The 66,175-nt window shown below is 39.0% G+C and overlaps 2 protein-coding genes and 1 long non-coding RNA gene across 9 annotated transcripts; all 3 read right to left on the bottom strand.

The window, feature by feature from the left end:
• Window positions 1-2,169: 2,169 nt before the first annotated feature.
• Window positions 2,170-4,432, bottom strand: LOC131349406 (uncharacterized). The gene is made up of 5 exons (XR_009204069.1): window positions 4,089-4,432; window positions 3,681-3,922; window positions 3,436-3,586; window positions 2,918-3,009; window positions 2,170-2,745 (listed from the first exon to the last, which is right to left on the bottom strand). It is a non-coding gene; the product is annotated as an uncharacterized LOC131349406 (long non-coding RNA).
• Window positions 4,433-7,510: 3,078 nt separating this feature from the next.
• Window positions 7,511-15,558, bottom strand: LOC131349514 (putative C-type lectin domain family 20 member A). 3 transcript variants are annotated; one of them, XM_058385269.1, is made up of 7 exons: window positions 15,418-15,558; window positions 11,186-11,310; window positions 10,531-10,580; window positions 9,145-9,531; window positions 8,707-9,045; window positions 8,147-8,238; window positions 7,511-7,967 (listed from the first exon to the last, which is right to left on the bottom strand). In XM_058385269.1, the coding sequence occupies exons 3-7, from the start codon at window positions 10,565-10,567 to the stop codon at window positions 7,863-7,865; spliced, it is 960 nt and encodes a 319-aa protein (XP_058241252.1). In that variant the 5' UTR covers window positions 10,568-10,580; window positions 11,186-11,310; window positions 15,418-15,558; the 3' UTR covers window positions 7,511-7,862. The 3 variants fall into 3 exon arrangements, 2 of the variants coding, with proteins under 2 accessions (XP_058241252.1, XP_058241253.1); XR_009204079.1 differs by having other exon boundaries at window positions 7,923-7,967; window positions 8,667-9,045; XM_058385270.1 differs by lacking the exon at window positions 15,418-15,558 and having other exon boundaries at window positions 11,186-13,036.
• Window positions 15,559-26,594: 11,036 nt separating this feature from the next.
• LOC131348847 (macrophage mannose receptor 1-like) lies at window positions 26,595-43,498 on the bottom strand. 5 transcript variants are annotated; one of them, XM_058384026.1, is made up of 7 exons: window positions 43,408-43,460; window positions 42,357-42,406; window positions 34,312-34,489; window positions 28,215-28,607; window positions 27,709-28,050; window positions 27,503-27,597; window positions 26,595-27,303 (listed from the first exon to the last, which is right to left on the bottom strand). In XM_058384026.1, the coding sequence occupies exons 4-7, from the start codon at window positions 28,525-28,527 to the stop codon at window positions 27,196-27,198; spliced, it is 858 nt and encodes a 285-aa protein (XP_058240009.1). In that variant the 5' UTR covers window positions 28,528-28,607; window positions 34,312-34,489; window positions 42,357-42,406; window positions 43,408-43,460; the 3' UTR covers window positions 26,595-27,195. The 5 variants fall into 5 exon arrangements, with proteins under 5 accessions (XP_058240009.1, XP_058240007.1, XP_058240012.1 ...); XM_058384024.1 differs by lacking the exon at window positions 34,312-34,489 and having other exon boundaries at window positions 43,408-43,489; XM_058384029.1 differs by lacking the exon at window positions 42,357-42,406 and having other exon boundaries at window positions 43,408-43,468.
• Between the last annotated feature and the right edge of the window lie 22,677 nt (window positions 43,499-66,175).

Below are 66,175 nucleotides of genomic sequence, written 5' to 3'. Positions count from 1 at the left end.
TCACTGCCAAGGACTACCGAACCATTCTGGAGGACCATGTGCACCCAATGGTTCAAACATTGTACCCTGAAAGCGGTGCTGTGTATCAGGATGATAATGCACCAATACACACAGCAAGACTGGTGACAGAGTGGTTTGATGAACATGAAAGTGAAGTTGAACATCTCCCATGGCCTGCACAGTCACCAGATCTAAATATTATTGAGCCACTTTGGGGTGTTTTGGAGGAGCGAGTCAGGAAACGTTTTCCTCCACCAGCATCACGTAGTGTCCTGGCCACTATTCTGCAAGAAGAATGGCTCAAAATCCCTCTGGCCACTGTGCAGGACTTGTATCTGTCATTCCCAAGACGAACTGATGCTGTATTGGCCGCAAAAGGAGGCCCTACAGAAACCTTCAGTTTCATTGTCCAACCCCTGTATATATATATATATATATATATTATAAATAATGTGTTGATTTTATGTGTTCACTCAGCTGAAAAAGAAGTCACCCAAAGCAGGAAAAAAAAGCATAAAAAAATCTTTAAATCTTATGAATCTTTAAAATCTTTGGAGAGCTCAATATTTCTGATTGCAACTGTAAATGTTGTATAAGTTTGGTAATATTCATTTGCAAATACTGTAATATATTCTGGAGTTGCACAATAATTTCCTAATAGAGACACATAGAGGTGAACAACGTGTGGTATTATTTTGAACATGTCATGTGTTCAGGCTAGCTGTTTTGAAAACCAGAAACCCGAGGAGATACACACGGAATAAGAAATGTTTAATTATTATGAATATTTTGTTGGAAAATGGCTTCTAATGTCTCCTGAATCTTTGATTAGAATGGTATGTTTATTTTTTAGGTTTTGTTCGTTTATGTAAGGTGTGTATTGATGGAAAGAAAACTGTACTGCCTTTTTTGTATTTAAAGTTTTTTCACTGTGTCCTTACTGTGGCTGTGATGACTGTGCTGACCCTCTAAGAGAAGACGTTGAATACTAAGGCATCAGTTGAAGTGTGTGTTTTTTTCTGATCAAAGGAAAACGTTCAGGAGCCATTATTGTAGTCTATAATTATAACAATAAAGAGTCATGATTTCCATAGGGAAAGAAGTGTTACCTACAGGGTTACCTAACATTGAATAGCATTCAGTGTCCCAGGTCTGAATGTCACAGAAAGAGTCTCATGTTACACAGTTGTGTACAAAACAATGCTGTAAATTAAATATTACATTAAATCCTAATGTCAGTGAAAAACTCATGAAAAACAAATATACTTCCATGTATGCATGTGGCTACATGGAAGTATATTTTAAATGATTAAAAAAGTAATATTTTGGTGTTTTAATCTGTAGCTCAAGTTCAGCACTTCTTTGTGTTACTCTTTGCTCTATCATCACCTTGTGGTCAGTGAAACTATTGCAGTTAATGTTATTTATAGAGACCATTGTACACTGATCAGGCATAACATTATGACCACCTGCCTAATATGTTGTTGGTCCCCCTTTTCTGCCAATATAGCCCTGACCTGTCATGCACTGTGTATTCTGACCCCTTTCTATCAGAACCAGCAATAATGTTTTCAGCAATTTTAGCAACAGTAGATCATCTGTTGGATTAGACCTCACAGGCCAGCCTTCGCTACCACATCCATCAATGAGCCTTGGCTGCTCATGACCCTGTCGCTGATTTACCACTGTTCTTTCTTATGGATCACTTTTGATAGGTATTGACCACTGCAGACCGGGAACACCCCACAAGAGCTGCAGTTTTGGAGATGCTCTGACCCAGTGGTCTAGCCATCTCAATTTCGCCCTTCATCAAACTCGCTTAAATCCTTACACTTGTCCATTTTTCCTGCATCTAACACATCTACTCTGAGGACAAAATGTTCACTTGTTGCCTAATATATCCCACCCACTAACCGGTGCCATGGTGAGGAGATCAGTGTTATTCACTTTACCTGTCACTGCTCAGACTGTGACAGGTGAAGTGAATAACAGTAAGGACAGTTTTGAAGTGATGTGATGATGATGGGTTTTTATAGATAAATATAAATCTTACTGAATTAATAATAGATCGTAATAAGATTTATTGTATAATGATTGCAAAAATAAAAAGGTTTATTTTTTTGTTTATTGATGATATTAATGTATATTATTTTATATCTATAGCCATTAAGTACAGAAAACTATAATAAATTACATGAAATAAGTAAATATTTCTAATTAGAAAAAAGAAGAAAATGACAATAATAGTGGAAAGCTCATTATATCTGACTGTTCAAAGTACACATAGTATATGTACAGGTTCTGTTACATTCTCTGTCTTCAGTCTAAGAATTATTCTTTACTACGACACACTGATGTATTAAACCCAGTAATTGAACAGACCCTCTTTGACTTTCTCCTTATTACTGTGTCCAGTGGCCACTTGCAGCAAAAGCTAAATGTATTAAATATTAATTATTTGATAAAACATTGAAATTGGTATTAAATTTAAGGTGACAAAGTCAAAGTGGGTGTGTTACAAACATGTATGTGTGTGTTCAACTTCTTCTGGTTAATCTTGTCCTCTGATGCCCCCTACTGATTAAAGCTTAAACATTGTAGGTTAAATAAACCTGCTTGACTTGAAGGTGAGTATTTAGATGTTACAGGTCATCATTTATCTTGTGGAAGATGTTTCCATCTGGCTGCACCCTCCAGGTCACTGTAGTGTTCTCCAACATGCCTTTTTTTCAGTTTCTGCTTCAGCTGAAGAACAGAATCAGGATTCAATTATTTAAACCAAACAGAAAAGGAATACAGGACACAGAGGAGCCAATAAATAATAAAAAAAACAAAATCTTGAGAATGATCGAAATTCAATTAATTAAGCAGTGAGAAACACTAACAGCATCGTACAAACAAATTTCCTGGGACTCACCTGCTCTAAAATGGACGACTGCACAGCAGGATCTAACACACTACCATCAGACTTCACCTGCAGTCTCACTGTCTGACTCCTCATGATGGTAACTGTGGAATAAAGACAAACACATGCAGTAGTTTCATTTACTTTTCCAAGACTAATTTGAACTTCCTCCACTTTCTTCTTCTTCTGTTCTATCAATTACTCCCGAACTGTGAGCTAACATTCTGCTGCATTTACATAATTAAATGAGTCCTCATCAATTACCCCTAACCCATACTGTATTATCTCAGTGGAAGTTGGATCAATATAGCAGTAAATTTCTGATGTACAGTTTACCCCGAAGCGCTGATCACTGCACCGAATTCTAGATAAATGTGTTTATAAGCAGAAACAGATGAATTTATTACGGCATCATCATGTAAAAAAATGTAAAGACAAAATTATTTAAATAAATGAATAATTTTTTGAATCTTTTGAAGTTGCCATCAACTGGATATTAGTGGAAATAGACAGGAAAACACAAGACTCACTGGAATGAGTAGTACAGGTTGGTGCAGAGCTCATCAATGAACAGTCCGTTATAAACTATGGCACAGTTCTCATATCTTGCATAATTATCAGGTTGTCCAGGATACCATGGTAGGTTTGAAGGGATGGGAACCTCTCAATCAGCACCTGTCTCTACAGGACATATGATACCAAGATACAACCTAAAGTGTGAAAAACCAGGCATCAAACTCACACTAATCAAATCATTATCAGGATATTCACTCACCATTGTAGCAGATGAAGGGTCTTAGTCTTGTGCATGGTACATCCCACCATGCATTTTAAAGACCCAGGAGACCACAGTCCCAGTCAATCGTTTAAGGACCAGCGCCAGCTATTGATATCATTGTACAATCCGACCAAAGCATTTGCTGTCAGATGTTTGTTTGCTGCTTCGTTCTTAAATCTTAGCCAATCACTATCACTTACGACTTTTGCCAGGTCAGTGTAGGTCACCCTGCAGTAATTCTGTGCAAAGGACCATGCATCATCAGGTCATATTTGTAGTTCTTTTTTAATTATTCAATGAATTTTAATAAATATGCTATATCTTACATACTCATAATTGGTTTATGTGCCACATGAATATTATCTTTCAGTCTATTCTAACAATAAGATGAACATTAAAACATACCTTTAATATAAAAATCTGAAGGCTGCTGTGTCTTAAGTAGCTCTGTTTTAGATCTTCACTGCTTGCACACAGCTCTCGCAAATCTGATCTGTTACTTCACCTGTCCTTTTAATCCTGGAAAGATTCTGACACGTGACACAGACTGATTTCCATATTACTTTAACTTAGACACCAGACTCCTTGTTTTAACAAAACCACATTCTGACACATCTTCCTCAGATTTCAGCACAGAAAGGAAGTGAAGGAGTTCTTCAGGTTCCTTTAGTGTTGAATAGCAATGTAGCAATAATCAGATCCAACATTCAGCATGTACAATATTATTATGGCTGCTTTATAAAATCATCACTGCCTCTTCTTGGTATCTAGGAGGCAGCATTTTTGGGCAGTGAGATAAAATCTAACCCATTGGGAGACCAGAGGAAAAATGTAGAAGCATCTTAATCACAATGACTTCAAAATAATGGTACTACAAAGAGCTACAGAGTATTGTACTCATAAAGAAAGATCTACATGATGTGTTCAAGTGCAGAAACTAGATTGTCTACATTCTTACAATGTGAGAAGTGCACTGTGACTATTTAAATGCATTTTCTTTGCAAAGAGAAAGTAGCACTGCTCTCCTGTGCTGGATTGATGTGCAAATCAAGCCTTCATGCTATACTCTACAACTATAACAATAAAGACTCCTGTTTTCCATATAGAACGAGGTGTTATCTAAGACCAGCATTCAGTGTTACAGGTTCAGAATGCCACAGAAAAAATCTCATATTACACAGTTATGGACAAAACAAAGCTGCAAATTAAATACTAGATTAAATCCTGATGTCAGTGAAAAACTGTACATATTTTCACATTTCCAGCAGTCAGAGAGCCTGAGCTGCGAATTGGAGCCATTACTTCTGTTAGCAAAGAAAACTGGAAAATGTAACACACAAACCTCATCACCTGCTTCCCAAACAAATAGGAGGATCTTCACCTATCATGGTGGACATGATGATTTTTGTAATATGATTTTTATTGCATGTGTCTACATGAAATTATATTTTTACTAATTATATAAATAAATCTGCTGTTTGTATAAGTAGCTCCTCCAGTTCAGCACTTCTGTTTGTTCTGTTGGTCATTGTAATTATTGCAGTTAATGTTATTTGTAGGTTTACATTTTACAATACTCAGCGTAAATGAGTACACCCCCATTGAAAAGTAACATTTTAAACAATATCTCAATGAACACAAAAACACTCCAAAACGTTGACAAGACTAAGTTTTATATAACATATATTTAACTTATAACATGAAAGTAAGGTTAATAATATAACTTAGAGAACAAAATTTTCAGTTTTACTCAAATTAGGGTGATGCAAAAATGAGTACACCCCACTGAAAGTCTCTGGAGAAAAGCTAAATTTTAGACTACAAATGTCTAATTCAACAAGAATTCAACCACAGGTGAGTCTAATTATTCATTACACAGGTGTCCAGCAGACAGCTGACTATACAAGGGTATTACTTAAAGAAAACCCCTTCTCATTTCATGCTCTCAGCAATGGAACCACACTGAATAGAAATGTCACAAGAAAATAATTTCTTTACACCAGAAAGGTGAAGGCTACAAGAAGATCAGCAAATCTTTACTTATCAGTCAGAATACTGTAGCAAAAGTGGTACAAAAATTTAAAAACGATGGAAGCATGCAAGGTTCCAAAGAAGTTAACACCTCGACAGGAGCGTCTTCTGATGAGAAGGGTTCAAGAAAATCAGCCTGCAAGTTCACTGCAGTTATCTAAAGAAGTAGAAAGCCAAACTGGGGTGACTGTTTCCCATGACACAATACGGTGTACACTGCAGAGGAATGGCATGCATGGGTGCCATCCACCAAAGAAGCCTCTCCTAAAGCCCAGGCACAAAAAAGCCTGTCTAGAGTTTGCCAGATGAAGATGAAGACTACTGGGACTCAATACTCTGGAGTGATGAGACCAAGATAAATGTTTTTGGAATTATTTATGCCATTTTCAATAATGCTTAATAATAAAACTATGGTCATGTAATATAAAAATGTTTATCAAAACAGATTCAATAAAATATATTTAAATTTGCTTCAACTTTTTGCTAATATATTTGTTTTTATTAGTTTTGTATGGTATTACTGCCTATTATTATTATTATTATTATTATTATTATTATTAATAATAATAATAATATCTATCTATCTATCTATCTATCTATCTATCTATCTATCTATCTATCTATCTATCTATCTATCTATCTCTGTTTTAGATCTTCACTGCTTGCACACAACTCTCAACTCTTTACTTCACTTACTTAAAGTCCTTTTAATCCTGGAAAGATTCAGACAAGTGACGCAGACTGATTTCCTTATTGTTTTAAATTTAACTTAGACACCAGACTCCTTGTTTCAACAAAAGAAAATCCTGATCCATCTTCCTCAGATTTCTGCACAGAAAGGAAGTGAAGGAGTTCATCAGGTTCCTTTAGTGTGGAATAACCATGTGCCGATAATCAGATCCAACATTCAGCATGTAGAATATTATCCTGACTGCTTTATAAAATCATCACTGCCTCTTCTTGGTAACTAGGAGGCAGCATTAATGGGCAGTGAGATAAAATCTAACCCATTGGGAGACCAGAGGAAAAATGTAGAAGCATCTTAATCATAATTATTTTAAAATTATGGATCTACAAAGAGCTACAGAGTATTGTACTCATAAAGGAAAATCTTTATGATGTGTTAAAGTTGAGAAAAGTCAGGTCAGGATTCTTACCCCTTACAGTGTGAGGAGAAGTGCACTATGACTATTTGAATGCATTTTCTTGGCAAATTAAAACTCTCACTGTTCTCCAGTGTTGGATTAATGTGCAAAACAAGCCTTCACGCACCAGTCTACACAAGTAGCTACAACAATAAAGAGTCCTGTTTTCCATAGGGAAAGAAGTGTTACCTGAACAGCATTCAGTGTCACAGGTCTAAATGTCACAGAAAGGTCAAAACAAAGCTGTAAATTAAATAACATATTAATACTAATCATACTAATGTCAGTGAAAAACTGTACATGTGATTTGAAATGCCTGTTATGGTGGACATGATGATTGTTGTAATTTGATTTTCATTGCATGTGGCTACATGGAAGTATATTTTTTACTAACATCTGATAAATCTGGTGTTTGGATCAGTAGCTCCTCCAGTTCAGCACTTCTGTTTGTGTTACTTGTGTTATATTATTTGTATAGCAGTTAATATTTGTATAATATTATTTGTTTTCGTGCTTTTATAGATGAAAATATATCTTACTGAATTAATAATAACAGAGCATAATAAGCTTTATTCCACAATGATTGCAAAAACAAAAGGTTTATTTTTAAATTGTTTATTGAAGATAATGTATATTGCTAAAGCCTATAAATACAGAAAACCTAATAAAATGCAAGAAATAAGAAAATATATTTAAATAGGAAGTAGAAAAAATGACAATAACAGTAGCAAGTGCATTATATCTGACTGTTCAAACTACACACAGTGTATTTACAGATTCTATTACATTCTCTATATTCTATATAGGAATTATTCTTTACTATGACATGCTGATGCTCTGTTACAAACAGAGCAATACAATTTGTACAATACAGTGTGTGTTTATCTACTTCTGGCTAATCTTGTCCTCTGATGCCCCCTACTACTTAAAGCTTAAATATTGTACCTTAAATAAATTTCAGTCAGTTTACAATCTGCTTGACTTGAAGGTGAGCATTTAGATGTTACAGGTCATCCTTTATCTTCTGGAAGATGTTTCCATCTGGCTGCAGCCTCCAGGTCACGGTGGTGTTCTCCAACATGCCTTTTTCTTTCAGTTTCTGCTTCATCTGAAGAACAGAATCAGGATTCAATTATTTAAACCAAAAAGAGCAAGAATACATGTCACAAAGAAACCAATAATTTAAAAAGGAGTAAAATATTAAGAATAACTGAAATTCAAGCAATTAAGCAGTGAGAAACACTAACAGCATTTCACAACAAATTTCAGACATGTCCTGGGACTCACCTGCTCTAAAATGGACAACTGCACAACAGGATCAAACACACTGCCATCAGACATCACCTGCAGTCTCATTGTCTGACTCCTCTTAATGGTAACTGTGGAATAAACACAAACACACAGAGTAGAATTGGAAATTAAACTACTTTTATTTTGTCTACTTTGAACTTCCTCCACTTTCTCCTTCTTGTACTATCAATTACTCCAGAACTTTGAACTAACATTCTGCTGCATTTACATAATTTATTGAGTCCTCATCAATTACCCCTAACCCATACTTTTTCTCAAGTGACATTTGATCGATATAAGCAATACATTTCTGATGGACAGTTTACCCAGAAGCACTGATCACTGCAACAAATTCTTGATCAATGTGTTTAAAAGCAAATCAGAAGCATTTATTATTATAAAGTAACACAGCATCATATTTCACTTCATTTTTATGGTACCCTCATGTAAAAAATATAAGACAAAATAAATTAAATAAATAAATAATTCTGTTTAGTCTTTTGAAATTACTATTCACCTGTTATAAGTAGCAGTAGCCAAGAAAACACAAGACTCACTGGAATGACAGAAGAAATAGTACAGGTTGGCACAGGGTGCATCATAGAACAGTCCATTATAAACTACTGCACAGTTCTCAACTCCTCCATAATTATCAGGTTGTCCAGGATACCATAGTAGGTTTGAAGCGATTGTCCCATCTGACCACTTCCATGTGTCTCTGTAGAGCCCAATCCAGGAATCACCCTGGATATTCTTTATCTGCACTAACATATTGTTGTCTGAACTGTTAAGAGCACTGGCCAAGTCTGTGTGATGTGTTCGACAGTAAGCCTGAGCTTGAGGCCAGCTCATAGAAGTAGCGATGCCGATAAATCTAGCAGTACCACTGAAATTTGCTGTGAAAAAAAAACATCAGCTCAAAGTTACAACCTTAAATGTGAAACATCAGTGATCAAACTCACACTCATCAAATCAGTATCAGGATATTCACTCACCATTGTAGCAGATGAAAGGTCTTAGTCCTGCACATGGTACATCCCACCATGCATTATAATAACCAATGATACCACAGGCTTCATTTCCATACAGATTATCAGGCTGTCCAGAGACCCAGCAGGAATAAGTGACATTCTTCAGTGGGAGATCGTTTAAGGACCAGCGCCAGCTATTGATATCATTGTACAGTCCGACCCAAGCATTTGCTGCCAGATGTTTGTTTGCAGCTTCGTTCTTAAATCTTAGCCAATCACTATCACTTACGACTGTTGCCAGGTCAGTGTAGGTCACCCTGCAGTAATTCTGTGCAACAGGCCAGCTCACCTGTGTCATCATCAGGTCATATTTGTGAAGGATGGTTCGCAGGATAGCAACTGGGACCAGACCTGATGGTGACAGTTTATTTTTTGAAACACAATAAACTTTAACTGGTGAATATTTGACTACTGATAAAGCAATTAATAATGGCACAATAGAATAAATTTATTGTTTAATAATTTTTTTTTCATTAAGGTATAAAATAATGATGTGTATTATTAGCTCTATGATAAATGTTTACATTATTATAAACATTATTTCTCATTAAATTGTATAACAACTTCTGTTTTGAAAAATCTACACAGTTTAGTAAAATTAATTATTTAAATAGAGTTAACACGTCATATTAATTTGTGTAATATTAATTATCAATTATCATCAGGATTTGAAATTAACACCTGCTAACCCGCCAAATGTGGATAAAAATCAGCTGTGGTGGGTAATGCTGTCAAATCACGAGCCAGTTTGGCGGGCTGCTTTTCATAAATTATGTTCAGTCATTAATTTCTTGAGGAAGTTCATGTAAACCATCATGATGTATTAAATTCAGCCTAATTACACAACAACCACACATATCTGGCTTTCTTGAACAAATCCATCACTGTGCAGCAAATAAAGGCATTCTGGTTCATATGCATTGAAGCAATAGTGAAGACTCGAGAAACATGTGGTGTTACTTACCTAGGGTTTGAGCATTTGGTTAACAGAAAAAACACTGTGTGTGCAACATCTTCCAATTTTAGCAGACCCTATTGTACTTCTTTTAGACCGCAAGTTTGTTTTGTTGTTTTGTTTAATGCTCTTTGTACTGTATTGATTTGCACACCAAAAAGGATGAGGATGAAAGAAGAAGAGAGGAGATGGCAGGATGGGAGGCATTTGTTTGATTGATATGAAATTAAGAGTTCATAGAGCACTGGTGGCTCAGTGGTAGGTTTCTCGCCTACCATACGGAAGGCCCGGGTTAGTTTTTTTCTTTTGGCCAGTGTCTTCAAAATTTAGTAGCCATATTAGCTGCTGAGAGAAAAGTTTAATTTCAAACCCCGATTATCAATTCATAAACTCACCAGTAAAATTCAGGAGAAGAAAAAGATTCAGCGTCATGATGAACCGCTAGCTGAGGGGAAAAAAATAATTATTTGTTCTCCTTTGGATATGATTGTTTAATCAAGTTTTACATCATCATCAAGTGTAAGGTTAGGGCCAATAGCAGTGGGGGATTACAGCATCCATCAATCACTGCACACTTTCACAATACACACCAAGTCACATCATCACAAACACCTGAACTATGTCTATGGACACTGAAGCACTAGTATTTAATCTATAAAACACTTGCACTTGGTCCAGTGTCTGTTGTAACTATCATCATTGAGGAATGTCTGATCCATGCCATGTTTGTCTAGTCTGTGTTCATGTTCCATAGTCCTAGTCTTTGCTCATATGTGCTTCAGTCAAAATAAAAGAAACATTTTATTCTTAAAACTTGACCATTTTAAAGGGAACAGCACTAAACACCATATAACACTACATCACATTTATTCTTAAACATCTATAAAATAACATTTACAATACTGCTTGTTAATAATAATAATAATAAATAAAATTAAACGATGAATTCTAATAAATATGCTATATCTTACATACTCATAATTGGTTTATATGCTACATGAATAATATCTTTCAGTCAATTCTAAAAATAAGAAGAAAATTAAAACATACCTTTAATATAAAAATCTGAAGGCTGCTGTGTCTTAAGTAACTCTGTTTTGGATCTTCACTGCTTGCACACAACTCTCTCAAATCTTATCTGTTACTTCACCTGTCCTTTTAATCCTGGAAAGATTCTGACACGTGACACAGACAGTTTTCCATATTACTTTAACTTAGACACCAGACTCCTTGTTTTAACAAAACCACATTCTGCCCCGTCTTCCTCAGATTTCAGCACAGAAAGGAAGTGAAGGAGTTCTTCAGGTTCCTTTAGTGTGGAATAGCCATGTGCCAATAATCAGATGCAACATTCAACATGTACAATATTATTATGGCTGCTTTATAAAATCATCACTGCATCTTCTTGGCAGCATTTTTGGGCAGTGAGATAAAATTGGGAAACCAGAGGAAAATGTAGAGGCATCTTAATCATAATGATTTCAAAATGATGTTTCTACAAACAGCTACAGAGTATTGTACTCATAAAGGAAGATCTACATGATGTGTTCAAGTCCACAAATATTACCTTATAAAAATAAACCTTACAATGCGAGGAGAAGTGCACTGTGACTCTTTGAATGCATTTTCTTGGCAAATTAAAAGTAGCACTGCTCTCCAGTGTTGGACTGATGTGCAAATCAAGACTTCACGCTGCAGTCTGCAACTATAACAATAAAGACTCCTGTTTTCCATAGGGAAAGAAGTGTTATCTAAGACCAGCATTCAGTGTCACAGGTCTAAATGTCACAGATAGAGTCTCATATTACACAGTTGTGGACAAAACAAAGCTGTACATTAAATACTAGAGTAAATCCTGATGTCAGTGAAAAACTGTACAGATTTTCACATTTCCAGCAGTCAGAGAGCCTGAGCTGGGATTTGGAGTCATTACTTCTGTTGCTTAAACAAAGGAAACTGGAAGAACTGACACATAAACCTCATCACCTTCTTCCCAATCAGATGAACAAATAGGAAGACCTTTGCCTGTGTTTATATGTCAGCATTTGTCATTTGAGCCATTTGTCACTACAGACAATCAACAACAGAACAAGTGCTATGTGCCTGTAACGATCATAAGTTACAAGAATGAAGTGTTTAAATTTGTATTTTGTGAGAGTTATTAGAACTCTCAAAGGGGGAACTGTTGGATTACAAATGTATAAAATGTTAAATCTAGGTTCCAACGTAATAGTATATAAACTGAAAAAGTTATGTACTTTGGGTTTTACATTTTGAGGTAAAGGGTTTGAGCCACTGCACATTTGCCTTTACAGGCCGAGGTGCCCTTAGACAACGCTAAAGTTTTTTCAACTCCACTCCGGGTTTTACTTTTCTCGCTCGCCCCCAGCAGCCGCAGTCTCTCCCAGACACTCCGCACTCCACTCCGCTATTTAGCTATATAGCTGGTTTCAAACCTCCAGCAAGCCAGCAGGTAAATTGTTTACCAAAACATTTAGCAAGCAATTTGTCACACTTTATTCACAACTCTTGTGAAGTATGGTTCTTCTAAAAATATATAATTTATCATTATAAATGTAATTATAAACTTGTTGCATATAGCATAGCTGTGTGTGCCTGCGTGTGTGTGTGTGTGTTGTATAGCAGTAATGTAGTATCAGTAATAATAATGAAATTGCATTGATAATGCCTTCATTCAAGATGAGGCAGAGGGAGACTCAGAGAGTGAGGGAGAGCCCTATGATCATCAGCCAGAGCAGGCAGTTACAGGTAACATAACTGTTTGACCATCACCTGGAGTGTGACTGGATGATGGACATTGAATTATTTAAATCATGATTTATTTAAAATTATTTAAATAGAAAAGTTATTTAATTAAATTAGCACAAAACTTAACTAGTATATTTATATTATTATTTATATGATTATGATTGTAAAAGGCTTTTAAAAGGACATCCCAATTATAAAAGATGAGGTTATCAAAATCCTTCAGGAAATGGTACCAAACAGAAAGGTTTTTGCTGTGAAATTAAGAGATACTGAGACAAAGAAAAACGTAAAAAGTTCATGGTATTATCAGAGATGTGCATTCATAATTTATCATTAAAATGTCTACAATAAAGACAGAAAATTATTATTATATAGTGCCTGGTGTCTTGTCTTTTATTTGGGTATTTTGTAACTGCCCTTTTTTTGTTATGGGCCACTGCCCTTCAAAATGTCTGTGTACGGCCCTGGTAATGAGAGTGAGAGAGAGAGAGAGAGAGAGAGAGAGAGAGAGAGAGAGAGAGAGAGTGTGTCTGCATGTGAAACAAAGTAGCTGAGCTGCACATCAGTTATATCTTCCATTTTAATATATAATGTTTTTTTTATAATGGTTTTGTAGGATTAAAATCTAAAATAAAATGTTTTATGATTATGATAAATAATTTGATGTGCTGAAATGAACCATCAAATGATAAAGGCAAAGTAATATAAAAAGTTATTGTTTATTTATTGACAAGATAATGACGATTTAAATCTAATAAAAATTTTACGAATTTGTCAATCACCCAGAACCAATGAGAAAATACAAGAAAATTAATATACAAGAAGGAAGTTTTGTTTATCTTATGCAAAGACCACCAACTCAGGTGCATAGTTAATACGCAGTGAGCCAAACTTCATTCATCTGCTCGCTTCACCTGCCTTACTCAAATCATTAGTGCCCACTAGTGGCAAACATTAGTACATCTCCCTTTTTCCAGAGTAACATTCAACTAGCAAATAAAATAAAACTCCTTTCAACATGTCTCACTCTTTTTTACTTCTTATTTTAACATCACCACAACATTCTTAACTATTTAGCAAAGTGTCATATGCCATCTATTATTTCTCTTCTTTTAATCAGGTATCTCAACAGAGAACTGAACTGAGCTGGACACTGACACACACACACACAACCGAGATCTGATCTCAACAGAGAACTGTACTGAGCTGGACACTGACACACACACACACACAACCGAGATCTGATCTCAACAGAGAAACTGAGCTGTGCTGGACATGGACACACAGACATAACACACACACACAACTGAGAACTGCTCTCAACAGAGAACTGTACTGTGCTGGACACAGTCACACACACACAGACGCACAAAATTATCCTGTTTGCACGCATGTGTCACTTTACATTACACTTTATATTGATCTTGTTTACATGTACTGTAACTTTAATATTTGCACTCACTGTCAACACTATTTCTTTTGCACAGAGTCGGTCTATATGTTGTTTGTCTGCACTGTCTTGTCTTGTCATCCTGTGCGCTTCTGTTGTATGTCTAGTTTCTAAAGATTGCATCTTAAGTATCGTTTACCTCTATCTCTATGTTTAGCTCTATGTTTGTCTGCGTCACTGTACTTTGTTTTTGCTGTGTGTAGCACCTCTGGTCTAGGAGGAACGTTGTTTCATTTCACTGTGTACTGCATCAGCTATATATGGTTGAAGTGACAATAAAGCTTCTTTGACTTTGACTTTTCCCACTGATTTAGTTTTGTGTACCCAGTATCATTCAAGACTTCCATACCCCTCAATAAGTCTTTATGGCTTAACAATTAATCTTCTTGGTCTCAATTAACAAACAGGATGTGCTTTCAGCTGCCTTCAGTGCTGTGAATGTTTATCTGGAGTGCATCACAAAAATGAAAATTCTCATTCACAGTCCACACTATTCATACGGTAATGATCTGTGCGAAATATAGAAACATTTTAAACGCCCACCTAATTCCCTAAGGAACCATATGGCAACATGAGCCAGAAGGGCTTTAGGGGGTGGGTCACTGTCTCCCCAGGTGTGACAAAATATCAATATCTATGTTTACTACTGATATTCATCATTATTCTTGACTGTTACATAAATTTCTCAAACAAAAAGTGCCACACAAATAATAATCAATTTATTGTTTTGTGTGAATAAATGAACAGGATGGTTTTATGGTTGAAAGAAAAACTCAGTTCTACATAATCCACAGCCCAACAGTTTGCAAAAATATACTTAAATATGTGTTTTATGGACCGGTCACAACATCTCAGAAATGTTGTTTTATTACTCCACACGTTTATTTTTTTATTTTCAAAAACACAAATTTTAATTTATAAAATTAATATAAAATATAAATCAAATAAAATAAAAATATAAAAACAAATATTAAATTTTAGTAAATATTCTGCTCTTTCCTCATGCTACTTAAATGTTTACATTTCAGTCATTTCTAACAATATGGGGAACATTAAAACATACCTGTTGTCAGCACGCGGGTCCATTTCACCCATCGCGGCGCACACTTCCGGGTTTGCGACCTCGCGGCGCGCACTTCCGGGCTCGCGATTTCGCGCCATTCGCGGTCATCATGGATGGAGTTCTTCAGGGATCACCCCCCTTCAGTACTATATAAACACGCTGTCTGTCATATTTTGTGTTGTGGGTTCTTCATTAACCACACCAGGTTTACTTAAAAGGAAACTCTTTATTACTTAAACTTCAGTGCTAACTCTAACAGCCACTGTTGTCATACTACCGCTAGCTCGTCAGGTGTACACACACTTATACTGCGCATGCGCTAACAACTCTGGCAGCTCTTACAGGGCACCACACCTTTAAGCCTATATCATTACACTGTCTTCACGCCTTCCTCGTCAGATGTTCTCTCTGCGTTGCTGTGAGTCGTCCTGCCTTTATGCTTGCCTTTTTTCCCCTTTTTCTCCCGTGCCGTTTCCCAGGCGGTTTTTTGGACTGTTCATTTGCACTGTTGTTGGATTATCCTGCTCAGATTTTTTGCCTGGCCTTTTTTTCTGTGTGGATGCTTTGCTGTGTTTCCTTTTTTTTGGATTACCCTGCTTGGAGTTTGTGTGTAGGATTTCTCTGTAAGGACTATTTATTTTTCTGTGCTTATTTCTTAATGAACTGTGTTTTTTTTTTGGAGCTCCTATTTCTCTATGTTTTGTGGCTGTGTACTTTTTGGGTGTTGGGTTTTTGTATGAACTGGCAGCATCCCTGTGATTATTTTCCACTATACATTAAAGACTCTTCACTGCCCCTGTTGCGTCTTGCATGTGGGTCCTATCCATGCATCCCTGACACCTGTAATATAAAAAGGCTGCTGTTTCTTCAGTAGATCTGTTTGTCTTCACTGCTTCCACACAGCTCTCTGTTTACTTCATCTGTCCTTTTAATCCTGGAAAGATTCTGACACATGATGCAGACTGATTTCCATATTACTATAACTTTCACCAGACACCAGACTCCTTGTTTCAACAAAACCAAATTCTGACACATCTTCCTCAGTTTTCAGCACAGAAAGGAAGTAAAGGAGTTTATCAGGTCCCTCTAGTGTGGAATAGCCATGTGCCGATAATCAGATCCAACATTCAGCAGGTACAATATTATAGCTGCTTTATAAAATCATCACTGCCTCTTCTTGGTAACTAGGAGGCAGCATTTTTGGGCAGTGACCAATCTAACCCATTGGGAAACCAGAGGAAAAATGTAGAGGCATCTTAATCATAATGATTTCAAAATGATGGATCTACAAAGGAGCTACAGGGTATTGCAATCAGTAGTAGTCATGACTATATTCTTACACTTTACACTGTTAGGGGAAGCACATTGTTGACTATTTGAATATATACAATCATTTTCTTTGCAAATTAAAAGCACTGGTCTCCAGTGTTGGAGTAACGTATAACATGTAATGCTGCACTCTACAGCTCTGAAAACAAAGAGTCCTGCTTTACATAGTGAAAGAAGTGTGATCTAAGAGAAGTATTCAGTGTTACAGGAAAAACTCTAGAGCCATCTTAATCATAAATATTTCAAAGTGATAAATCTACAAAGGAGCTACAGAGTATTGTCATCATGAAGGAAAATCTACATTATGCTTTAAAGGACAGAAACAGGTCAGGATTCTTACACCTTACAATGTGAGGTGAAGCGCATTTTCTAAGCAAATTAAAAGTAGCACTGCTCTCCGGTGTTGGATTAATGTGCAAAACAAGCCTTCGCATTGCACTCCACAACTATAAATATAAAGAGTCCTGATTTCCAGAACGGATTTTAATTTCATTGAAAACATTTTCACATTTCCATATTTCTAGCAATCAAAGTGCCTGAGATAGGTATTGGATTCATTACTACTTTGCTTGTAGCAGGTGATTAAGGGAATCACCCAAACTAACAGACCCAGTTACAATTCAAAAGTCAGATAGATTTAAAAAAACAGATTCATGCTAACGAGTCCTTTCCCATTTCAGCCCTGATAGATTCTGGAGCAGCCATCGACCTGATCCACGCCCACCTAGCAGAGGAACTTTACCTTCACACCATGCCGTGTGTGACCCCACTATGATTGACGGCCATGGATAACCAACCCATTGGTAAATGTTATATCACCCAGCAAACTATTCCCCTAACCCTCCAAGTAGGACTGTTCCATACAGAGGAATTGACCTTCTATGTGATCTCCCCACCAACCCTGTCATCCTGGGCTTCCCCTGGCTATACCTCCATGACCCTGTGGTATCATAGAGCAAAGGGGAGTTGACACGATAGTCACCCCACTGCTTGGAGGTCTGTTTCAGGAACACCGTTCCACGTCCATGCCTCACCACGACCATCAAAAGTCAGAGGAATACGGAAATCTCTGCCCTTCCACCCAAATACCAGGACCTTCATGAGGTGTTCAGTACAGAAAAAGCTGTTTTGTGTGTTTGCTAGAGTACAACTCTAAAATGTACAACTATGACAGTTTACAGACATAATGCTTGTTTTTACAACAGCTCTGTAACATGCATAACATGGGATTACATCCACGAAGTGTGGTGTGTGAAACGATTGTCAAAAATACGTCATCAAGGTCACAGGCATTACTATCCGATGGAAGATGTTTCGATTCATGCGCATGTGCCCCGCCACTGTTTTAAACCACTGTGGCACCCTGAGAGCTAATCTTTATTTTTTCCCCCAAATTCTGACATGTTTAAGGGAAAGTTTTCACTAGTAGGTAGGTAGGTAGGTAGGTAGGTAGGTAGGTAGGTAGGTAGGTAGGTAGGTAGGTAGGTAGGTAGGTAGGTAGGTAGGTAGGTAGGTAGGTAGATAGATAGATAGATAGATAGATAGATAGATAGATAGATAGATAGATAGATAGATAGATAGATAGATAGATAGATAGATAGATAGATAGATAGATAGATAGATAGATAGATAGATAGATAGATAGATAGATAGATCGATCGATCGATCGATCATCCCAAAGGGAAATTCACATTTTCCAGCAGTATCCACAAACACAGGTAATAGATCAAATTATACAGAAGACGGAATATAACAAAAATACTAAAAAAAAAACCCAAATTAGGGTACACAAATATAACAAAAAATATATCAAGATATAAAATATTACAAAAAATAGCAGAATATAACAATATAACAAAATATATCAGAAAAATACTAAATACAGAGATTTAGTAATAAATATGGAGAATCAGATGAAAAATCTTGTTTTTGGGGACTTATTTTACAGAGATAGTTTTTACAAGATTAGCTCTCAGTGATCACAGTATTTTTTGTGGAAAATATAATATTCATTGTGATTACAAGCAATATAATAGGGTATTGAACTGTCTTCTAAAGGCCTTTGTACTGTTGGTTAGTAATACAGTGCCCAATGTAACTGATTGAAGCTCTTCATTTACCTTCTTTAATAATAAATGGGCAAGATTTTTTTAAATCACAAAATAAAATTACAAGCAATATTTAGAATTACATATGATTATTTTTGACAGTGATTTTATTCCATAGAGGACCACCTATGGCACGTTTGCACTGTACTGACTAGACTGCTTCACCACCCGCTCTATGTAAAAGCGGAGAAGTGTGAGTTCCATAAGAAAACGATCACATTTCTGGGCTATGTTCTTTCACAAAGAGGGGTAGAGATGGACATGAGTAAGGTACAGACTGTTACTAATTGGCCTGAGCCCACTCAGTGTTTCCTGGGGTTTGCAAATTTCTATCGATGTTTTATCCAGAATTACAGTAGCACTGCCAGCCCTCTAACATCTTTGCTGCAGAGGAAGCCCAAAAAACTTCTCTGGACAGACCAAGCCAGGGCCACTCTCGGGCATCTGAAGGAGAGTTTCACCACAGCCCCCATTCTCCATCACCCAGACCCCAATCTTCCCTTTGTTGTAGAGGCGGATGCATCCAGCAGTGCTATAGGAGCAGTTGTATCTCAGTGCCATGGGGACCCTGGAAAATTGTATTCATGTGACTTTTTCTAACACCCAAAGCAGGTGAAGCAAACTACGATGTAGGTAACCGATATCTCCTATCGATAAAGGCGGCGATGGAGGAGTGGTGACATTGGCTGGAGGGTGCACTTCATCGGTTTCTTGTCCTGACAGATCACCGTAACCTGGAGTATCTTCGTAACCCACGACAAACCCGATGGGCCCTATTTTTCACCAGATTCCAGTTTTCAGTGACAACCAGGCACCAAGAATGGCAAACAGATGCCCTATCTCGCCAGCATGACCCCTTAAGCCCGCCAACCTTAACTGAACCCATCCTTCCCCCCTCTGTCCTTCTCACACCCATCTGGTGGGACATGGTGGAGGTAATCCAATGGGCTTACATCGAGGAACCCACACCACCCACATGTCCACCCTCCAAGCTCTATGTACCCACTCCGTTCCACCTTCATTTTATGCAATGGGTACATGAGGCACCCAGCTCAGGTCACCCAGGCATATGCCAAACTCTCACCCGGATACACAACACACTGTCCCAAGAGGTAGAAGACTATATTAAGGCATGCGCAGCATGTGCACAAACCAGGACTAGCCATCAGCTCCCGGCTGGATTGTTGGAGCCTCTAACCATCCCACAGCAGCCCTGGACACACATCTCAATCAACTTTGTCACTGATCAGCCAGACATTGAAGACCATCTTAGTAGTGCTTGACCACTTCTCAAAGGCTTGTAAGCTGGTTCCAATGAAGGGCCTACCAACTGTCATGGAAATGGCAACCATGTTATCCAAGTTTTCCGGAATTACAGTCTCCTGGAGAATATCATGTCTGATCGGGGTTCTCAGTTCACCTCATGCATGTGGAGGGCTTTCTGCTCTTATTTGGGGATAAATATAACTCTCAGCTCAGGGTACCACCTGCAAACGAATGGACAAACTGAACATTTGAACCAAGAAATCGGCTGATATCTTAGGTCCTATCACAGTTGCGAACAGCATCGATGGTGTGAGTTCCTCCCTTGGGCAGAATATGCCCAGAATTCGCTCACCTATTCTTCCACTGGGCTAACACTTTTTCAGTGCGTCCTGGGATACCATCCACCACTGTTTCCATGGTCTGGGGAACCATCAGACATACAGAAATCTTCTACAATACCTTGTGGACTGGGAGGGTTACGGCCCAGAGGAACGTTCCTGGGTTAATGCTAACAATATCCTGGACCCCTCCCTGGTGGAGGAATTTCATCGCTGTCATCCCAACAGGCCTGCTCCTCACCCCCAGGCCATAGAACACCAGGAGGTGTTCCTAGAGAGGGAGTCTATGTAGCACCTGTCCCAGCATCAGGCCACCAGAGGGAGCCCTTGCCTGAGTATTGACACACCCACAAAGAACTCTTCTGGGGTTTTAGAGTTTATCATTTTGGCACAGAATTAATACCATATTACATGGCAATGCTTTAATAATCACTTGTATATATTAGATAAACAGACTTTAATTATTTGTCAAAACAATGTGGACAAATGTCTATGCAATCAAATGAAAGAAATTCATTTATTTTGTTTCAGAAAGAGAATTTTAAACGACTGTCAATGAAATATAAATAAATCTTTATATAATCAAACATACAGTGCAGAATTTAAAAAAAAATCCAAAAAAAAACATACCTTGAAATGGACCTAAAATCTGCTGCTGTTTTTGTTTGAATTTGTCAACTGTTTTAAATACCTCAATTCCCTGGTTCTTTACAGGGGATGAAGTTCAGAGACTGATTTCCATTTTTGAGTTTCCATTTCACAACTTATTCAAATAAGTAGAACCTTTCGGCAGTGACAAAGTCAAAACTGCGTTATAGGAAAGTGTAGGAGTGGCTGAAAATAATAGAAACTTACACTTCTGAGATAAAAAAAAACACTCCTTGGTTCTTAATCTTGTTTTTTTTTTTCTTTCATTTTATTCAATTCAATATGGCTCAGATGTATGTGAACAAGTTTCACTAAATGTGTTCCACACACTCAGTGATACTCACATGACAGAGACTTTGTCTAACACACAGACGTCTTTATTTAAACAAGGTCCAAAGGCAATAAAATGTGTCAACTCTATGTTTACTAGTTTATAATCAGAGAGCAACAAATAACAGCCATTTAAAAACAGCAATGGAATATAAAAATGAGGGAGCACATCCCTCACATTTTTGTAAATATTTTATTATATCTTTTCATGTGACAACACTGAAGAAATGACCCTCTGCTCCAATGTACAGTACTGAGTGTCCAGCCTGTATAACAGTGTAAATTTGCTGTCCCCTCAAAATAACTCAACACACAGCCATTAATGTCTAAACCATTGGCAACAAAGGTGGAAGTGTAAATATCCAAATTGGGCCCAATTAGCCATTTACCCTCCCCGGTGTCATGTGACTCGTTAGTGTTACAAGGTCTCAGGTGTGAATGGGGAGCAGGTGTGTTAAATTTGGTGTTATCGCTCTCACACTCTTTCATACTGGTCACTGGAAGTTCAACATGACACCTCATGGCAAAGAACTCTCTGAGAATCTGAAAAAAAGATTTGTTGCTCTACATAAAGATGGCCTAGGCTATAAGAAGATTGCCAAGACCCTGAAACTGAGCTGCAGCATGGTGGACAAGACCATACAGCGGTTTTACAGGACAGGTTCCACTCAGAACAGGCCTCACCATGGTCCACCAAAGAAGTTGAGTGTACGTGCTCAGCGTCATATCCGGAGGTCGTCTTTGGGAAATAGGCGTATGAGTGCTGCCAGCATTGCTGCAGAGGTTGAAGGGGTGGGGGGTCAGCCGGTCAGTGCTCTATACACTGCACTATACGCTGCACACTGCATCAAATTGGTCTGCATGGCTGTCGTCCCAGAAGGAAGCCTCTACTAAAGCTGATGCACAAGAAAGCCCGCATACAGTTTGCTGAAGACAAGCAGACTAAAGACATAGATTACTGGAACCATGTCCTGTGGTCCGATGAGACCAAGATAAACTTATTTGGTTCAAATGGTGTCAAGCGTATGTGGGGGCAACCAGGTGAGGACTACAAAGACAAGTGTGTCTTGCCTACAGTCAAGCATGGTGGTGGGAGTGTCATGGTCTGGGCCTGCATGAGTGCTGCCGGCACTGGGGAGCTACAGTTCATTGAGGGAACCATGAATGCCAACATGTACTGTGACATACTGAAGCAGAGCATGATCCCCTCCCTTCGGAGACTGGGCCACAGGGCAGTATTCCAACATGATAACGACCCCAAACACACCTCCAAGACAACCATTGCCTTTCTACAGAAGCTGGGGGTAAAGGTGATGGACTGGCCAAGCATGTCTCCAGACCTAAAACCTATTGAGCATCTGTGGGGCATCCTCAAATGGAAGGTGGGGGAGCGCAAGGTCTCTAACATCCACCAGCTCTGTGATGTCATCATGGAGGAGTGGAAGAGGACTCCAGTGGCAACCTGTGAAGCTCTGGTGAACTCCATGCCCAAGAGGGTTAAGGCAGTGCTGGAGAATAATGGTGGCCACACAAAATATTGACACTTTGGGCCCAATTTGGACATTTCCACTTAGGGGTGGAGTCACTTTTGTTGCCAACGGTTTAGACATTAATGGCTGTGTGTTGAGTTATTTTGAGGGGACAGTAAATTTACACTGTTATACAGGCTGGACACTCACTACTGTACATTGGAGCAGAGGGTCATTTCTTCAGTGTTGTCACATGAAAAGATATAATAAAATATTTACAAAAATGTGAGGGGTGTGCTCACTTTTGTGAGATACTGTATATGTGTATGTGTGTTTGTGTGTGTGTACAGCTCTGGAAAAAAATCAGGTTAAGTTTCTTATGTTTTTTTCCTACAAGTGCATGTATTGGTGAGATGAACAGTTTTGTTTAATTTTTTTTGAACTGCTGTCAATATTTCTCCTAAATTCAAAATGTGACTATTGTTATTTAGAGTGTATATTTAAAGGAAATGACAACACATCAAAATAACCCAAGATCATGCAGTATTTGCAGAGCTTTAATAACTCAAAATGCAAATAATTTGTAAACAAAGTGTGTTAATGCTTTGGCTAAAAAACTTTAAGAAATCAGTATTTGGTGGAATAACCCCGATCTGCATGTGTTTTGGCTCCATGATCTCCACCAGTTTTTCACATTGCTGTTGGGAAACTTTATATCACTCTTTTTGCAAAAAAAGCAAACAGCTCAAGCTTTGCCTGATGGTTTGTGACCATCCATCTTCCTCTTGATGACATCCCAGGGTTTTTAATAAGGTTAAATCTGGAGATTGTGCAATGGTCTCTTATTTTTTTTCCAGAGCTGTATATATACACTGAACAAAATTATAAACGCAACACTTGTTTTTGCCCCATTTTTCATGAGCTGAACTAAAAGATCTAAGACTTTTTCTATGTACACAAAAGGCCTATTTCTCTCAAATATTGTTCACAAATCTAAATCTGTGTTAGTGAGCACTTCTCCTTTGCAGAGATAATCCATCCACCTCACAGATGTGGCGTATCAAGATGCTGATTAGACAGCATGATTAGTGCACAGGTGTGCCTTAGGCTGGCCACAATAAAAGGCCACTCTAAAATGTGCAGTTTTATCACACAGCACAATACCACAGATTTCGCAAGTTTTGAGGGAGCGTGCAATTGGCATGATGACTGCAGGAATGTCCACCAGAGCTGTTGCCTGTGAATTGAATGTTCATTTCTCTACCATAAGCCGTCTCCAAAGGCGTTTCAGAGAATTTGGCAGTACATCCAACCGTCCTCACAACTGCAGACCACATGTAACCATTGAAAGCCATGATCCATTCATGGCTTTGCAGGCAAGCATCAGTGAAATTGAATCTTATGCATGAAGCTACCAGAAGCCAGTGGAGGCAATGCAGCAGTGGGGTGGGGTGGGGTGGGGTGGTGTGGGAGAATCATTTGCAGAGGACGAATTGCATTCAGAGGTAGACTTGCCAGTAGAGAGTTGCAGTAGTTCAGTCTCAAAATGACAAGAGACTAAACAAGCACCTAAGCAGCCTGTGTGCATAAAACTGGCCAAATCCTTCTGATGTTGCAGAGAATAAATAAATAAATCTTCTATAGTGAGTTAATAATAACAGGCAATAAATAGCTAAACTCTATAATGCCCACTAGAAGTGACAGGAGTTTTTATTAAATTTCTTTTTTTATTGGCTATATTATGTATGTTCTTGTATATATTGTATATTATTATGTAAAAAGAAAATAGCATTAAGACATTAAGGGTGCTACATAATTAAAAAGCATTAAGGATGCTATGTAATTAAAAAGAAAATAAATTACAATCATTGTAGCAAGTACATTTTTACTGTTCAAGTCACACATAACTTATTAGAAAGCTCTAGCACATTCTGTATCTCTATATATATTCTATATCTGCATTTAGACCACATGTTCCAAACACAAGGCCTACAGGCTAAATCCAGCCCACAGCCTCAATTACTTTGGCATGCATAAATAAATATAAGTGAAAAAGCTCATAGTACACTATCCAGAATTTACAGCCGATACATGGTGTAGCTGTCTGTACTTCCTGAGAAGGCTGGCTTCCTTTAACATCTGCAGAAAGCTACTGCAGATGTTCTATCAGACTGTTGTGGCGAGTGCCCTCTTCTATGAGGAAGGCGGGCTCGATTGTGGGCTCAGAACTTGACAGCCTGACATCAGTGGCAGAGAGGAGGGTGCTGAGCAGGCTCCTGTTTATCGTGGACAATCCACTGCATCCACTGTACAACATCATCTCCTGAGAGAGAAGCAGCTTCAGTGACAGGTTGCTGTCACTGCCCTGCTCCACTGACAGACTAAGGAGGTCGTTCCTACCCCATGCCATGCAACTATTTAATTCAACGTGGGGTGGGATAAGTCAGTGCTGACACTACTCTTCTCTCTGTACTGGACTGTACAATAAAACACACAATACACTCCGGTTTATACAGAACTCTCAATAAACTGAGATTTGCACAGGATTCATAAACATGCAATTTTTGCACATAACAGTTTTTGCACATTGCATAGGTCTGTAACCCTAATCACTTGTTTTGCACATTACTTATCTTGTTTTTCATCTCATTCTCCATATTTATTCCTAAATCTCTGTATTTAGTATTTTTCTGCTATATTTTGTTATATTGTTATATTCTACTATATTTTGTAATATTTTATATTTTGTTATTTGATATATTTTTGTTATATTTTTGTACCCTAATTTGGGTATTTTAGTATTTTTCTGCTACATTTTGTTATATTGTTATATTCTGCTATATTTAGTCATATTTTATATTTTTGTTATTTGATATATTTTTTGTTATATTTTGTACCCTAATTTGGGTATTTTAGTATTTTTGTTATATTCCTTCCTATTTTATCTATTACCTGTGTTTGTGGATACTGCTGGAAACTGTGAATTTCCCTTTGGGATGAATAAAGTATCTATCTATCTATCTATCTATCTATCTATCTATCTATCTATCTATCTATCTATCTATCTATCTATCTATCTATCTATCTATCTATCTATCTATCTATCTATCTATCTATCTATCTATCTATCTATCTATCTATCTATCTATCTATCTATCTGAATACACTTATACTATAAAAAGACACATTTAAGTAAACTCTGGTTTCTATTGTGACTGGCTTGACAATGGAAGTATTTTCTGTGCTGTTAGGTGGAGGAGTACAATATGTGATGTGGTTGTATTTGGAAGCGACGTCAGTTGATAAAAAAGGTGAAAGTAACATCAGTCACAGTTGATGGAGGGAAAAGGTGCTGGACACCACTTCTTTTTCTGACTGACTTAATACCTCAGATGGACAGCTTTGTTTCCACTTTGTTTGAGTAATTATTGTTAATGAAATGATTTTAACAATATCATAAATTTTCAATGATTTTTAATTTTGACTCTGCTGCAAATTTGTATAGTTTACTGGAACAGACTGGTGAAGATGTTGAGATGTTTCATTTATTTTGGCATTGCTCTAAAATAAGGAAACTTCTTCTTCTTATTCTTCTTCTTATTATTATTATTATTATTAAATAAATTATTAAATAAAATTTAAATTATTAAAGATTTATAATTTAAAATATTGACTTTTTCTTTGTGTTTAGAAAATGTTTTATTTAGTCTAACTTATGTTCCCTCAAACAAAGCAACAACAACAACTGCACACACATACATTATAGATACCAATCGGCCTATCAGGCCCGTGTTTGGGCAGAATGAGGAAACTAGAGTACCTGGAGGAAACAGCACTAAGCCCTCTGTAAAACATGGTAAATGCAGTTGCAAATGGACTTCGCTTTTCAGTTTGAAATGTTGCGGACATTGTACATTCATGTAAAGGAAACTGTAAACAGTAATAGTCCAAAATCAGGAAAATTCTTCCATAGTCAGATCAGCTGCAGCAGAAACTGTGGTAAGGTTAAAACAAATGTCTGTATGCTGTGCTTGAAGTAAAGCACACATCTAAAGACAGAAGCACATTGTGTTAAGCTGTCATTGTCATAACCATAAATGAATTTTTTTAAAAGTTTCTATTGGCCCTTTTTCTTGTAGAAAAACCTATTCTATTTTCTGAGCCTCTAGGTTATTGGTGTTAGTTCTAAGAATATATTAAATATGTTAAAACAAACAAACAAGACATCAATTACAACTTTACAGCATTTCTCACAAATGGAATTTGTGTTTGATATCCCTGATTTAGACATTACAGATCATCCTTGTTTTTCAAGTGTAAGATGTTTCCATCTGGCTGCACCCTCCAGGTCACTTTGGTGTTCTCTAACATGCCCTTTTCTGCCAGTTTTTGCTTGATCTGCAGATTAGAAGCAAAAATGTGTTACTCAATCTTAAAGTAAAAGGAATATTTTTTCATTAAAAATGAAAACGTTTATGAAACAAAAGCAAGTGAGGAAAGAACAAAACATATAGCATAAGAGAAATGTAGAGGTGTACAGTAAGAAATGCTAAAAAAAAAGGATGTTTTAAAATATCAGAGACATCCTGCAACTTGCCTGCTCTAAAATAGACGACTGTACAGCAGGATCTAACACACTGCCATCAGACTTCACCTGCAGTCTTACAATCTGCTGTTCCCTCACTGGTAGAACTAAGGAACACACACACAGACAGCTTTAGCAACATGTCAAAAACATTCAATATACATTAGAATTCCAATGACATGATATTAGAATCAATATAAAGAAAACAAAAGACTCACTGGTGTGACAGTAGAAATAGCTTTGGTAGCTGCATGAAAAATCATCAAACATGTTGTTATAATGTGCTGCACAGTTCTCTTTGCCCCAATAATTATCAGGTTCTCCAGGTGCCCATGGTAGGTTTGAAGTGATTGTCCCATCTGACCACTTCCATGTGTCTCTGTAGAGTCCAATCCAGGAATCACCCTGGATATTGCTCACCTGAAACAGGAAGTTGTTATCTGAACTGTTTAGAGCACTGGCCAAGTCTGTATGATGTGTTCGGCAGTAAGCCTGAGCTTGAGGCCAGGTCATATAAGGACTAGAGATGCCGATGAACTTGTCAGCACCACTGAAATTATCTGTCAGTTGGCAAAAAAACATTATAATAGGTTATCAAAAAATACAACACAATGTACCTCATTTCAAATTTGTATTTTCATATAAAGCGCGCACACACACACACACACACACACACACACACAGAGTATGACTAAATTATGCTGCCAAATCATCAGTGACTTACCATTGTAGCATATAATTGGTCTTAGCCATGTACATGGAATATCTGACCAGAGTCCCACTCTTTTAATTATACCACATGCCTCTTTTCCAGCATAATTATCCGGCTGTCCAGTGTACCAGTTTGTATAAGTGACATTCTTCAGTGGGAGCTCGTTTAATGACCAGCGCCAGCTATTGACATCATTGTACAATCCAATCCAGGAATATCCAGTGTAGCCTTTGCTCACCGCTTCTTCGTTTAGTCGCAACCAATCATCATCAGTTACGATTGTTGCCATGTCAGTGTACATCACCCTGCAGTAATTCTGAGCCATTGGCCATGAATATGATTCCTTGATCAGGTGATAATTGTGATGGATGGTTCTTAATCTGGATATGACAACTGGGATGAGACCTGTGGGTGAGATTTTATCACTTTAACAATGGAATTCTAAGTCTGTGCTTTTTTGAGGGAACTCGATGCTGTGTACTCCCATGGCTGATGTTATGGGAATGCTTATTTGCAGCAGTTGTGACACCTACTTTGCAAAATCATGCTTAGATAGGTTCTGTGACAAAGCGGAGCAAACCAACAAGACCATATAAGACCATCTGCATCATATTACTCCTGCTCCTTTTCAGGAAGCACTGTGTATGTTTGTGCCAATTGTTGTTGCCTAGATTAGGGAAAAATAAGATTAGGAAAGATAGCGAGCAAACAGTCCAAAAATGATGTGCATCCATGCCCCTTCTACATTACAGGGAACAACTTGCACTTTTTCTGTGTTATTTCTTTTGGGAGAGGAGCGATCCTGCTGTATGCAGCACTGCATGAAAAGTGTGATTTTTGTCAGTTAATGACACTGTAAATTGCCAAAAATTGACATGAAATAGGCTTGGCAGTTGACCCCCCCCCATGTTCCTATCACCTTGGCCTGGGTTTAGCTTTCATATGTAAATGACTACAGTGAGCTATACAAATACACACCAGGGTAGTGTGGGGGGGGACTCACTGATTGAGAGTGGGCTTATTACCCAAATGTAAAGAAAATCTAGTATAAAAAGCTCAGTCTTATTTTAATTATAGACTTTTAAATGGTTGCTTGAATTTTGAATTGAGGTTTGTCTTAACTACACGCGAGTAAAATGTATCTTTTCCATGTTAATCAGTTTTTGTCCTGACCAACCTAACCAGTTTTAGAAACTGTTTTTCTTTCTGCGACGTCATGGCTGACAGCTCCACTTATACAGAGATCTCAATGAAAGTTCTGTGCATTGTTGTAAATTAACCGAAGACCAGTAGAAGAGCAGTCACGGAGACTTGGAAGTATGTTGTTGGAATCTTTTATTGAAGATAAACTCAGAAGTTCTGTGGTCATCAAGATCTCCACAGACAGACAAGAAACCTCTGGTATTTATACAGATTTTGGGCGGCTGTGTGTAGGTTGTGTTTTAAGCAGACCCCTCATTTTCCCCTACCCCCTATTAGAGACTATGTTTACCCACTAAGATTTGTGACCCATTTGGTTGCGAGAAAGAATATTTACGACCTTTCCTGAACAGGTTAGTGATCCTTCCTCTGCGAGAACACTAGAAAATTTGAGAACCCTCTTTGAGAGTTCCCTTATAAACTCTCATAGCTGTAATAAATTTTCAGGGGCAGTATGTTTTAACCTTAACAGTTGACACATTTCTCTAACGTGGTTTAGCTGTCTGTCATATGCAACATATGAATACCTGACAGCATACATAGCCTAAAAGTAAAATTAATAAAAGGTAACTGACAAAAACAGTGGTTTCTTTAATCCATGACCATGATTGACCAAAAAGAACCTCCAGACCATGAGGAATTTTCCATTATCATATTATGAAGGTTTATAGATATGATGTAGTCCAAGCACACTTTAATCTCTATGTGGCAGACTTTTCAAGTTTTGGTGTGCTAAAGTGTCAGATGTCTTCAGTGGCTGCAGATTCTCTCTTATAAGGTTCTCTTCCTCTGTTTATGGTGGCCCTCTATAGATGTATGCACTGAACTTTGCTTGCAGGTGTAGCAGTGATGAGTTCTGGAATGACCCCCTTCAAATACGAAATGAAAAACAAAAGAAGAAACACAAGAAAATATCCAAAACACAAACAGACCAACACACAAACAAAGAAAACAAACAAATAAAAATATTTTTTTTTTACATCTCAGATGTTATGCTGCCTTTGATAGTATAGCAGATTGTGTCTGTAAGAGTAGTTCCTTGCCCTAATCTCCACATATACCCTGACACCTATGGACCAGTCAAGGTGGGGAATAATCTAAAAAGGGAAAACCTATTAGGGAGTCTTCACCTTTGGGTAACCCCCAAAGCCTATTGAATATCGGTTCTTTCCTCCAGCTCCTTTCTGGTCCGTGTGTCCTAGTCTCAACCTACAGGTGGTTGAACTACCTTACAGTGGGAAATGTGAGTCCATGTTTCTTTCCCATGACACAATACTGCTGCAGCCATTACTAATAACACCTGGTATGGTCCCTGCCATTTAGGTTTCAGTGGCTTGCTCTTAAATGATCTTATCATTACCCATTGTCCTGGAATGACAGCATGACCAGGGCTTCCAACAAGCACCTACTCTGTCTCTGGCCATCTGTACTGCCTTAGAAAGATTTACACAGTATGTAATAAGAGCATCTGATGCAATGTGTACATTGGCACTTCTAAGATCAATAGCTCCTGGCATGGACATAGGATGCCCTGTTATTATTTCATGAGGTCTAAGCCCAACAGACCGGTTGGGGGATGCTCTGATCATCAGTTTTTCCTCTGCATCGTAGTAGTTATATGTAGTCAACCTGGAGTTGCCGAAAAGGCCCTGGTGGGGCTGGAGTGTGTGCTGCTGGTGTGACTGTTGCTGGGACATCATTGTTGTGCTGACCTGCAACACATCTTTTTGCTGTCTCTGTCACTGAAAGCTGGGTTCCACCACTGATTAGAAAATCGGTGAACCATTGCTGTTGGATTAATGTGTCCTAAGTTGTGTAGCTGTTGGGCCAGATAGGGTAAAAAAGACTCAGGTGCAACATATATTCCCCCTTTGACCCAGCAGCCTGATGAATTAACTTTAGCCGCCTTGTCTAGCCATGTCCAAGCTTCATAAAGCGGAACATCTTTATACAGATGACTGAGTGAATCTGGGGCACAGCAACACTTTGAGCTGTCTTGCCAGCACACACCTGCACAGTATCACCTAAACAGGCTTGTTTAGCAGCTGTGTCTGCAAGAGCATTGCCCTTTGCTTCTTCAGAGTTAAGTGTAGCATGTGCTTTCACTTTTATTACTGCTAGATGTTTAGGAAGTGTCATAGCAAATAGTAGGTCTTTGACTAAGTCAGCATGCTTTATAGGTGTCCCAGAAGATGTGAGAAACTGACGACTTTGCCATATAATTCCAAAATCATGAATCACTCCAAAAGCAAATCTAGAGTCAGTATAAACATTTGCTGTTGAGCCTGAAGCTAATGTACATGCTCTGGTCAATGCTATCAATTCTGCAGCTTGTGCAGAAAAGTGATCTGGCAACCGGCCTGAAGCTACTACTTCAGTCAAGGTGGCAACGGCATATCCTGCCTGTCTGTTTCCTTTAATTACTTGTGCAGAACCATCAACAAACAATTCAAAATCGGCATTCTTTAGGGATGTCTCTGCAAGTATACTTGGGGATGAGTATTTAAGCATAACACAATCATGAGTCACCTCATTCTCATCCTTTTCAGAAACATCAGTCCTTGCGAACATCATACAAGAGGATGGATTAGTGACTGGGGCATGTTGCAAAATTATATTTGGGGCTGTGACTGTGGCTACCCAATTTCCCCCAACGTGAGGAGGTGACAGATGTGATTTTAGCTTGACTCATTAAGGCAGATACTGCATGTGGGCATCTTACAGTTAAAGCCTGTCCCGACACAACACCTGAACAGGCTAGTAAGGCTAGGTGAACTACCTGTACTGCTTTAAGACATGGTCCCATACCCTGTGCAACTATATCCAGCTTTTATCATTATCGTACATAACCAGGGAAAGGTAAACAATGAGTTTTTTCCTGCTCTACCTGCCCCTGCTGTGCTCTCAGAAGCACCTGAGCAAGTTGTCCTAGACTTTCAGTGGAAAGTGTGGGGACAACACTAGGTTTATAAGCAGGCTGACTAGGAATGTGATTATGCTGCCGATTTCGCAATTTATATCGCCCCCCTTTACACATAAGACAGAAAACATTACAAAGTCTTACAACATACACTTGACTATTTACATGGCCCAGTATGATTGGCTTCAGATTTTTATGGTTTTTAATTGATCATTGTGGGACCATCTCTTAACAGGTTGCTGGTATTTAGTTTTATGTCAGAGCTTGTAAACTGAATCGCTGCATGGTCAAACCCAGTTAGCAGCCTATGGGCCCTCAGGTTGGTAGTTCTTTACCATTACCTCATCTCTAGTTTCAAATTTGTGATGATGAACTTTCTGAACAAAAAACATTTTGTTTTTCTGACTATTCCAAATTTGCTGAGTGGATTGGCAATAAATAGCAGGCAAAGAGCTACACAGATTCTCAACCTCAACCTGTTTACAGTGGCCTGTAACTGATAAATTTTTGGGCCTGTTCTCTTTTCTTTCTTAAGAGAAAATTTGCGATTTCTGGAAATATGTCCTTCCTTGCCACACGAATAACACACTAGGACGTTATCAGGGTTACAAGGGGGTGGTCTTTCCGTTTTATCTCCAGTAGATTTCTACAGGAAACCTGGCAGCCTCTATTCCTATGGAGCTTTTTAACACCTACTGCCATTGGTGTCAAGGTCATTGGTTTCTCCCCTCCTTCACCAGTGCACACAGCTGCAGTAGAGTGAATCGGTGCCATGGATATTTCAACTGTACCCTCAGAGTACTGACCAAGGACTGGCCGAGAATCTCTTTTTGAATTCTCATTGCTTTCTTCACACAAATCTAGCATTTCTGGAACTTGGTTACACAATGTGCCATTTTTTATCAGAATTGATAAGAACTTTTTGCTTCCTCCAATTCATTGGACACTGCTTCCACAGATGACTTTAGCATGCTGTTGTTAATTCTAAGAAATGCAATCTCATTCTTCATGTTGGCCTTTTCATCTTTCCACTAGACGGGAAATTTATTTTACAAATTAGCCCATCACCCAGTCTAGATTGAAATTGCTCATTTTCAGCCTTTAACACATCTAGAGTCTTCTTAGTTACTTTGTATGTGACCAGAACTGCTTGAAGTGCATTGGCAATTTTTTCCTTTTTTGTTCTTAGGCATTTTGGGATCTTTTTCGAATTTGGCAATTTGGCCACTCATAAGGCTTATCAACAATGTTCTTGATTCCATCAAACATTCCCTGACAGCCATGCTTAGCGATGTATTTAACAATCAGCTGTTCCATTTTCACAATCTTATTGAATTAATGAATTTAGTATGTACAACTTTAGTGACTACATGTTATCTAGTTACTTTAATATACCCGTTAGTTGCAGCTCCAAGTCCAACTACAATAACACTAACAGTTCACAAACAACTCTCACAAACAGTTTAAAATGTAACACTGTCACAGTACGTCGGACAAAACCACACTACGTCGGGTTTTTGTGTTATATTTTAAAACAATCAACTTTACCACAGTACTTTGGGCTTAAACTTAAGTTTAAAACACTGTCACAGTTCGTGGGACAAAACCACACTACTTTGGGTTATTGTTTTAAACAGAGCCGCGGTGTATCGGGCTCACTACAGTTTCACTTAATTTTGAAACTATCCAGTTATATTTCTGCCGTTTTATTACTTTTCCCTAATAAAACAACAACAAGAAGAACAAACAAAATAAAATCAAATAAACCAACTTCTTCCCTAATAAAGAGAGGCTAAACACTTTGTTAACACCCAATGGTAATTAACCTTCCCTGTAACAGAGTATGTACAGAAGCTTCCCTGATTTACAGAGGATAAACAATTGTTAAAACACCCCACAGCTGTGTTTAACACCTCCCTGACTTTTTCAGAGGATAACTGGATTATTCAAATCCTGGTCTTTAGGTTTGTTTAATAGAGTGACACTCACCAAATCTGAGAGTTGAGTTGCAGAAGTTCAGTCTGGACTTGTTTCAGGTGATAAGGACCCCAGTCACTGGGGTAGGCTCAGCTCTGGATCAGTTAGCCCTTTCAGGTTCCTTGCACCAACTGATGTGAATTCTGGCATCTGATTCTTGTATCAACTTCTATCCGGGGCATGGCACCAACTGTTGTAAATTAAACGAAGACCAGTAGAAGAGCGATCACGGAGACTTGGAAGTATGTTGCAGGAATCTTTTATTGAAGATTAGAACACACTCAGAAGTGCTGTGGTCATCAAGATCTCCACAGACAGACAAGAAACCTCTGGTATTTATACAGATTTTGATAGGCTATCCTTCAGGTTGTGTTTTAAGCAGACTCCTCATTTTCCCCTACCCCCTATTAGACACTATGTTTACCCACTAAGATTTGCAACCCATTTGGTTGCGAGAAAGAATGTTTACGACCTTTCCCGAATAGGTTAGTGATCCTTCCTCTGCGAGAACAGTAGAAAATTTGTTTCCCACAGCATTATTAATATTAATCGTGAAACATGGATGAGGAAAGACTGATTATAGACATTTAATAGCAGAAATATATAATAAATCCCTCAAGTTTTATGAGGAAAGCCATAAGAAGCAGAGGGGTGTATCTCTCTATGCATGTGCGCTCTTGTATGTAAGTATGTGTGTGCAGACTGCGATCTCTTCAGCTGCAATATGAGAAAGCAAACAGAGAAAAATTGTCATGATTGGCTGTGTTTTATGATTGACATAAACATGTATATATATATCCTGATATCAGGATATATATATTATCATCCTGATACACGGCACCACCTTTAGGATACAATGTTTGAACCATTGGGTGCACATGGTCCTCCAGAATGGTTCGGTAGTCTTTGGCAGTGACGCGCCCATCTAGCACAAGTATTGGGCCTAGGGAATGCCATGATATTGCAGCCCAAACCATCACTGATCCACCCCCATGCTTCACTCTGGGCATGCAACAGTCTGGGTGGTACGCTTCTTTGGGGCTTCTCCACACCGTAACTCTCCCGGATGTGGGAAAGACAGTGAAGGTGGACTCATCAGAGAACAATACATGTTTCACATTGTCCACAGCCCAAGATTTTTGCTGCTGGCACCATTGAAACCGACGTTTGGCATTGGCACGAGTGACCAAAGGTTTGGCTATAGCAGCCCGGCCATGTACATTGACCCTGTGGAGCTCCCGAAGGACAGTTTTGGTGGAAACAGGAGAGTTGAGATGCACATTTAATTCTACAGTGAGCTGGGCAGCTGTGGTTTTATGTTTTTTGGATACAATCTGGGTTAGCACCCGGACATCCCTTTCAGACAGCTTCCTCTTGCGTCCACAGTTACTCCTGTTGGATGTGGTTCGTCCTTCTTGGTGGTATGCTGACATTACCCTGGATACCGTGGCTCTTGATACATCACAAAGACTTGCTGTCTTAGTCACAGATGCACCAGCGAGACGTGCACCAACAATTTGTCCTCTTTTGAACTCTGATATGTCACCCATAATGTTGTGTGCATTGCAATATTTTAAGCAAAACTGTGCTATTACTCTGCTAATTAAACCTTCACACTCTGCTCTTACTGGTGGAATGTGCGATCAATGAAGATTGGCCACCAGGCTGGTCAAATTTAGCCATGAAACCTCCAACACTAAATTGGACAGTGTTTCAGTTTCATTGTCCAACCCCTCTATATATATATATATATATATATATATATATATATATATATATATATATATATATATATATATATACATACACACTATATTGCCAAAAGTATTCGCTTACCCATCCAAATAATGAGAATCAGGTGTTCCAATCACTTCCATGGCCACAGGTGTATAAAATCAAGCACCTAGGCATGCAGACTGTTTTTACAAACATTTGTGAAAGAATGGGTTGCTCTCATGAGCTCAGTGAATTCTAGCGTGGGACTGTGATAGGATGCCACCTGTGCAACAAATCCAGTCGTGAAATTTCCTCGCTCCTAAATATTCCACATTCAACTGTCAGCTGTATTATAAGAACGTGGAAGTGTTTGGGAATGACAGCAACTCAGCCACGAAGTGGTAGGTCACATAAACTGACGGGGCGGGGTCAGCGGATGCTGAGGCGCATAGTGTGAAGAGGTCGCCAACTTTCTGCAGAGTCAATCGCTACAGACCTCCAAACTTCATGTGGCCTTCAGATGAGCTGAAGAACAGTGCACAGAGAGCTTCATGGAATGGGTTTCCATGGCCGAGCAGCTGCATCCAAGCCATACATCACCAAGTGCAATGCAAAGCGTCGGATGCAGTGGTGTAAAGCACGCCGCCACTGGACTCTAGAGCAGTGGAGACGCGTTCTCTGGAGTGACAAATCGCGCTTCTCCATCTGGCAATCTGATGGACGAGTCTGGGTTTGGCGGTTGCCAGGAGAACGGTACTTGTCTGACCGCATTGTGCCAAGTGTAAAGTTTGGTGGAGGGGGGATTATGGTGTGGGGTTGTTTTTCAGGAGCTGGGCTTGGCCCCTTAGTTCCAGTGAAAGGAACTCTGAATGCTTCAGCATACCAAGACATTTTGGACAATTCCATGCTCCCAACTTTGTGGGAACAGTTTGGAGCTGGCCCCTTCCTCTTCCAACATGACTGTGCACCAGTGACCAAAGCAAGGTCCATAAAGACATGGATGACAGAGTCTGGTGTGGTTGAACTTGACTGGCCTGCACAGAGTCCTGACCTCAACCCAATAGAACACCTTTGGGATGAATTAGAGCGGAGACTGAGAGCCAGGCCTTCTCGTCCAACATCAGTGTGTGACCTCACAAATGCGCTTCTGGAAGAATGGTCAAAAATTCCCATAAACACACTCCTAAACCTTGTGGACAGCCTTCCCAGAAGAGTTGAAGCTGTTATAGCTGCAAAGGGTGGACCGACGTCATATTGAACCCTATGGATTAGGAATGGGATGTCACTTAAGTTCATATGCGAGTCAAGGCAGGTGAGCGAATACTTTTGGCAATATAGTGTATATATATATATATATATATATATATCATATATATATATATACATATATATATATATATATATATATATATATATATATATATATATATATATAACAAATAAAAATAAAATTATAAATTCAGTTTATCAATTTATCAATTCAGTTTATTTATCTAACACATTTAATGAAAGTGAAGTCAACTGAGCGTTATTGTCTGCTTCATGTAGGAACATACAGTAGACCTCAACCACTGTACACAGTGGCATGACTACAGTAACTTTTTCTATTGTTTTGCTTAAATGCACAGTGGATGTATTTAACACACATCTTCCAGCAATACGCTCAACAGGGAGAAATGATGCTGGGTATCAGATGTCTTTCCCAGCAAACTCCACAAGCCAGGAGACTTGTGCAAAGACATGTTTAAATTATTACCTTTTGACACAACATGTACAACAATAAACCTCTTGATAATAGCCGGCTATGGTTCTGCTACAGGGTCAATGGTGGGTTACCCTTTTGCATGTCTTGGCAAAACAGTCAGTTATACAATTTTCAGGGTACATTTGATGTTACATGGTCAACATCGCATTTCTGTCATCCCCATCCAAGATTATTTGCTGGAATGGAGACAGAGGCTCCACTGTACAGTTTAATGCTCTTCCTGGTTACGTCACTTCGCATGTGACGAGCCTCGACCAATCAGGTGCTAGGTTACGGTGACGCGGTATGTTCCTCCAATCACAGATGAGGAAATGAGACAAAGCACGGAACCAAAACATTTTCATTATTATTTTTCATTTTCATTTTAATTTTTAATTTTTAATTTTTAATTTTTAATTTTTAATTTTTAATTTTTAATTTTTAATTTTTAATTTTACCTCCGCTCTTTATATTTACTTCGCTCTTCATATTTTCTTCACTCTTTACATTTTCTTTGCTGATTACATTTACCTCGCTGTTTACAATGGCTAGCCATGGAACTGAGGAGGAAGAGGCGACTGCACAGTCCTAAAATCGCGGTAAGTCTAAATTAGTGTAGCACTGTCCATAAGCCCGGAATTGCGCGATAAAGGCCTGGATAAAAATGACTTTTTTGGTAAGTAATTTTCACTGTGTTGTTGTTGTTGTTGTTGTTATTTAGTTGTTAGATTCAAGAAGTTTTATTGTCATTTCAACCACATATATCTGACGCAGTACATAGTGAAATGAAACAACGTTTCTCCAGGACCTGGTGCTACAGAAATATACAACATAGAGTTCAAACACAAGAACAACATAAAGCTAGGACTGAAAGTTCGTCCAAGCCACATAAAGTGTAAAGTGTTATTATATTTTGTTGTCACCATGTTGTTGTTCTTAATTCTGTTTTTGTTATTTATCTGTGCAGTTATGTTTGGTTGGTTGTAGTTTTTAAAAAAAAAAAAAAACATTCATTTTTTTCTAGTTGCCTGCAAGACATACTATGAGACAGTGCGTAGAAATTTCCGGTACAGCCAGCCAGAGCTAGCAAGTGTGGCTGCAGCTAATAAGCCCGGAGTTGCCAGAGGAGGAAGAGGGTAAGACATGAAATAAATTTCATTAGAAATAAATTTGTTTTACTTATTTCTGTTGCATCAGTATAAACTGCAATGATGTACATGTTGCTTATTATATGTAACAATTGTGTTGCAGCTCTTGGAGGTGAGGCAAAGTGTACTGGCTGCGGATGAAGTGGACTTCTGGAGGGGAATCACCGCTGACATGATGTCAGATGAAGAAGACGGTGCAGTTAATGGAGTCTCGGGGTAGATTGTGAGACCTCCATTGTTCAGCAGCCAGGAGCTCAGCAATCTGTGTGCTAAGCTGCAGACGAGACTAGAAGCCAGTTCAAAGTGTGCAGCACTGCATCACTGGCGTCTGTGAACTGGGCTTCCGTCTAACAGAACACCACCGCATACCTACGACCCCGAGGCAGCACAAAGACATGTGACGCCAAACATGATGCCATGACAATAATCTCTGGCTACTTTTTGTGTATTTATATTTCATACGTCTATTTAATAAAACTCTTACATTTAATCATGTCTCTCCCAAATGTCTGTTTTCCTAATATTTACTATTAGCCTTTACGACACCTATATTGTTATAATATATCTTTAACAATTTTTATTGTTTAGATTAATATAATAAATATATATTAATGAAAATAATTTATATAACAAAAGGGAAAAGGGAGGGGTTTACTCAAAATGGTATTATAATTGCCCAGACTGACCAATAGCAACACATACCTCCACACACACCTCCCTCCCTATACACCCCCTGGTATGATAACGACTGTTTCTGTCACTCGGGAACAGGAACTTCCCAGGCTGTGAATTGTCGATAACTGCCGGTGATTAGAGGGGTCATCAGGCATTCATAGGGACGAAAATTTGCCTTTTCATGCAATGGGTGGTGGAACGTATATTTTTGGTTGGGCAAAATTGACTCTGTCCCCCTGTGGCTTTCTCTTTTTACTAGCCCCACTGGGGTTGGATACCATGGTGCAGACATAGCTGAGGCTCTGTCTGTATACTTTCCCCAATAGCTCTGCTAGCCATAGAGTCCGCATGTTACTGGTGGCTGCTCATTGTTCCACTGGAGTTTGGATAGCGGACCTAATTTTCCTCTGGCCGGTGCTCCTTGGGAGATCCCAGTCTGGAGGACCCTCCTCCCTTGAATATCCACCCATGCCCTGAGATCTGGAACCTCTGGGTTTGGCCCCTGAGGGGACTAGCTCCTAGACTCCAGTCTCCAAACTGAGGTTTTGTAGACTATGTTGAAGGCTATTGTGCCTTCCACCAGGTGACTGTATACTCTAAAGCATTCTTTAGCATCTGGTGCAGTTGGCCTTGTCATGATCTAGTTCACTGCCCTGTTGGTACAGCTGCAGACACGGCTCTTCAAGGGCCTATTACCACCTACATTGAGGTATGTGTGGCAGCCACTGCTGTGAGTCATGTGCCTGTTCTCTGGACCTTCTTGGGGAAGCACCCTCTGGTCTCTCACTTTCTGTGCAGTGCCAGATGGCTGAGGCTTACCTGCAGGCCATGTCTCCCCTCCTGGGACCTCTCAATGTTCCTTGAGGGGCTGCTCTAAGCCCTCTTTGATCCAATGGAGTCAGCCCTGACCCCGGAAATGTTTCTAGTCTTTATCTTGGCTTCCCTAGGAGTGGTAGGAGTTTTGCAGGTTGAGCAGGAGAGAGTGCACATGTCCAGTTTGGGCTCTCAGCACTTACATCCATCACTTGAGCACATGGCCTAAGTCCTTTTCCCTTTTCATCTGCTTTGGCAGCTTCAACAAAAGCAATCCGGTCGTGATGGCCTATGAAGCACGCAGTGAGTCTTTGCCTCTAGGGATTAAGGCTCCCTCCACTCAGTGTATCACCTTGTCCAGAACTCTATGGGTGTTCCTATGTAGAATATTTGTGCTGCGGCAAGATGGTCCTCTCTGCACACCCTTATCAGGTTCCATAACCTGGACCTGGAGCCCACTCTTGGTTCCTAATTCTTATCAGGCTAGTGGTGCTCTGCTTCTGTCTTGTTTGTGCCCTTTAACCACCACTGGAATGGACATCTCCAGGTGCCTGACAGCATATTGACTTTGCCATAGCATCAGACATGACAGTGCTGAGTGCCAATAAAAGGGAACTATACAATCCGGTTCCCTGAAAAGGGATTGAGATGCTGTGTAACTTACCAAACTCCAGGCATCCACTCGCACTTCCTTCAGATAAGTAGAAGCTGGAGTAATGTTATGTAGATGCCCTAATATGGTCTTGCTTGAGCACTTCGCTTCATCACATGACCTACCCAAGCCAATAAATCGGAATGATTTCACACAACTTCTGCAAAGTGGCATTCCAATAGCATTAGCCATGACACAACATCTTGTTCACTTCTCCAGGAGCTAGGTTATATACAGTACATAACCTGGTGTAGCTGTATTAGTTTGTTAATCATCCAGAACCAATAACAAAATACAAGAAAATTAATATACAGGAAGGACCCACTGGTGACTTTTTTTTTTTTTTTAAAAACACAGGAAACTTTAGCTGGCAAATATTTGAATATTGATAATGAAAGAGTTAAAAAAAAAAGAATCCAGTTCAGTTCAGTGGCAATAACAAAGCCAGTGATTTAATTGTGCCTTGTTTTCTTCCCTCCCTTCTAAGCTCCTCCCTCTAGAATACAAGAATAGTAAACTAGAATAGGAAAGCTGAGGAAATTGAGGAAATACATGCTTGACAAATAAGTTGATGACTTGTTGCGCACATAAAATAAAACAAATCTGTATGATCATAACTGAATATATATGAATAAAAACCCTTATTTCCAAATAACGCTTTAATCCATTAATACCAATGTTATAATTGTGTGGTAGAGCACAGAGCAGTGTTAAATGAACAAAAAGGATCAGTGGCTGCTTACTTTGTTACTGATTATTCTAATGTGTGTTTGTGTTGCAGTGAGCTGGTAAAGTGACAAGCACTGAGAGAGAGTGAGAGATTAACTCTGTGCCTGCATCTTAGATCTTGCCCAGATTTTCAGTTTTAAAAGTTAGATCAAATACTGATAATTCCATAACGTCTCATGAAATTACATTACAATTAGTTGAAATTATTTCAGTAAGAGCAGCCCAGACGTGAATTCTAGCTAAATCAAATATAAATAAATAAAACAATTATTGCAGATTCTGAAAGTTTTTTTATGATTAAAATCTAAAATAAAATAAAAGATAAAAATAAAAAGATAAATACATTGATAAACATGCATTTTTAAATATAAAGTTAGTTTACTGGCAGGCATATTTTTAACTCAATCTACAAGAAACAATTGTATTCACTAATGTTCTTTCTCATTTAGTAGCCCAATAACTTTATTTTTGGGTACTCCATACATTTTCATAAAAAAGAATTAAATATAGTGTTAAAGATAAAACATTTAGCAAACTATGAAAATAAATAACAAAAACTGGATTATAAAAATACCCTTACCAGTGAGACACAGGAGAAGAAAAAGGTTCGGCTTCATGATGCATGGATAGCTGAGGAAATGCGCATTTTTTAAAATTATTTTTAAGAGGACAGCACTAACAACTAAAGTATAACACTGTAGCAAACTTGTTCTTTGTCATCCATTGTAGTTGGAAACAGAATGAAGTGGAGGTTAGCATTTTATTTATATTACACTGGCAACAGTTTCAAAGTGGGGAAAAAAAGAGCAATCATATAGGCAATCAGTACACAGTACAAAATGGGAATCATATGAATCTTTCAGGAGGGAATTTGATATCCTTGTAGGGAGCTGGAGTGTCATGAACAACTTTTGGGGAAACTGAAAAAAGTCAAATGCTAGAATCGGGGTCCAGTCATGTCAAGTGATGGAGCCAGAGACAGATGCAAGTACAGATTAATGACGGATAAAAGGGGATTCTGTGGAGGCAAACAATTTCCAAAATGGAAGTGTAGAGTGAAGAGCCACAGCATACAGCACTTACCTCGAGGGGGAATGTGTGACATTCTTTTGTAAACCTTTATAAAATACCATTTTTAATACTGCTTAATAATAAAACTATGGTCATGTAGAATAATAATGTTTGTCAAACCCATTAAGATACGTTACACAGATTTCAGAAGTTCAGTAATAGATATTTCCTTTAATAAATTTGCTTCAACATTTTTGCTAATATATTTGGATGAATGAATAAATATGTGAATTAAGCAATTTGTCAAATAGCAGAATATCAAGAATTCTACAGTGTTAGAAAACCACTGCTTTCCAAAGATTGAGAGTTGTATTACTTTTGTACTGTACTTACTTAAACCTTTAAAAATTGTTAGCCATATGTTTTATGTACATTAACAAAACATTATAATATAATTACGTAATTAACTTTCATCAGTAGTTCCTTTGCTAATTAATGATTACTTTTCATTAAATATACTACTTTCTACTTGCTTATGAATTGGCTTCCAATTACTTAACTCAACATGCTACTTAAATAATTGTTTAAATTCTAACGATAAGGAGAATATTAAAACATACCTGTAATATAAAAATCTGAAGGCTGCTCTTCAGTAGCTCTGATTTAGATCTTGCCTGCTTGCACACAACTCTCTAAAATCTTATGTTTAATTCACCTGTCCTTTTAAACCTGGAAAGATTTCAACTCATGTGATGCGTACTGATTTCCATATTATTTTAACTATCACAAAGGACAAAAACTCCTTATTTAAATAAGAGCAAATTTTGACCCATCATCCTCAAATTTCAGCAGAGATAGAAAATGAAGCAGTTCATCAGGCTCACACTGCAGAGCCTAGGTTTTTTATGACAAACTACATCCACTTCGAGCAAAAAATACAAGTTTGCTGCTTCCTTGGCCACCCTGACTGGTCTGTGGCTATGCAGCCCCATATGCAACAAAATGTGATGCACTGTGTATTCTGACACCTTTCTCTCAGAACTAGCAACAGTAGTCTGTTGGATCGGACCACACTGGCCAGCCTTTGCTCCCCACGTGCATCAGTGAGCCTTGGCCACCGATGAGCCCGTCGCTGATTCACCATGGTTCATCACTGTTCCACTTGGACCACATTTGATAGATACTGACCACTGAAGACCAGGAACACCCCACAAGAGCTGCAGTAATGAAGATGCTTTGATTCAGTGGTCTAGACATCACAATTTGGCCCTTGTCAAACTTGCTCAAATCCTTTTGCTTGCCTAATTTCCTGCTTATAACACATCAACTTTGAGGACAAAATGTTCACTTGCTGCGTAATATATCCCACCCACTAACAGGTGTCATGATGAGCAGATAATTAGTGTTATTTATGTAATCTCTCAGTGGTCATAATGTTATACTTGATCACTGTAAATCCAATAAGCAAAGCAAGGGACATACACAAGGCAAAACAGTAGAAATAAATGGCTTGGCGTGCAAAATAAACTGACGACACTTTGCATCGGTCTGTGTCATGAGTGTTTAATTGTCTGGAAACCCATAACAGAAAATCTGTAAATGATCTCTGCAACACGGAAGACTCTGCATTCTAGTGAGTGTTCCCTCTGGCAGACAGAAGAGGGAGCTGCGGGCAGTGGTGTAACAGAATTCCCCCTCCCCCAAGACCACTACTGGGACGCCCCAAGGGTCTGAATGTGGGGCAGTCTGGGTGCAACATGTGAAACTCACGAGATACTGCATGCAGCCTCCTTTTCGTCAACAGCCGATGATCGAGTGAACCAAGTATGCTGGGGATCATTTGACTTCTGTGGGTGATGGTGGCAGTGTGGGTTTGTCCCTAGTGGAGTAAATGCAGAGAGATGCAATAGCTGGCAAGTTCTTGTAAATGGTATGTTACTGGATTGATTTGTCTTATAACCTTGAATAGGCTGATGTAACTGGGGTTCAGCTTATGGCAGCATAACTTTAGGTACAGGTTCAGAACATAGCTAGACCATTTGCCCAGGTTGGTATGACAGGTGAAGTCATGAGATTATCCTGAAAGAATTGATTGTGAACCACTGTTTGGAGGTGCACATGGACACTTTCCCAAACCTCCCCACTCAAGCCAAACCAGAAGGGATGTCAGACAGTTCTCTTGACCATGGGGATAGAGGTGGTTGATTCCTGTCGACACACTGGAACAGCATGAGGCCAGAGGATGCTCAGGTAAGGGAGTTTTGGGCATATTCTGGCCAAGGAATTAATTCAGTCTACCGTCTCTGGTCCCAACTGTAGTATGTCTGCAGGTAACAGCCCAATTATTGCTTTAATTACTCTACCTGGCCATTTGATTGTGGATGGTAGCTCAATGCGAGACTCACAGTGATCCCTAGTTTCCCGCAGAATACCTATCAGACATGTGACATAACCTGCACCCCTCTGTCTGAGACAATGTCATACAGGATGCCATAATTCTACAATACTTGCTTGAACAATGCTGTGACAGTCTCTAATGCCATGGACAGGCCCTTCAGTGGTATCAGTTTGCATACCTTTGAAAAGCGTTCTATGAGAATGGTAGTGAAACCATCAGAACTGGGGAGGTCTGTGACAAACTCCACCACTATATGGGCCCAAGGGCATTGTGGCAGGCTTCAATAGACCTTTTTACAATTGTGGACAGTACTTAGAAGGAGCTGAATGGTTCTATGAACACCAGGGTGCTCAGAGCTTGGATAAGTGTGGACCCACTCCATAATTAATTGTCTGAGGACAGTGGGTACGTACTGCAGTGCAGGTTGACACTCGGGGGTCATCTAGTTGGGCATATAGGATCTCCTCCATGATGTCCATTGTATCAGAGCTATCATTACAGAGGAGTCAGAATGGGCTCAGGGTCCATTTCCTTGTGAACAGGGTGATGGAGATGAGAGAGTGCGTTTTCCCTTCACAAAGAGACTATATTGCACAGTCTATTTAGAACCAGGCAAACATGTGTTATGTGGGTTTTGTGTGTCATGGAGTAGATCAGGATGTCATCAATGTAAACAATTACACAATGGTTCACAGGGGTAGATCTTTAAAAATTTTGTTCATGAATGACTGAAATACCATGGGGCCATTAGTTAACCCACATGGCATCACAAGATATTTGTTGTGACCCCTGGACGTCAGAAACGTCATCTTCCATTCATCCCCTCTAATATCTGGATCATACACACTTCCCAAGTCTAATTTTGTAAAAATCTGCTTTTGCCGAAGCTGTTCATGAGCAGGGGGGCTAAAGGTGGAGGGTATGGGAACTAACCGTTATGGTGTTGCCTCCACAGTAGTGGAAGCAGGACCTCAGTTTCTTTCCTCAAGCCATCAGGCTCCTCAACACCCGGGACTGAACTGTACAAAACTCTCTGTCTCTCACACACACATACACACACCCACAATCTCATTCTCTCTCTCACCTGTGTGGACACACACTCACACACACACACATAACTTATATTGTTCGATACTTATTGCACTACCTCAACCCCTGTGTTGTTCATCTGCTGCTATATTTATATTTATGTTTATTTCTATTTTGCACTACCTCAACTGCTGCTATATTGTATTTTTGCACAATACATGTTGTCAGGCCCCAAAGTTCATCATCATCTCATTTTATTACATTTCATTGCACATTCTTTTTTTTTGGTGCTAAGTGTCCTGTATTTTTGTGCAGTCTTTTTTGTATTTATTATTTTTGCACTGTCTTGTCATTGCTTTGTTTGCACCTAGCTGCACACTTTCACTTTATGTGGCTTGGACAAACTTTCGGTCCTAGCTTTGTGTTGTTCTTGTGTTTGTTGTATGTTTATGTAGCACCAGGTCTCCACAAAGTGCACATTCCTCATGACGTTGCTCACCGGGAGGGCCCAGGATTGGGTAGCAACCATCTAGAATAGGGACACCCAGGTACAAATCTCATACAGCCATTTATAATGATTTCAAAATGATGGCTCTACAAAAGAGCATCAGGGTATTATAATAATAAATGAAGATCTTCATGATATGTTGAAGGCCAGAAAAAGTAAAAGGCTAGATTTTTACACAGCTTACAATGTTAGGTGTAGTGCATTGTGATTATTTGAATCTATTTTCCATTTTCCTTTTGAATTAAAAATAGCACTGCTCACCTGTTGGTATATTTTGAATATATGTTGGCATGCACTGTGCTGACCTTGTGATGTTTGTTTATGACCTTATCTTACAATCATCATATCCTTTGCTTTCATCTAGAAATTCTTTCTGTTCTTTAAAGCTGTTCTTTCTTACTTTAAAGCTGCTGATGGTATGCCCATTTCACATGCCACACAGGTTTCTGATCATTTATAGGCTTCAGTGCTACCTAAAGGTGTAGCCATCTTTAAGGTTAAGGGCCATGACCCAGAAGATTCTCAAATGCCTCATGGTATTGCCTCTAAAGCTTTACAGATTGACTTTCCACACATACCATTTGTGAGAAATCCATTATATGTACTGGTTATTGTTGACTGAAGTCTGCATTCAAGTCTTTCCCTGTGCAAAAAATATGCAAGCAAAGGAAATCATAGGTTAGTTGTGGTATCCCACAATCAATTGACATCATAAAGGTACATCTTTCATATCTAGAATGACTCAAAACCTCTGTCAGTATCTCAACTTTGACTTGAATTTTTCATTTCTTTTTCACCATTAAGGACAGACTCACTAAAGCATTAGTAAAAACAACTGAAACTGTGTGGATATCCTGCCCTCAGTTCTTTGTGAAATTCACTTGACCCCACATCCAAAATCACATCTCCATTTGAGATAATTATGCTGGACTGTATTTCCTTTTCAGGTGATCTGGAGGTGGTTGTTGGTGAAATACACTTAAATTGAACAGTGTGCATGCTTATGCCTCTGCCTTTTTTCCTCTACCTACAGAGCAGCCTACTCACCTTTTTCTCACAGGTGATTCTATATCAGTAAAAAAGGCTCATCCCCATAAAAGTGGGGGAAGCAGCCTTTGGCCCTCCCACTAGAGTGGTAGCTGTCACATGCACCACTGTTCTCACTAACTTGCAACCTCAGAAGTTGCACAGCAGGAGGTTGAAATGGTGTACTGTTCCACTGACATCTAAGAAAGGACAGAATATGAATTCAAGCAGCTCTTAGGGGGCCTCATCTCATCTTCTCATCTTTTTACATACACGTGTTATCTTTTACACATCTGATAATCTAATAGGGGAAAAAACTGCTTCCCATACCTTGGTTTTATAGACTTTTTTGTCATTCTAGAACTTGCTCGTGTTGTAATCTTTATAAATAAACTAAAGTAATTCAGCAAACAAAATTCTTAGTAGGGGTTGAGGTTGGGGTTGGGGCTGTGAGACAGACCAGTGAGCAGTGAGACAATCTTTGATGCTTGTTAAAAGCGTGCACAGTTCCTGCTGGGACTTAAGAGTCTGTTTATATACAGTATTTTGAATTTATGTTGGCACACTCTGTGCTGACCTTGAGACGACGTTTGTTTATGACCTCATATTATGATTATCATATCCTTTGCTTTAATCTAGAAGTTCTTTCTGCTCTGATAAACATGTGCTGAACACCAACACTTTGTGACTGAACAGTTTCTTCTTCCTTAATTTAGATAATCCGTTTTCATAAAAAAATCATCAACCTGCCTGTAAACACATCAACCATCATATCTGTTTTCTACTAATGCCTTTGTTGCTTATAGTCAATGGCATATAATACACCTTTGTTTTGTATAAATACTCCATATCCAAGTCTGTCCAGTGTGCATGCTAATGGCTCTGCCTTTTTCCCTCTACCTACAGAGCAGCCTACTCACCTTTTTCTCACAGGTGATTCTGTATTCTGTGATTCTGTAACAAGCATCAAACTTCTTCAATGGCTTAGTTTTTAGAATGACATGTGCCACCTCATCATCATCATTGTCATCTTCACAAATATACAATATAAAAATTCTTGCCCATAAAGGCTTTCAAAATGTTTAACAAATGAAACCAATAAAGAGTTTGCAAGATCGTCCATTTTCAAACAGTGTTCCGAGCTCACCAAAATGTACACACCAACAGACAAAAGCATGAAATTGTCATAGATTGAAAAACTGAGACTTCAACACATCCTTCAGCACAACAGGACCAGAATACAACAAAAACTAGAGTAGTTCAGTTGCCTTCCATCTGTTTCTCTCAGCCAGAGTATGTGGCTTTTTGGCAATCTCTGATGGAATATAATCCTTCAAAGCAAGTAGTCTCTCTGAAATTAAGAAGCCTGACTAGATCACATGCGACAATAAACTTGGGCCAGGAGGACCCAACCACAAATCAAGCAGATGCCTCATTACCCCTAAGCACCAACTGCATGTAATCATGAGGCAACGATGTCAATATCAAGACTGGAGAAAGGTGAGCATTCATGGTAGTGGTCCTCATGAGTGCCTTGTCTAAAACATTTGTCAGTTCTACATCTTGCACTGACCTCAGGGAATGTCATCCGGCTACCTATTCAAATACCACTTTGATGGCAGTTGTCACATCCATGGTATGCAGTATGTGATTTAACAGCTCTGATAAAGGCTTGAGTGGGGGCGTCACACACAAAAGAGCTGACATTCAAAATGAGTGTCTTTCCCCTAAAACAAACCCACTGCTCAGCATTTTTAATTCATTCACCAGATGCTGTAAATATTCTGACAAAGAATTAGGTTTAGAATTGCCACAAAACAGGCCAATTGCCACTGTTTTTTTTTTACTGTACCCATGCAACATTCCAAGTATTGGCCAAAACTAAATACCTGTACTCTTAAAAAGTGACAGACCATCTAAATTCAGCTGTAGTCTAAAGGAATGTCTACTGTATCTGAGAGAACAGACCAAACACTACCCAGGATCCTATGAAATGCATTCAATATTTCAAAATAGTAAAATCTTCCGCCTGCTAAAGTTTCAATTTTGTATGTTGTTTTAGTTCTGAGCAATGTTCTCCCATCTTTGGGCAGAAAGGGACAGTGATGTTTCAGAATGGAGAGCAGGATTGATAAAGCCATCAGGGAAATGCCAAACTCAATGGCCCAGTCTGCAAGAGAAGCCCTTAAATCAGTGTGTGATCCATGTCCATCTCATCAGAATCATCAAACCTATGTTCAGCCTCCATAGTTAGACTAAGCTGATTCTCTTCTTCACTATCAGTGTGCATCTCTTCACACCCACCTGATGCCTCAATATATAAATCTATGTCAACGTTTCTTTTATCTTTACAAATTTTGTGTTCATTCTCTACCGATTCCACAAGTTGTTCTACCCTTTTCAGAGTTCTTCTTCCTATATTGCTCCGCTCATTGTAAGCCCAGTTCCTTTCCATATCACTTACACCCCTGTTCCACTTAAAAGTCAAAAGTCAAAATACAGCCCTGCAAGAGAATAGAAAATTTAAGATGTTTTGTAATAAGTAATAATTGATAAATATTGATTCTGTTTAAAGTTGGCATATTTTTAAAGATACAATAGATAAATGGTTCTCAAACATTTCCTTGTCAACAACCCCCACATTGAAATGCATGTAGTGGTGGACCCTCATTTGACAAGGTTTTGTGCCAGGGACCCCCAGATGATTTGTGGTGTTAAAATGAAATTGGAACAGTTTTGAAAATTCTTAAGATTTCAAAACAAAGCATCCAATGTGATACGCTTATTAATTTTTTTCCAAAGCATAAAGGAGGGTTAAAGTGATGACCCTTACCACACTTTGAGATCCACTGCATTTTCCATCATGATAGATAGATAGATAGATAGATAGATAGATAGATAGATAGATAGATAGATAGATAGATAGATAGATACTTTATTCATCCCAAAGGGAAATTCACAATTAATTGTTCCTTAGCAGTTCTTTCACACCAGCCTGCACAGCCTTGTAATGTAAGTGAAATAAATATAAAATACTAGGACAACTTAATAATAAACTAGATAAAATGCAGCATACACATATATACACAATATACGCTACTCACAAAAAGTTAAGGATATTTGGCTTTTGGGTGAAATTTATGGAAAATGTAAAAAATTCACACTACAGTGATATTATATCATGAAAGTAGGGCATTTAAGTAGAAGCTGCAATGGTGATTTCCTCATCTCAAACAATTTATTGAAACAAAAGCCAACAACAGTGGTGGTATACCACAACAAAAAATCTCAATGTCTCAATAATCTGTCATGTGCCCTTGACCATCAATTACAGCTTGACCACGACGTCTCATGCTGTTCACGAGTTGACTTATTGTCTGCTGAGGCATGGCATTCCACTCTTCTTGAAGGGCGGCCCTAAGGTCATTGAAGTTCTGGGCCTCTACACGGCGACTCAGCTGATCCCATAGGTTTTCTATGGGATTCGGGTCTGGAGAAAGTGCAGGTCACTCCATTTAAGGTACCCCAGCTTCCAGCAGCCATTCCCTAATGATGTGGCCTCGATGAGCTGGAGCATTGTCGTCCATGAAGATGAAATTAGGCCTGTGTTGTTCATGCAGGGGCACAATGACTGGAATAATGATGATATTCAGGTAGTATTGGCTTGTCACTGTACCATTCACAAGATGTAGGGCAGTTCTGTATTGAGTGGACACACCTGCCAAGACTGTAACACCACCACAACAGTGGCTGATGCATAGTGCTCTCCTTGACGTCTCCAACATTGTTGGTGGCCATCATTTCTGCTCAACGTGAATCAACTTTCATCAGAGAACAGCACTGAGGCCCACCAGTCCCTGGTCCGACGCCTGTGCCTGGTGGTGTGGTCAGGTACCCTTGCAGGTCATCTAGCACGCAGACCACACTGATGTAAATGGTTTTGAATGGCCTGACGTGACACTCACCTCCCTTAAATGTGCCTGGAGTTGAGTGGCATCCATCATCATTCCGCAGGGCACTGTTCACAGTGAAGCGGTCATCAACGTGGGATGTGGCCAAAGGACGTCCACTTCTATGCCTTTCTGTGACTCTTCTCTTCTCTCTGTATCTCTATCGCAACCTGCTGATGACACTGTGTGACACTCTAAGCTCAGTGGCCACTTCCCTCTGAGAACATCCTGTTTGAAGCCTTGCAATAGCGAGGTACTGTTGATCAATTGTTAGGTGTGGTCTTGGTCTCATGATGTCAAAATGTGAACAGCATGATGAAGAGGACTGTTTAAATACCAATTCTAATGGAACCAGAAAATTTATTGGTCGATTCATGGGTCAAACACCAGTTGTGAATTTTGCTGTTAAGCACCTTGTTAGAGAACAGCAAGTTATGCAAAAAGTACTGAAACAGTATTTGGATATGTGCATTCAAAAGTGTTGAGTGCAGTTTTTATTCCTGCTTCACAGACAAAACGGGATTAGTTGGAAAAAAAAAAATATATGACTTTGTGTTATAACTCAACAATCCCATCCAACTACCCAAATGGGATAGCTTCCCTCCTTTCTATAACCGGGCAACTATATTGTTTAAACATTTAAATAGAATTCCAGCATAGAAGCTAGCTAACACTCTGTCCCACAGACTATTGCAACCCAAAATCACTTCAGGGCTCCATTACCAAATATTGCATAGAGTGAGTGTCATTTCTCACAAAACTTCTCTTCAGCATCATATGAAATTCAGAAAGTCCAGCTTCCGCCTTCAAATGAAATACAGTTTAAGTTACCAAGTTGTTTCTTAAAAATATTCTGTATAGATTAAATAAATACTGTGTACTCACTTCTGTTCTCTCTGCTCTAAACAGTGTCTCCAATTCTGGTCGAGCTTCGAAGTAGCTAGAGCCAATGAGACCAAAGAACAAGTTGGAGCATATGATGTGGTGTGAGTTTGAATGCACACAATTGCTATAAACTCTGAAAGAGCTTAATTAGTGTGAGACACCAGATAGATATGGACAACATAAGCTTAATCACAATCAGGCCACATCTGGAATGGACAGACCTGGGCCACATCTGGCATGGACAGACCTGGGCCACATCTGGCATGGACAGACCTAGGCCACATAAACTAAACCATAACCAGGCCACAACTGGCAAGGACAGACCTGAGCAGCATAAACCAAAACATATCAGGCCACATCTGTCATGCCATCATATAAACAGTGCCATCACTGCCAGACCCGGTCCGCATCTGGTTGATATACCACTTGCCATTCCAGCAGTGCCAGCTTAATGCCAGATCTGGTCCAGACCGCAAATAAAATAATACATATAAATGCAAAGCAGATCGAAAACATTCACATGCAAACCTCATCATCTGCTTCCCAAACAGATAGGAGGATCTTTGCATGTCATTGTGGACATTTTTGTTGTAATATGATTTTCATTGCATGTGGCTACATGGAAGTCTAGATTTACTAACTTGATAAATCTACACCAGAGTGTGTGGAGAGGACCAACCTGCTGCAGCACAAATATCCTGGAGGGGAACTGCTGGACAAGGTGAAAAACCTAGTGGAATGAGCCTACTCAGCACAAGAAGATGCTTGAAGACTGGATTGCTTTTGTTGTGGCTGCTAAAGCAAACAAAAGTTATTGGACGTATCCCATGCACTAAAGGAATGGGCATAAGTGATGAGAACCCGAACTGCGCACAGCAGATGCAGTCTCTCTTGCTCCACCGACTTGTGGGGCGGAGGGCAAAAGGCTCATGTTCATCAAGGATCACTAGATCAATTTGTGGTGAAGTGTTGGGCAGGCAGGATCCATATGCGGTGTAAAGAGAACTTTATTATAAACAAGTCTAAAACTGCAATGCAGATCAAGTCATAAACAGGCAGAGAGTCAAAGAACCAAAGAATACTGTCAGGAAGGCGTACAAAGCTGACAAATCCAAAATCCAAAAGACTGATAAATTCAATAAGCACGGTCATACACAAAGCCAAAATGCAGTAGAAATGACAAACAGCTTGTCACACAGTATAAACTGATGATACTTTGTGTCTGGATGCCAGTATGAGTGTGGGGTAAAGGTCTACAAACCTGGTAGAGAAAAACCGGAAGTGAAATCCGTGACACGTATACTATAGGGGTAGCTGAGGGTGGTGTTGTAGGAATCATAAAGATTTTATCATCATAGATCTATAAAAGAGCTGCAGGTTATTGTAATCATAAAGAAAGATCTACATGATGTGTTAAAGGCCAGGGAAACAATGTTGGGAGCAGTGCATGGTGACTATTTTAATCCATTTCCATTTTCCATTTAAATTAAAAGTAGCACTGCTCACCTGTTGATAAATTTTGAATATACGTCAGCACACTCTGTGCTGACCTTGTGAAGTTGTTTGTTTATTACCTCATCTTATGATCGTCATATCTTTTGCTTCAACCTAGAAATTTTTTTGTTTTTTAAGGTTTTCTTACATTAAGACCACTGATGGTATGCTCATATCACATGCCACATGGGTTTATGATCTTTTCTGATCTCCTTTTCAAGATTTATAGATTGCCTTCCTATACCACACACCATTTGTGAGAAATCTAATATATTTAGTGGTTATTGTTGATAAGTTCTCAAAATGCATTGAAGCCTTTCCTTGCGCAAAAGAGAATGCAAGCAAAGGAAATCATAGGGAAATCATCATTTCTTTTAAGGTGACCTAGAGGTGTTTGTTGGTGATTACACTCAAGCTTTGACTGAGAAATTGAACAGTATGCATGCTAATGGCTTGACCTTTTTACCTCTACCTACAGAGCAGTTGACTCACCCTTTTCTCCCAGGTGATGCTATATTGGTAAAAAGCCTCAAACCCTGAAAAGTGGGAGAAGCACTGTGTATTAAAGCAGCTCTTAAGGAGCTTCATCTCTCCTTACCTTTACAAGGTTCTCCAGAGAAAATAGAAACTCAGTAATCAAGCAGCCCTTAGGGGGCCTCATATTATCTCATCTTTTCACATAAACATGTTGTCTTTTACACGTCTGACAATCTGACAGGAGAAAGAACTGCTAATCTTCCTAAACCCTGGTTCTGTAGACATTTTGCTGATTCTAGAACTGGTCCATGTTGCAATCTTTAGAAATAAACTCAGTCATTGCTTGGGAAAAAAAAGTTACTCAGCAAACGTTTGTCATATTCTTAGTTTTGGTTGAGGTCGGGGCTGATTCATAATAAACTCATCAACCTGCCTAGAAAAACATGAATCATCACATCTGTTTTCTGCCAACGTGTTTGTTGCTTATTGACAATGCAGAACACTACACCTTTGTTTTGTATAAATACTCCATACGATATTCTCTTCCCTCAGTAAGCTCAGAGGTAGTGACAGCATGGATTTTAAGAATTTTTCTTAAAATCCAGGTAAAACAAATCTACATCATCAGTGATGGATCAAGGTATAAAAACCAGCTTTCATGCTGCAGTCCACAAACTTAAATCATTTTTTTAAATCAATGTTTTTGTTTATTTTTGATATTTATATATTTAATTAATTATATAATTAGATATTTAATAACGTATATTAATATAACTTATGTCTATAGAAAATAGAATAGAAAAACAAGAAATAAGTAAATATATCTAAATAGAAAGAAGAAGAAGAAGAAGAAAATGACAGTAACAGTGGCAAGTGCATTACATTTGACTGTTCAAAGTAGACTAGTGTATTTGTACACTAGAATTACAATTTTATTAGTACAATTTAGCATCAATTAAAGGTAAAAGTTTATAATTTATCATATATTTATATATAATATTTCTAATATAAAAGGTCTGAACACTCACTACAGAGATCTAAGTAAGAAAAGTTTTGGGGTTTTTTTCCTGCCAAGGACTACCGAACCATTCTGGAGGACCATGTGCACCCAATGTTCAAACATGCCGTGTATCAGGATGATAATGCACCAATACACACAGCAAGACTGGTGACAGAGTGGTTTGATGAACATGAAAGTGAAGTTGAACATCTCCCATGGCCTGCACAGTCACCAGATCTAAATATTATTGAGCCACTTTGGGGTGTTTTGGAGGAGCGAGTCAGGAAACGTTTTCCTCCACCAGCATCACGTAGTGTCCTGGCCACTATTCTGCAAGAAGAATGGCTCAAAATCCCTCTGGCCACTGTGCAGGACTTGTATCTGTCATTCCCAAGACGAACTGATGCTGTATTGGCCGCAAAAGGAGGCCCTACACCATCCTAATGAATTATTGTGGTCTAAAACCAGGCGTTTCAGTTTCATTGTCCAACTCATGTATCTTCTACATAAGAATTATTTATTACTACGGCACACAGATGTATTAAACCCAGTATTTGAACAGGCCCTCTTTGACTTTCTCTTTGTCACTGTTTATAGTGGCCACTTGCACTAGCTGAACAGAAATATGAACACTGAAATATGAACACTGAAATATGAACACTGAAATATGAACACTGAAATATGAACACTGAAAACTGATGTTGAATTTAAGGTGACAAAGTCAAAGTGGGTGTGTTACAAACAGAGCAATAAAATTGTGTGTGTTCATCTGCTACTGTTAAATCTTGTCCTCTGCCTTCCCCTACTTATTAAAGCTTAAACATTGTAGGTTAAATAAACATGCTTGACTTGAAGGTGAACGTTTAGATGTTACAGGTCATCCTTTATCTTGTGGAAGATGCTTCCATCTGGCTGCACCCTCCAGGTCACTGTGGTGTTCTCCAACATGCCTTTTTCTTTCAGTTTCTGCTTCATCTGAAGAATAGAATCAGGATTTAATTATTCAAAAACAAAAAGAAAAAATACACATAACCCAGAAAACAGGAATTAATAAAAAGAGCAAAATGACAGACATTTGAATAGGTGAGCAGTTATAGCAGGGGCTTAAAACAAAATTTCTCTAAATTTCAGAGATGTCCTGTTACTCACCTGCTCTAAAATCGACAACTGCACAGCAGGATCAAACACACTGCCATCAGACTTCACCTGCAGTCTCACTGTCTGACTCCTCATGATGACTGTGAAATAAACACACAGATGCTGTAGTTTAATTTCCTTTTCCAAAAGTCTAATTTGAACTTCCTCCAATTTCTTCTTATTGTTCTGTCAATTACTCCTGAACTGTGAGCTTAAATTCTGCTGTTTTCATATAATTTAGTTCTAATCAATTAAATATAACCCATATTTTATTAACACAAGGGAGGTTGGATTGATATAGTGGTAAATTTTACGGACAGTTTATCCAGAAGCACTGATCACTGCAACAAATTCTAGATAAATGTGTTTATAAATAGAAACAAAAGCATTTATTATTATATATAAAGACGAAATTAATTACTTAAATATATATATTTTTGAGAATTTTGAAGTTGCCATCAACTTAATATTAATAGCAATAACAAAGAAAACACAATACTCACAGGACTGACATAAGTAATTAAACATGCTGGTGCAGGGTGCATCATAGAGCTCTCCGTTATAAAGCATTACACAACTCTCATGTCCTCCACACTGTAAAAAAAATCTTGTAAATAAATGGTCAAATCACTGGCAGCAGCAGCTGCCAAACAAAAACCGTAAAATTAAAGTAAAATAGGTTCATTCAAATAAAGTGCAAAAACAATAATTTTACATACATTTTTTATTAAATATTTTACAGAAAAACACTGTAATTTTACGGATTTTTCCTTTACTGTTATGAATCACTACCTTCAGTAAAGTGACAGCATTAAATATTTTACAGAAAAACACTGTAATTTTATGGATTTTTCCTTTACTGTTATGAATCACTACCTTCAATAAAGTGACTGCATTAAATATTTTGCAGAGAAACACTGTAATTTTAATATTTTTTCTTTTATTATTAAGAATCAACATCTTCAATAAAATGTCAAGACATGCTCAAAATTGTAAATTAAACAGTTTTATTTTTAAAGACAAATAAATTCAGTTTAAAAATTACAGTACCAATGAACATGAAATTTATTTAAAATTTATTATTCACTGTACTGATTAAAAAAATTATCATAAAATATAAGCTTTAGGATATCTGTGAAACATTTTCAGCTAAACCATACTGAAGAAATACAAAACTGATGGATGTACAAGATACAAGAAATCTCGATACAAGATCTTCAATAATTTTTCACAAACAGTTCTTCAAAGCCCCCAGGATGAATTGAAAAACTAATAATGGCAGTTCTCCAAGTCTCATGAAATCATGATTTCACCTTTAAAATGAGTGGAGAAAGGAACAATTGGTGCTGTTTGCTGTTTTTTAGCTTGTTTTTTCAATTAATTTTGTATTGTTTTCCACAATATTCTACTGACTTCTGGGGACTGTGTAGCTCTGATAAAATGTGTGGATAAATATTAGATTGTCTCTTAAAGGATTAATTCACCCAAAAATGAAGAATCATCAAGAGTCTTTTACTCACCCTTTTGTTAATTGTCAAAACACAAATGAAAATATTCTGTTCCTCCTACAACTTTCATAATGAGATTGTAAAACTAATCTATATTAATCAGGTGGTTTAGTCCAAATTTCCTGAAGAAATTCAATCACTTTATATGATGAACAGATTTGATTTGATTCTAACATGCTGTGTAACACACGAGAATGAACCGCACTGGTTCCCACAATTCAAACAAGCATGCTTGAGCTTCCATTTGCCATAACTGATGTGTGCGCTGATCAATGCAAATACGTGAATAAAAGCTTAAATTTAATCTGTTCATCATATAAAGCGATTGAGTCTCTTCAGAAAATTTGGATGGATTTGTTTTACAATCTCTTTATGAACTTTTTGAAGTGACAAAATGGTAGTTGCCTAGACTGACTGACAGATTTAATTAATAATGCCTTCAGTTTTTCTTGAAGATGAACAAAAGTCTTACAATTCTGAAATGAAATGAAGGTGAGTAAATGAAGACAGAAACTAGATTTTTGGCTGGATTATCCCTTTATATACACTATATTGCCAAAAGTATTCGCTCACCCATCCAAATAATCAGAATCAGGTGTTCCAATCACTTCCATAGCCACAGGTGTATAAAATCAAGCACCTAGGCATGCAGACTGTTTTTACAAAAATTTGTGAAAGAATGGGTCGCTCTCAGGAGCTCAGTGAATTCCAGCGTGGAACTGTGATAGGATGCCACCTGTGCAACAAATCCAGTCGTGAAATTTCCTCGCTCCTAAATATTCCACAGTCAACTGTCAGCTGTATTATAAGAACGTGGAAGTGTTTGGGAACGACAGCAACTCAGCCACGAAGTGGTAGGCCACGTAAACTGACGGAGCGGGGTCAGCGGATGCTGAGGCGCATAGTGCGAAGAAGTCGCCAACTTTCTGCAGAGTCAATCGCTACAGACCTCCAAACTTCATGTGGCCTTCAGATTAGCTCAAGAACAGTGCGCAGAGAGCTTCATGGAATGGGTTTCCATGGCCGAGCAGCTGCATCCAAGCCATACATCACCAAGTGCAATGCAAAGCGTCGGATGCAGTGGTGTAAAGCACGCCGCCACTGGACTCTAGAGCAGTGGAGACGCGTTCTCTGGAGTGACGAATCGCGCTTCTCCATCTGGCAATCTGATGGACGAGTCTGGGTTTGGCGGTTGCCAGGAGAACGGTACTTGTCTGACTGCATTGTGCCAAGTGTAAAGTTTGGTGGAGGGGGGATTATGGTGTGGGGTTGTTTTTCAGGAGCTGGGCTTGGCCCCTTAGTTCCAGTGAAAGGAACTCTGAATGCTTCAGCATACCAAGACATTTTGGACAATTCCATGCTCCCAACTTTGTGGGAACAGTTTGGAGCTGGCCCCTTCCTCTTCCAACATGACTGTGCACCAGTGCACAAAGCAAGGTCCATAAAGACATGGATGACAGAGTCTGGTGAGGATGAACTTGACTGTCCTGCACAGAGTCCTGACCTCACCCCGATAGAACACCTTTGGGATGAATTAGAGCGGAGACTGAGAGCCAGGCCTTCTCGTCCAACATCAGTGTGTGACCTCACAAATGCGCTTCTGGAAGAATGGTCAAAAATTCCCATAAACACACTCCTAAACCTTGTGGACAGCCTTCCCAGAAGAGTTGAAGCTGTTATAGCTGCAAAGGGTGGACCGACGTCATATTGAACCCTGTGGATTAGGAATGGGATGTCACTTAAGTTTATATGCGAGTCAAGGCAAGTGAGCGAATACTTTTGGCAATATAGTGTATGTTGGCATGCTCAGTGCTGACCTTTTGTTTATGACCTCATCTTATGATTATCATATCTAATGCTCTGCCCTAGACATTCTTTTTGTTCTGTTCTGATAAACATGTGCTGAACAGACACTTTGTGACAGTTTCTTCTTCTTCTCCTCCTTATTAGCTTAGAGTTAATAGTAGTGTGACAAAATTCTTCTCTGAATCTGAGCAGAACAATATTTTGAAATCAGAGTTGGAATATCATGTAACACCAGCCTTCACCCTACAGTTTACAAATACACTGAACAAAATTCTAAAAGCAACACTTTTGTTTTTTCCCCCATTTTTCATGAGCTGAACTCAAAGACTTTTTCTATGTACACAAAAGGCCTATTTCTCTCAAATATTGTTCACAAATCTGTCTAAATCTGTGTTAGTGAGCACTTCTCCTTTGCCCAGATAATTCATCCACCTCACAGGTGTGGCATATCAAGATGCTGATTAGACAGCATGATTAGTGCACAGGTGTGCCTTAGGCTGGTCGCAATAAAAGGCCACTCGAAAATGTGCAGTTTTATCACACAGCACAATGCCACAGAGGTCGCAAGTTTTGAGGGAGCGTGCAATTGGCATGATGACTGCAGGAATGTCCACCAGAGCTGTTGCCCGTGAATTGAATGTTCATTTCTCTACCATAAGCCATCTCCAAAGGCCTTTCAGAGAATTTGGCAATACATCCAACCGGCCTCACAACCACAGACCACATGTAACCACATAAGCCCAGGACCTCCACATCCAGCATCTTCACCTCCAAGATCTTCTGAGACCAGCCACCCAGACAGCTGCTACAACAGTGTGCAGTAAGACTGTCTTTGATGCTCCTTAAGAGCATGCACAGGTCCTGTTGGGACCTAAGAGTTCATTGATATATTCTGATTATATCTCGGCACACTCTGTCCTGGGCTGACTCTGGCCCTTGGCTGACTATGTGACACCATTTGTTCATGACCTCATCTTATTACCATGATATCCTTTGTTTTGTCCTAAAAAATCTTTTTGTTCTGTTTTGAGAACATGTGCTGAACACAGACACTCCGTGACAGTTCTGTCTTCGATGTCTTAGATAGGCCTTTTTATAGTAAACACACAAAACTGCCAGTGAACATGTCAACCACCACATCTGTTTCTGCTGATGTCTTTTGTTTACCTATAGATAATAATCAAGATTATACCTTTCTTCTGTATAAATACTTCTTGTTCATCTCAGTAAAATTTGAAGAATTTTGCTATTCAATCACTGTCTTTGTGTGGTTCTTTGGCAAAAATTTCCCTGATATCAGTAGAGGCAGTGGCAGCAGAGTGACTCAGGATTCTTCTCCAAGTGAATCTGAAAAATTCTATTACCCTTGTATGTAGGCAACCGTCTGTCTCCCGCCCAGTGAGGACATGGTCTGATGAGACCAGCAAGGCTCTGACTGTTTTGATAAAACTGTGTGGGAGGAACTGTGCAATCCACATGGGAAAGATATTGACAATAACAGACTGTATTACCGATTATATTCATTTCTGTGTGGAGAATACTGTACCCATCAACACTGTATGGTGTTTTCCCAATAACCATCGATCAACCCTGAAATAAAGGCTCTCCTTAAAGAGATAGAGAAGGTTTATAAATCAGGAAATAAGGAGGAACTAAAAACTGTACAGAGAGAATTGAGAATGAAGATCAGAGAAGGAAAAAACATGCTACAGGAGGAACATGGAGGATCAACTGCAGCAGAATAATGTCAGCGGTGTGTGGAAGGGGCTCAAAACCATTATTGGTCATAAGAAGCCCAGTTCTCAGGCTGAGGGTGATCAGAAGTGGGTGAACGACCTGAATCTATTCTTTAATAGATTTGATCAGCCACCTTCCACAGTCCCCAAACGGTCCACCCTGCTGCTGAAACCTCCCTTCTCTGCTCCCACAGCAAGTTACTCTGTCCCCACCTCTCCTCCCTGTGCTGCATTCAGCTCACAGCCTACACACAATATATCTCTCCACAACATATCAAACCTATCCCCTCTACCAATTCTCCCCAGCCCACTTCACACTGCCCCTCACAGAAGCCAAGGTGAGAAAGGAGCTAAGGAGGATCAGTGCGACGAAGGCTGCAGGCCCAGACTGCATCAGCCCCAGGCTCCTTAAGACCTGTGCAGATCAGCTGTGCAGCATATTGTTGTGCATGTTTGGTCTGAGCCTGAAGCTGGGAAAGGTGCCACAGCTGTTGAAGACATCATGCATGGTACCTGTACCAAAGACATCTCGCTTTTGGATTTTGGGGACTATAGCCCTGTAGCACTGACTGTATTTTGGGGATTATAGACTGGTAGCACTGACCTCACATCTGATGAAGACACTGGAGAGGCTGGTGCTTACTCATCTCCGACCTCTGGTGAGCCCATCAATGAACCCACTTCAGTTTGCCTACCAACCAGGGAGATGTGTTAAAGACACTGTCATCCTTCTTAGTAGGGCTCTTTTACACCTGGAGAAGGCTGGGAGCACAGTGAGAGTTATGTTTTTTTACTTCTCTAGTGTTTTCAACACCATCCAACCTGTGCTTCTGAGGGATAAGCTCTACCTCACAAACCGACCACAGTAAGTGAGGGAATGTGCGTGTGATATTCAAGATTCAAGATTCAAGATATGAGTGTCTGCAACCTGGGAGCCCCACAGGGAATAGTCCTGGCCCAGTTCCTGTTCACTGTCTACACTGCAGACTTCATGTTCAGCTCAGCATCCTGTCACCTACAGAAGTTCTCTGACAACTCTACCATCTTCGGCCTGATCTCAGATGATGACAAGTATTACAGACAACTGATCCAGGCCAATGGAACTGCCCCCAGATAAATGCAGGGAAAACCAAAGAGTGGTGGATTTGTGCAGGCACAAACACCCTTTACTACCACCTATGAACATTCAGGGAAAGGACATTGAGAGAGTGGATTCCTAAATTCTTGGGTGTTCATCTAAACAACAAACTGGACTGGACAAATAACATGGATGCAGTCTTCAAGTTTGGACAGAGCGGACTCTTTCTGCTGAGGAGACACTGCAGGGAGCACTACTAAAGACCTTTTTTGACTCTGTGGTGGCCTTAGCCATCTTCTACCGAGCATACCAAGCATTTCATGACTATTGTTTGGATTACTATGTATGACCTTACCTGTTCTTCAACTACTGATTAAGCCTGTTGCTATTGGATTTACATGTATGATCTTACCTGTTTATCGACCATGGTTTGAACTGTTTTCTTGTTTCAGATTTGTTTGCCCGTTTTTGCCTGCCAGTTTTGCTGTTATAAATCTGCTTATGGATTCCGTGGATGTACTTTTGTACTTTTTGCCTAGCCAATCAGAAGCCCTGTTAAGTGCTGTCAGGAGCATGCCTAGCCAATCAGAAGCCTAGACAAACATTTATTACGGTTCTGGTAGTTTAACAACAATGGCAGTCGCGGGAAGGCGATGCCCTTGATATGCGAAAATTTCATTGTAGAATGTAGAAGTCCGACCAGGTCTCGTCTAAAACCGCCATAACTGTGTGCCTGGTCTGTGTTGTGGGAGTTCTGTATGCAGCAGCAGTGAGCTCCGTGTTACATTCCAGCCCCTCTGTTCATGAACGTAATGTGTGAGTAACTGCGTGTGTATGTGCATGCATGTAAAAAGTCCAGTAAACAATGTTAACACAGTCGCTAGTTTACGTAAGTCTGCTATTGCACAAAATATCTTCATAAACAAACCTCAGAATATCAAGTGTGAGTTCCATCGTAAAAGCCTTATGTTCCTGGGACATATGCCCTCACCAGAGGGAAAAGAGATGGACCAGGCCAAAGTTCAAGCCGTCACTGACTGACCAGAGCCAGCCACGATCAACGAATTACAGTGTTTCCTGGGTTTCACCAACTTTTACAGAAGTTTCATACAGAATTATAGCACCATTGCTGGTCCCCTGATCTCTCTCTTGAGGGGTAAACTGAAAAAAATGCAGATTGTGGTGGCCCACTCTGTTTTGTGACGTTGAAGAATATGTCAAGTCTTGTACTACCTGTGCTCAGTCCCACACCAGTTGTCAGATCCCGGAAGGCCTACTAGAACCATCACATTGTTTCATCAGGTTTTCAGGAACTATGGGCTTCCAGAAGATAAAGTGTCGGACCTGAGTTTAATTTCTGGATACCACCCACAGTCCAATGGTCAGGCAGAACAGTTAAACCAGGAAACAACACTGTTTGAGCGAGTTCCTCCCCTGGGCCGAGTATGCTCAGAACTCCCTCACGCACAGGTCTCATGCCCTTCCAGTGCGTCTTAGGTTACCAAGCACCACTTTTCCCTTAGTCAGGAGAGCCCTCAGATGTACCCACAGTAGATGATTGGTGCAGGCATAGCCAAGAGGTATGCGAACGAGCCCATGTGTGCTTGCAGAGAGCTGTGCGAAGACAAAGGCTGCAGGCCAATCGACGTCATCGCCAGCACCCCGCCTATTGAGTGGGACAATGGGTCTGGCTGTCTACCAGAAACTTACGACTTCAACTCCCCTGCCGCAAGCTTAGCCCCAAGTTCATTGGACCTTTTGAAATTGTGCAGCAAGTCAACCCCATTTCTTATCGCCTGCAGCTTCCCCTGACATCTCCCCCACGTTTTGTCTCCCTCCTTAAGCCTTGTTTGCCCGTTTGTGCCTGTCGGTTTTGCTGTGTAATAAATCCGCTTATGCATTCTACAACCAATGCCTCTGCCACCTCATTACAATATCATCAGTCTAGCTAAATAAAATATAAATAAATCAAACTATTATTGCAGATTCTGACAGTTTTTTTTTTGGATTAAAATCTAAAAAAAGTTTGTATGAGTAGGATAAATTGATAAATGTGCTGAAGTGAAACAGCAAACAATAAAAGCCAAATAATATAAAGTTATTGTTTGTTTATTGCATTAGAAGCTTAATGACAGCTGGATTTTAATTCTACGAGAATTGTATTCATTAATCTTCTTTCTCAATTAATATCCCAATACCTTTATCATTAACAGTCCTTCAAGAACTCCATACAGTTTAGTAAAAATGAATTATAGAAATAGTGTTAAAGACTATGAAAATGAATAACAAAAAGTGGTTTATAAAAATGGTCATACCACGAGTGACACAATAGAAGGAAAAGGTCAAGCTTCATGATGCACAGATAGCTGAGAAAATAAAATGTTATTTATTTATTTAAAGGACAGAACTAACGACTAAAGTATAACACTGTAGCAATTTTTTTCTTTGTCATGCGTTGGAGTGTAAGTGAAGGAAACAGTTTCAAAGTGTACATCAAAAAAATAACAGAGAGAGAGAAAAATCAGACATGATGTGTGTTATGACCCTGAGGTAGGCCTAGGGGAACCTCAGAGGATACACATCAGCAGTTTGAAATGGTGCACTGTTCCACTGACATCTAAGAAAAGACTAAATCTGAATTCAAGCAGCTCTTAAGGAGCCTCAACTCTGCTCACCTTTACAAGGTTCTCCAGAGAAAATAGAAAGTGAACAATTAAGCAGCCTTTAGGGGGGCCTCATCTCATCTCATCTCATCCACATATTAAACATCTCTGTTATCTTTTAAACATGTCTGGGGGGAAAAACTAACCTTCCTAGACCCTTGTTTTGTAGACTTTTTGGTCATTCTAGAACTTTATAAATAGTATACATCTTTATAAATAAATTTAGACAATGCTTAGAAAAAAAGTAATTCAGCAAACATGTTTGTTATATTCTTAGTAAGGGTTTGGGCTGGGGCTGTGAGACAGATCAGTAAGCAGTGAGTGCTCTGTGCTGACCTTGAAATGTCATTTGCTTATGACCTCATATTATGATCATCATATCCTTTCCTTTGACCTAGAAATTCTTTCTGTTTTGTTCTGATAAACACAGACACTCCGTGACAGTTTTTTGATAATCTTTTTTCTCAATAAACTCATCAACATACCTGTAAACACATCACCAATCACTTATTTTTATTTTTTTAACACCTTTGTTGCTTAAACAATTCCAAATACTACACCTTTGTTTTGTGCATATATACTCCCTGTCTGTCTCAATAAACTCTGAAGAGATTTGCTGTTAAGTCACTGTGTGATTCATTTGGCACTCTCTTCCCTGATATCAGCTTAGAGGTAGTGACAGCATGATTCCAA

The sequence above is a fragment of the Hemibagrus wyckioides genome, linkage group LG29 (genome assembly GCF_019097595.1).
Source record: "Hemibagrus wyckioides isolate EC202008001 linkage group LG29, SWU_Hwy_1.0, whole genome shotgun sequence".
Classification (NCBI taxonomy): domain Eukaryota; kingdom Metazoa; phylum Chordata; class Actinopteri; order Siluriformes; family Bagridae; genus Hemibagrus; species Hemibagrus wyckioides.
This window is presented reverse-complemented; position numbering and strand designations above follow the sequence as displayed.

What these genes read in the sequence shown, in the direction of transcription:
- LOC131349514 (XM_058385269.1), bottom strand. Translation starts at nt 10,567, where the DNA reads ATGACGCTGAATCTTTTTCTTCTCCTGAATTTTACTG. An exon ending in TCTTCTCCTGAATTTTACTG is followed by an intron (nt 9,532 to 10,530) that starts GTGAGTTTATGA and finishes TGTCACCATCAG; the next exon opens with GTCTGGTCCCAGTTGCTATC. An exon ending in AGTTGTCCATTTTAGAGCAG is followed by an intron (nt 7,968 to 8,146) that starts GTGAGTCCCAGG and finishes TCTGTTCTTCAG; the next exon opens with ATGAAGCAGAAACTGAAAGA.
- LOC131348847 (XM_058384024.1), bottom strand. Translation starts at nt 42,393, where the DNA reads ATGAAGCCGAACCTTTTTCTTCTCCTGTGTCTCACTG. An exon ending in TCTTCTCCTGTGTCTCACTG is followed by an intron (nt 28,608 to 42,356) that starts GTAAGGGTATTT and finishes TCTCACCCACAG; the next exon opens with GTCTCATCCCAGTTGTCATA. An exon ending in CTATTTCTACTGTCACACCA is followed by an intron (nt 27,598 to 27,708) that starts GTGAGTCTTTTG and finishes TGTGTTCCTTAG; the next exon opens with TTCTACCAGTGAGGGAACAG.